General features: G+C 44.7%; 2 protein-coding genes and 1 long non-coding RNA gene across 8 annotated transcripts in view; all 3 read right to left on the bottom strand.

The window, feature by feature from the left end:
- Positions 1 to 6,438: 6,438 nt before the first annotated feature.
- SEC16B (SEC16 homolog B, endoplasmic reticulum export factor) lies at positions 6,439 to 48,844 on the bottom strand. 5 transcript variants are annotated; one of them, XM_074321983.1, is made up of 28 exons: positions 48,590 to 48,844; positions 48,248 to 48,398; positions 43,822 to 43,927; positions 39,527 to 39,880; positions 38,066 to 38,178; positions 37,173 to 37,293; positions 36,304 to 36,412; positions 34,933 to 35,077; positions 34,173 to 34,324; positions 33,745 to 33,806; positions 32,240 to 32,375; positions 31,580 to 31,810; positions 29,246 to 29,343; positions 27,232 to 27,313; positions 23,316 to 23,433; positions 22,016 to 22,127; positions 20,272 to 20,377; positions 18,425 to 18,565; positions 17,132 to 17,245; positions 16,248 to 16,320; positions 14,361 to 14,660; positions 13,466 to 13,533; positions 10,224 to 10,349; positions 9,937 to 10,032; positions 9,483 to 9,576; positions 9,270 to 9,349; positions 8,191 to 8,289; positions 6,439 to 7,576 (listed from the first exon to the last, which is right to left on the bottom strand). In XM_074321983.1, exons 4-28 carry the CDS (start codon positions 39,820 to 39,822, stop codon positions 7,508 to 7,510), a joined length of 3,141 nt encoding a protein of 1,046 aa, XP_074178084.1. In that variant the 5' UTR covers positions 39,823 to 39,880; positions 43,822 to 43,927; positions 48,248 to 48,398; positions 48,590 to 48,844; the 3' UTR covers positions 6,439 to 7,507. The 5 variants fall into 5 exon arrangements, with proteins under 5 accessions (XP_074178084.1, XP_019584287.2, XP_019584195.2 ...); XM_019728728.2 differs by lacking the exons at positions 48,248 to 48,398; positions 48,590 to 48,844 and adding an exon at positions 45,899 to 45,917; XM_019728636.2 differs by lacking the exons at positions 43,822 to 43,927; positions 48,248 to 48,398; positions 48,590 to 48,844 and adding an exon at positions 41,662 to 41,907.
- Positions 48,845 to 57,702: 8,858 nt separating this feature from the next.
- On the bottom strand, positions 57,703 to 63,272 carry LOC141569317 (uncharacterized). Of its 2 annotated transcripts, none has more exons than XR_012492821.1 (3): positions 58,614 to 63,272; positions 58,140 to 58,186; positions 57,703 to 57,784 (listed from the first exon to the last, which is right to left on the bottom strand). It is a non-coding gene; the product is annotated as an uncharacterized LOC141569317 (long non-coding RNA). The 2 variants fall into 2 exon arrangements; XR_012492820.1 differs by having other exon boundaries at positions 57,714 to 57,802.
- A 4,502-nt stretch (positions 63,273 to 67,774) lies between these two features.
- Positions 67,775 to 71,817, bottom strand: part of LOC109446012 (quinone oxidoreductase-like protein 2) — a 20,774-nt gene continuing 16,731 nt past the window's right edge. The window contains exon 10 of the mRNA XM_019729116.2: positions 67,775 to 68,035. Within this exon, the coding sequence (XP_019584675.2) occupies positions 67,967 to 68,035 (69 nt within the window). The 3' untranslated portion in view covers positions 67,775 to 67,966. The remainder of the gene's footprint in view (positions 68,036 to 71,817) is intronic.

Here is a 71,817-nt window from a genome sequence, read left to right on the forward strand (position 1 = left end):
TTAAAGATGCAGAGATGCATCAAATCCTAACGATAGGATGGCCCCACACAGCAGCCCCTAGGCCAGAAATTATTTGTGGACATTTGTTTGCAAACAGTTTTGAGGTTCTCATGATGGGAAATTATTCATTCAGGTCTACTTGAATATGGAACCCTTATTAGGTATAGGCACTGTGCAAGATGCTGGGAATATAAAGGTGATTAAGCTCTATCGCCCCTCTCCCTGAGAAGTCACAAGTCTAATGGCAAAAATAGACATATGTGTAAGCACATAAGGTAATGAGTAAAATCCCTCAGTCGCAGATGGGAAACAGGAACAGAGATTCGTCCTGGCTGAGACAGCAGCGTGAGACTGGGAATAAAGTTCAGTGGTTCTACTTGGTTTGCAGGACAGGCACGACCACTTTAAACTATGGAAACAAGAGGTAAGGGCCTAGATTCTGGGGCCACACGGCATAGGTTCAAGTCCTGGCTCCTCCACTTACTGTGTGATCTTGGGAAAATTACTTAAACTCTCTGGGCCTCCATTTCCTCATCTATGAAGTGAGGCTAGTAAAGCCATTTCTTTGAGTTGTTTTAAGGATTAAAGAAGACAGCACATGTGAAGTACCTACCACAATGCGATGCCGGCTCCATCATTAGCTGTGAAATGTTGGTCAAGTTATTTGAATTCGCAGCTTAATTTCTTCAAACCACCTCCTTCGTTGTATGGTAAGAGAACTGAATGGCTAAACACATGTAAGCTCTTTAACAACGCCTGGCACAAAACCTTAGTGATCATTATTGATGTTTTTATTACTACAAACATACCCTCAATGTAATAATAAGAAAAGCTTTACATTTTACATTCTCTTTTCATAGTCAAAGGAAAAGACCATCAGCCTGGGAAGCAGAACTTTAATTAAAGGGATTTAGGAAACTCGATTAACCTCTCCGGGCCATGGTCTTTTCGTTGATAAAGTTACCTCCTCCAGAGCCTTCCCAGTCACCTCCTTCCCTGGGAGGCAGAATCAGGGGCCTCACAAACATGTCAACAGCTCGTGGATCAATAGCTACGCTGGGATACGTGTCACTTAGTCCCCCAGCTCATCTGTGAGCTCTTAGAGAGCTAGTACTTTGCTCTCAGCCATCTAGCCCATGGGAGGTTCCTAACTCCATGTTTGTTGAATGAACAAATCCAAGTTCACATCGGAGAAGCTTGGGGATGCGGAGAAATTCCAGTCACTTACTTACAGTCACCAGTGTAGCTAGTGGGAGATGTGACCCTTAGAACTGAAAGCCTTGTTCTTACGACAGTGTCTTCTCTGAGACCAAAAAGTGATAAATGGGAGCAAGTGTTTTCTTGGCAAATAATTCTTCATTCTAGGGGCTTAACATCAATTGTCTTTCAATTGCAAGCTACTCCAGTGCATTTAAAAACTAATTTGATTTAGCAAATGTCAATGTATCTGCAACTTGCTGGTAATATACCTGTTCACAGAGCAAGTGCGACTGGATCCTGACTGAAGATATTAACCGATGGGCACTCTCGGGATGACTAATGGTTTGTGGTTGTCACCTGCAAAGAAAAGCCCCCGAAAAATTACATAAAGAATTCACGACCACACGCTCTGGTTTGTTCTTCCTTCGTGGGTATCCATCCAAATACCCAAAGAAGTGGAAAATGAAATCTTGAAACCCAAACTTCAAATGATGTCTATTCCAGGACAATAAGGTCTCCTCCTGATGCCAAATCATGACTGTGGAACACAGGACCAGTGCAAAAGAAGCAATGACTACCTTTCGCATTCCCAAATGGGCTTTTCGAACTCAGAGACCAGTTTTAAACGCCAAGGCCTTGGATTTCCAAGAACCCAGTTGGAGGCACCATAAAAAAATAAGCTAAAATTTTCTAGCCAAAATTTTGGATTTATTGACATAAGGGTCTGTTACAGCCCATTCTGGTGAGTGGGACTCCATGAATATCTATGTAGTAGCAGCCACTTGCAAGATGCTTAATAGAGAGGCTATCTTCTAGGTACTCCTTCCTTGGGAGTAAACAGAAATTGTGAAGAATAGAAAATAAAAGACTGGGGAGGGGGAGGCGGAGCTTAGGTGAAAAGTGATACATTGGGAAAGAACCCTCATAGGACGGCATCCATGTATATGCACACACACAAAATCACACACACTCCCCACCTTGGACTCTTTCCTTCAGTGAGTTCCACTGCAATATTCAGTCTTTTCCTGCCTTCCAATACTGTAAAGGATGAGAAGAAGCAAGAAGAGAATCTGTTACAGCAGTTCAGCAAGCCTAACTCAGATGACGTCCCTTTCTGATGCCACCACGCCATGGTATTTGTGATCACAGGACACCATCACCTTTATCCTTCAGACTTCACACGCCTCCACCGTGCACATCTTAATGCTACTTTAAACGTCAGCCAACAGACTTGCTACTCTATTCGGTTGGTGCAAAAGTAATGGCAGTTTAAAAGGCTCAAAATAATTGCAAAAACCACAATTACTTTTGCACCAACCTAATATACACTAGCAATGAACTTAACTTTGATCTTAACCTACAAGAGGTGGTCGAATTTGACCATATTACATATCAGCCCCCAAATTATACAGATAGATGAAACCCCTCTATTATTAAGGGGCAGGACAGTACTGAGTTCTTTGAATATAACTTTAAGCAAAATAGTTCTCAGATTATGCAGTAATTTCCGTATTTATATGTCCGTCTCCCTCAGTAGACTATGAGTAGTTTAAGTGTCAAAGTCATCTTATTGGGAAAGCAGTGCAATGCCTGATACATTATTCAATTAACGTATGAGGAATAAATGAACAAATAAATGTACACATGTCCAGGGACAATGTGGCTCAAAGCCCAGATTCAGAAGTCAGACAACCTGGATCCCAAACCCAGCTCCATCCTTACTAGCTGTGTGACCTCAGACAAATTGCTTAACCTTTCTCTTGAGTTTTCAGAGTCCTCACCTATAACATGCAGCAATAATAATATATACTTCCTAGAGCGCATGACAATACATATTATCACGGACACTCAGCATGTGTGGCCACTGTAGCTACTCACAGACTCCAAGCGTTTAGCTGGTGTGATCCCCAACTCTGGTCAAGAACAACCCATTCTGTAAGCCTCCATTTCAGAAGCTGAGACATGCGTTAATGGGCTTCCAGAATGTGAAAGGGCTCCAGGCAGTGGTGAGCAGCTGTTTTCTACCTCTGCTGAGGACCAGCTGAGAGTCTTAAAGAGCCACATGAGTGATTTAGGAAGAACATATTAGGAAGAGCTTCCTAATGTGTTGAGGGTGTGAAAATCTAGGCCGAAGCCTCAAGGAAAGCCATGGAATCCCCTTCTCTTGAGATTCTTTAAAAATTAGATACTTTATCCGCTCTAAGACAGATAAAGCCCAGGAAAGCATCTCACGTTACAATAACTGGCAGCTTGCCCAGGTCCGTCAAGTTTGAGTTACAGTGTTGTTGACCAGGTTCCTGGGAAGTACCGTTATTACCTGGAGATACATACAAAAAGGAAAGTAGGAAAGCAGACTCCTCCACTTGGTGAGGTTGTAATGAAACATTTAATGTGCTCTGAGTCCTCATTCAAAGTAACTTTAAACCTCATTAAGAAACCACTTCGGAAGGACCTGGATGAATGGTGCCTGGTGGGAGTACTCATGGGAGTGGGCAGCCTTGGGGGCCAGGTTCAGAGGCGACCTCAGGTAAGCACCTCACATCCTACTGCGTGCAAATCACGATACATGTAATTTCCAGCTTCAGACAGCAAATAGAATTGGGGGAAAGGCACTTCTACTCTGCTCTCTGTGGAGGGAAAGTATCCCAGAAACTGTGAGTGGAGAGACCCAATTACACACCTATTAATTCCTTTCAAGCAGAAGAGTGTTTTGCATATTTCATCTGGGGACGAAAATATTCTGATTTTAGTGGAGACGTGGATGCAGCCTTTTGCTCTTCTTCTTGCTGGCTTAGAGGAAGAGACCAAAGAGAAAGAAGATTTGTAGGAGGGAAAAAAAGCGAGCAGAGGCTTTGATTCTGAGCAACCTGAGGTTTGAGTGAAGGCTGAAAAAGGACTATGTCCATTTAGTACAGGTGACCGAGGAAGCGAGGCTTGTCTGCAGTTTCATAGCCATATTTGGGGATTAAACACAAGGCTGGAATGGTTATATGTGATAAAGACACTTAAATGGAATTTAACGGTTTGTTCTCTTCTAAATTACTGAACATTAAGTTTAAATGTTTTCATATAAATACTAAATTATACGTACATAGCAGGATCACAAATTCACACATTACCACTCAGTTTTTTTAAAGAACAATGTAGCTTCTTTATTTCCTAAAGCTATTCTTCCTCCAAGATTGCACCCCATTGAGGAGTAGGGGGAAAAAAAACTTGCCAATTAATAATATCTCAGTAGTCTCCTCCCTTTTAAACAGTGTCTTTTAGTAATTCCTTTTTTTTTTTTTTTTTTTTAAAGCTTTTAGGAGTTTATTTGAGCCAAACTGACGAAAATTGCCGGGAAGCAAAATCTCAATGGATTGAGAAAATGCTCCCAGTAATTCCTTTTTTTAAAGAGAGAGAGTATTCTGTTTATTTTCTCTCCCCCAAATGGCTCATGGTGATGGTAAAGAGGGCTACGGCTGTTACAGGGTGACTGGTCTGGTGTCTACTGGAGCAAAATTGGTCCCTTGTGGCCTTTGGGGACACTGTGTAATCATTTCCTACACGATGCCACACACACCAGGTTGCAGGGGAGTCAGGCCCTGCCTCAGACCCCAGTGACCCCCAAGGCCAAGCTGCTACGGCTCCCAAGCCACACAGGACAAGTTGCCAAGCCAACGCCGTCTTCTCCTCAAGGCTTGCAACCTCTCCCGAGCATTGGATGAGGAAAGGTGCCACAAGCCGCTGTGCTCTCCGGCTCCCCATTCCTAGCAGTATATGTCTATCCCAACCCACTCTACGCCCTAAGCTTCCACCTTGCAAAACAGAAAATAATATTTTTCTCTTACAGCTGCACTTGCTTTGTTTCAGCAAAACTGGTTTTAACCAGCGGTAGCTATACACTGATCACGACCTTTAGCAACCTCACCACCATCACCACCACTAAGAAAAGCTGATAAACAACTGAGAACTCTGAGTGATTCCGGTTGGTCAGACCTTTTCTGGACCCAACTGAGTGCTCTTTCCTGACCACTGAACAACAGGACTTGTTTCAACCAAACACACGCAGATTAACGGGTACCCTCTGACTTTGCCAAAGTTCAATCATGAATTAGAATAAACACCCTGACTTCCTCCCTTTCTAGTGCATAAGACCCCTGACTTTCCCCCTCAGCATAGTTGTCCACTGCTGTGAATCCCTTTGCCTGGAAAGTAACGAAGTGCAGTGCCTGCTTCATTTGCACTGTACTCATGGGTTTTGCATTTATAATCCCAACAGGACGCAGAAGTGAGAACACTGGCATCTGATGTCTTTGCCTTCCTCTCTGGTCCTTGTTCTTCTCCTCTAAAGTTCTTTTTGTGGACTAGGACTTCTCCTGTGTCATTATTCCCAGGGGCACTAAGTCACATGACCTAGCACTGGGGGCAGACGGGATACAGGGTGAGAAACTGGCTTAGTAATAAGGACACTTATTGAGAAGTAGTTTTAAATTATTATTCTCATCATATACCTGTATCAAGAATGAAACATCCACAGTTTCATCTCGTAGGCAACAAGACAGTCAGGATTTTCCTTATTAGATTATATACTAATAATTAAAAAAAAAAAAAAAAACACCACTTACATAGTGCTTAGCACGTACCAGGTACTTTTCTAAGAGCTTGGCTCATTTAATTCTTGCAATCTCCCTATGCAGTAGGTACTATTATAATTATCATCCTCATTTTATAGATGAGTGAACTGAAGCACGGAACAGTTAGGTAAACTTGCCCATCATTACCAGGTGAACTATGCATGAGCCAGGATTCAAGTCGAAGCAATTTGGCTCCTGTGAAAGTCACCCACTCCTGCCATAGTACCGCCACTGGGTGTCAGCATACCAAACTGAAGAAGCGGCAGTCTTTTATGGAAGAAAAGGAAAAACATTTACCAGGGCCCTTCTATATGCACAACAGTTATGCATACATTTCCTAACTTAATTTGAGCAATGAGTAGACTTTTTAGAAAACAGAATATGCGATGTTCGGTTAATGAAGTGACTACTTAGAATATCCTTAGATCAAAGGAGTTTTTGTCCATATTTTCTCAATTAAAACAAATAACATTAGAGTAGACTTGAAAGTTAAGAAAATGGGTCCCTATATTCTTTGTTAACAAAGGGCTCTTTCCAGCTTTTCACATCTTATCACACAATGAAACCATTATTAGAAAGACTTCAGGGAAGAGACCACTCAATGTGCCAGAGACAGCCATTTGCTATAAAATTATCTGGTTTAATCGCTACCAACATTAGAACTGTAGTACATTAGAGTACAAAACCTGTATATACAATTACACATACAAAAAAATGTTCTTTGCGGGGAGCAATTTTCAGCAAATCTGACGAACAGCAAGAGTCATTTCTACTTTGGGTTTGAAAAAATAAATGGAAATTTCCAAGATGTCCCTCTCCTCCCTCCGGCTCCAGTGACCCTCCAGACATCAGTTTACAAAGGCCTGAAGCAAGATGGGAGATATTAACAATACCAAGTACTCATCCCTCCCCTTATAGAAGGGATGAATTTTTAGAAAATGTTTTCCATCATTTATTATACTGATGTTCCATCCATCTGCATCATTAGGTTCAGTAGTTACCATGACAATATGATGCCTACAGCAATCTAACTTGATAGCCAGATGCCAGAATGTGAAAAAAATAGGACCCGCTAAGAAAGTGAGAGAAATATAATTAATCTGAACCACAAAAAAAAAAAAAAAAAAGTGCACAAAAGTAGGACCAAGAGGGAAATTGCTGAAACGTTACTGAAGAGGGCATTATGAAAAGATGTAATAATCAAGTTTTAGTATAAAAACTTTTGCTAACTAGAGCCCTGAGTTGGCTCTATAACTAAGACTGAGGAAGGAATCAAATTAGTCCAGGACCGCCCCTGTCCCTGCCCCAATAATTTCCTGCTGCAGAGCCCAGTGGTGACACGGTTGATTCCAACGGTAGGATTCTGAGGCCCTGACTTTCCTGAGAGTCTGAAGCCACCATCCTATGTGCTGCCACCACGGCATTCTGCTCACCTCCAGTTGGCTCTTGTACCCAGCTTTTCCATCTGGTGAGTTATTTCCATCGTGTAAAGCTAATCTGAAGAGACTCAACTGAGCTGTGTCCTGGGAGGCCCTGACCCCTTGCCTTCTCCGTGCCCAGTGCAGGCAGTAGGTCAGCACAACCCTCTTGGGGGCCCCAACATGGCAGAGGGGCAGGGAGATTAAGAAAGGAGAGCCATGTAGAGGGTGTGCTTCCGGAGCTCAGCCTGGGGTGCGTGGTCCTTCTCATCATGGTTGGGTTGGGTAGCGGCGCTGAGCAAGGCGATTTGGCCGGTTCAGACTAGTAGCCATGGAGAGCTGGAAAAGAACAAGCATCACATTGGATAACAGCCCCGAGCATGACAACTCCCAGGGCTGGCTGGTTGGACTGAGTGAGGCATCCTGAGAGTCTAGAACACTTTCTCTGCATTTGGCTTTCCTGGGTGGTGTTCTAACTATTCACTTCCTCCCAGCACCTTCACCTGTTAATATGGCAAAAGGAATCTGATTTTATAAAGAGGGGAGGCCAAATGATGCTTTAGAGCGATCAGTCTGCCCCAAGTCACTGAGGAGTGGGGAGTTTAGCATCTCTCAAACTTTGCACAGATCCCCTTATGTCCAGGATGGAGTGACGGTGCAAGCACATCACTGATGCCAGTACCAATTGTGTCCCTTGAGTCTTGAGACTTATGAAAGGTCAAGAGCAATATTCTAGGTGCCAGGCCCTTCGCATACATGCTCCCCTTAATCCTCACAACTACTTGGTGAGGTAGCTACTACTAAGCCCATTTTACAGATGCAAAAACTGAGACTTAGAGAGGTTAAGTCGTTGCTCGAGAACTCATGCACAGTGATTGGTAAACTAGGATTACAAACCCAGGTCTCCTCAATCCAAAACCTGTGCTAACCCCTGTCCCTCAGGGCTTCCTTACCTGGGGGACCTGAGATGGGTTGTAGAGAGGAACAGCCCCTTTCAAGGGGGTTGGGGGAAGCAGAGCACTGGGGCTGAAGTAGCTCTCAGAGGAAACACCCTGTGATGGAAAAGAACAGAAAATCCTATCAGGCACCGCTTCCTGGATTCCCAAACATCAAGAGCTCCCCTGAAAGTCAACTTTGGTCAAGAGATGCAGATGAGAAGAGCTTCTTGATAGAACTCAGGGAATCTCAAGCCATCAAACATAGTTCAAGTAGGCCCAGCCAACACCTGGATCTGAGGTGGCAATGCAGGTGTGGCTGTACCTGGAGCACGAGAAAAAAAAGCCATCATAAATTATATTGATAGCATCATAAAAAGTAACATAATACTCTTTGAAAGGACTAAAACACTACAAGAGTGCTCTAACCAGGCCACAAGAAAACGTTTCCCTAGCAATCGGCATGAAATCCGTACCGGGTACCGGTGTGAACAATTCAAGAGCTTATCACAGCCCTTGCCAAGGACGCCTACTGGGTGCCTACCAGGACGCGGAAAGAGGCAGTTCTGTAGATTCCACCTGAGGAAGCAGTTATGAGCTAAATCATATCCCCCCAAAACTTCCGATGTCGAAATCCTAACCCCAGTACCTCAGAATGTGGTTGGAGATAGGGGCTTGAAAGAGGTAACTAAGGCAAAATGAAGACATTAGGGTGGGCCCTAACCCAACATGACTGGTGTCCCTGTAAGAAGAGGAAATTTGGACACAGACACACACAGAGGGAAGAGCATGTGAAGACTGAGGGAGGAGATGGCCATCTACTGGCCAAGGACACAGGCCTCCAGGGAAACAACCCTGCTGACACCCAGATCTCACACTTCCAGCCTCCAGAACGGTGAGGAAATAAAATTTTGTTGTTTACGCCCCACAGTCTGTGACACCCTGTTATGGCGGCCCCAGCAAACTATTAGGGAAGCTCTCCCCACCTTCCCCACAAGTCGGGCCCTCGCAGGGTGACAGCTCCAGCCCACAAGGAAAGCGCAGTCCTGACACAGGCAGCTGGTGGCAGCCCAGGCGCCAGCCTATGGGTTACTCACCTCCAGCCCAGAGGAGGCTCCACTCCCAGTGCCCTCGGCTGTTCCCCCACCGGACGCTGAGCCCCAGACTTGACCCCCACCTAGAAAGCAATGAGTCAGAGCTGTTTCCACTGCTCAGAACTGAGGAGTCCCCACTCCCAGGAGTTACCCCTCAAACCCTGAGGAGCACAGAGAGGACCACCAATGGCCGAGCGGACATGAAGCTGGCAGTACCTGTGCCTGTGGAGAAGGTGCTGGCACCTGGGAGAGATGTCCGTGAGAGGCCTGGGCTAGCCCGGGGAGGAGACGGCGGTCTGGGGTTCTCCTGCTTGGGGAAGAAAGAAAGGGATACAGGTGGTTAAGAAACCCATGCTGACCTGCTGTGTCCCTGCAGCGCCCACCACGGTGGCCTCCACCCCCAAATTCCATCTCCCTCGTGCCACTCCTCCAGTCAGCAAATCCAAATTCAGTTCTAAAGTCAAATTTCTTCACCCTAACTTTTAATGCCTTTCATCATCTGCCTTACCCCTCCCATGATGAATTCATTTCACACAGTCTCCCATCACAAAACCTGTTTCATCTGCACTGGGGTAGAGTCCAGTGCCAGCTCCGAGCCCTCCACATGCTGACAGAACACCCCCGAAGGGCCCACGGAAGAGGGAGCTTCCCAGCCCTCCCACCCGCTTACCTCAAGGTCGGTACTGTCAGAGTCTTCGTCTGCAGAGGGGGACGTGTTGTTGGTGGGCTTCGAGCGAAACCAGCTGAACCAGCCAAACCCCGAGCTCTGGAGGAGAAGGGGCATTTTGATGGCTTCTCCCGCTGAATGTGAGAGCAGCCCACCCCAACGTGATGGTGGTGAGACAGGGAAGGGACACAACCAGAGCCCAGATTCCCACTCGGCTCCACCCCCTGAGAAGGGAACAATGGCAGGAGAAGATCCAGTCCTCCACCTGTGCATCCTTTCACGTCTCCTACCTTTTCTCTCTGCGCAGTATTTTGGGAAGACTTTTTATCTTCCTCATCGGAGGACTCTTCCTCATCCTCCTTGACGGAAACGGTGGAACCCTCAGAAATATGTCGTGCTCTGGGAATCAGTGGTACCTGGAATTTAAAAAAGAAATTAAACAAAAAAAAAGAACTAACATAGGTACAGCTCTTGAGCTCTTGACGGGTTACGAAGGCACATTTCCACGGACTCCCTCACCTGCCCTGCTCAGTAAGTCCATCGGGTCCTCTTATGGGATCCTACTTTACTGTGAGGAAATCGGGCCTGGCCATGACAAATGATTTGACCCGACGGTCTCAGGACAAGGCCACAGCCCAACCCCAATTCTCGCATTATCCCTAAACCTCTGGGGGTTCGGCTGCTGTGCTATCTCCCAGAAACATCAGGTTTCCAGATCCATACCAAGGGCTGGAACAGGGGGTATGGAACACTACCCCTGGAGACAAAGAGGGACAGGAGACATCCCACGGGACCCCCAAACCCAAAAGGACTGAGAATGTAATGACCACGGAACCTCACTCCTCCTAGAGCTCATTTCCCAACAGGCTTCCTGAAGATCCACTGTGAACAATGCACCGGGGGGGGGAAATACCCCCACATTCCTTCATATTACGTTTTTTGTGTGTAGTAGAATATACACAGCGCAAAGTTTATCCATCCAACCATTGTTAAGCGTAAAATTCAGCAGCATTAGTATAGTCGCAGTGTTGTACAACCATCACCACTGTCCATTTCCAGAACTTTTCTACCTTCCCCAATAGAAACTCTGTTAAACACTAACTCCCCATCTCCCCTCCCCCTAGCCCCTGGTAACCTCTACTCTACTTCTTGTCTCACAAAACGGAATCACACAATATTTGTCCTTATGTATTATACTTACATTTTACACTGTCGGAAAAAAAAAAAAAACATAATTGGCACAAACTTTGGAAAATACTTTGGCAAGAAAATATAAGAAGAGCTTTATATTTTATCCTAATGAGTATAGTATCTACTCTGTGCCAGACACCATTCTAAGTGTTATAGATAACGATTCATTTAATCTTTTTCTTTGAAAGTATAATTGACGTACTATATTATATTTGTTTCAGGTGTACAGCATAATTATTTGTATTTGTATGTATTACAAAAACAGTTAACCTTTACAACAGTCCTGTGAGGTAAGTACTATTATATCATCCCATTCTACATATAAGAAAACTAAGGCACAGAATGGTTAAGCCACCTGTTAAAGGTCACACAGGAAGTCAATGGCAGAGCAAGGATCCTGGCTCTTCTTCTAGAGATTTCTCCTAATTGAATAATTCAAGAAAGAGACAAGGGCTTACATACAAGGATGCCCGTGACTGTGTTTTATATATGAGAAGAAGGAAGGAAGGAAGGAAGGAAGGAAGGAAGGAAGGAAGGAAGGAAGGAAGGAAGGAAAGAAGGAAAGAAGGAAGGAAAAGGGAGATAGAATAGGAAGGAAAGAAAAGGAAAAGAAAAGCAACACTCCCAAAATGTTTTATGACGACCTAAAAGCCAGTTCCTCACTGGCCTACGTCACCTTACCTCTCACCTCTGGCCTCTCCTCAGTGCTCTCCCACTGCTGCCCGCTTTCTAGATACAGGGATTCCCGTGCCCTTCCCTGATGGCACCAAGGCAGCCCCACTCCTGAGCCTTTGCTCCTGCTATTCCGTGTGCCTTGAACACCTGTTCCCTAGATATTTACCTGGCTCAGGTACACGCTCCATTCTGACCTTGCTCGAGGCCTCCTGAGGGACCCCTTCCCTGCCACCCCAACTAAATTAAAATCCCCCATGTATATAGTTGTTTACTTGTAGTCACCTACAGTGAACGGAAGCACCATGGGCAGGCTTTGTCTGGTTCCCTATGTGTCCCCAGCCTCTGGAACAGTGTACCTTGTGGGAGCTCAGTTACTACTTGTGAATGAATAAATGAAAGAATGAGGGTGCTTTCGTACAATGGATTTTATCATACCAATATTAAAAATCATATTTATGAATGACGCAAAAAACCTCATTTTATAGTATTAAATAAATAGGAAACAAGCTTCATATACATATTTGTAACCATTTAAAAACACATACGTGTATATGTAGGTATATATGTATATGTATATGTGTGTGTGTGTATATATATATGTATATATATATATATATATATGTATATATATATATATATATATACACACACACATATATATACACACACACACATACACACACACACCTGTATGTCTATATACATATATACATAGAAAAATATTGGAAGGAAATGACCAAAGTATTTGTGGGATTATGAGTGATATTTGACTCTTTGTTTTTTCAAGTTTTCTATAACAATAATGTATTTACTTTTTCAGTCAGAAAATAAAAGGCAAACCATAAAAGTTTTGTAAGGCCTGTAGCCCAGTTACCGCTTGAGAAAGTTAAATGATGTCACCCTCCAACCAGACAAAGTTGAAGAACATCTTAAATTGGGGACCAGCAATGCCCATTGCTAGGGGAAGGGAGTATTCATTCAACAGACAGAATGATTAATTAGCCATGGTCACCTCCAACACCTTAGAGCCTGAGGAGAAAAGACACAGCTGCTGCAGACCCTTCTTGGAAGTAAAGCATGGTGAAAATTAAAATAAGGAAATAAATAGCAAGGGTCTTCCCTGATGGGGCAGGGCATGGCGAGGGTTGGGTGCAACAGTAGGAAGAATGTGTCAGAGGGGGCAGATCTGCGAGGCCAAAACTACACCCAGCCCTGCTGCCCCGCCCCCCAGGGACACAGGTTGCTGGAATGGAACAGAAACAGAAACACAGCTTCCTCCGGCTTCTCAGGATTTGGTGTAGAAGAAAGCAAGAAAGAACAAGGTGCCATGTGAAAGAGACAGCTGACGCAATGCCTAGGAAGGAGTTTACATGTGGCTAAGAAACCAGGAGATTGAGGGGGGGACCTGAAGCTATCCTGTTTCCCCGAAAATAAGACCTAGCCAGAAAATCAGTTCTAATGTATCTTTTGGAGCAAAAATTAATATAAGACCAGGTATTATATCATATCATATCATATTATATAAGACCCAGTCTTACATTATAGTAAAATAAGACCAAGTCTTATATTAATTTTTGCTCCAAAGACGCATTAGAGCCGATGGTCCGGCTAGGTCTTATTTTCTTATTTTCAGGGAAACACAGTAGAGGGGTCTTGGTCCTCTCACCTGAGGTTTGGAAACAGCCTTTTGACCATCAGGATTCTGGAAGGTTTCTTGGGATACTGTGTTCTCCCCTGTGGCACAAAAACAAACAAAAATCGTGATTTGCAGTTGTGCTTTTTCCACCCATTCTGAAAAAGGGTCATGGGGACAGCGGCTTTCCTAATTGCAGAGCATGGGGAGCTCCCAGCCCATAATGCCAAGCGGATCACAGTGAACTTCCAGTCCACTGGCACAGCCCTCTCAACCTCCACCCTGAACACCCAGGTCGTGCCTTAGGGATCCTGGAAATTAGGGCCACATTGAGCTGGGTCACAGGGATCCTCGCTGGCCATCCCGTCTGAGTCTCCCCTCTTGGACAGGCCCTCATCTCAGAAGGTCCGAGAGCGAATCCTCCTGTCTGGTCTCCAGCGTTTCCCTCGCATCACCTAACTCTGCTCACCCACCCTCAACCCCTCCCATGCCAGGCCTGACGGGCCTAAGGAACTTGGGAGCAGGACAGAGCACAGGCCTCTGCTGGCAATGAGCTCTCAGAGGCAGGACCACGTCAGGGGCGACTTGTCCTGCACTGCAGCTCGAGGTACTTTCTTCCCTTCTCTACCCAACCGCCTCTCTCCTAGAACCTGTGATCCAAGGGAGGGCAGGATAGACTACCCTTGGCCTTGCTATGCTTGTCCCAAGAGAGAGGCCGACTGGAATAGAGAGAGCAATCTCCCTCGGATGTATGCAGAGTACCAGCACGGGGCTGACACACAGTAGGCCCTCTGTCGTGCCCACCCCCCACTCAGGTCCATACCAGCTCCTCGCCCCCACTCCTCCCACTGTTCCCCGAGGCTCCCTCATCTGATTCCTTCCCTCCAGAACTCCTCGCCCCAGGCTTCCAGCCTAGCACAGGTCTTACCAGGGGGCGGGGGCGTCTGTTGGATTTCCTCCCAGGCCCTTCCTCCAGGAGCTTCTGTCACTGCCATGCTGCCACTGGTCGCTGGCAGGTAGGTCTGGGGAACTGAGTAAAGAGGTACCGGGACCCCTGTCTGCCCCAAACCACCTCCCGCTGGGTAGGAGCCAGGCTGGAGGGGAAAGGGTTGCTGTAGGCTGGGTTGGGCCGGGACTGTTTGTTCTGCTGCTGGCCACTGGGCTGAGCGGTCCCCAATAGCTTCTGGGTCACCTTGATGTCCCGAAAGATCCTGGTACAAAGTGTTTTCTAAGGACAGGGGCAAAGAGAAAGAAGTGAGACCTGAAGTGTGGCATTTGCATGGATGAAATCACACTGGGAACATCCCTGCCACTGTCCTCTTTGGAAAGCGGTGACGAGGACACGCCCCTTGATGTGGCTGCTGTGAATGTGATACCTGTAACACCACTCACTGCTCATGACTTAGAGTTGACAGAAGTAGTCCCCTCACTACCGTGTATGATCTCTGAGCCTTAAACCAGTGGGTTGGGAGGGCAGAAATTACCAACTCCTGTAACACCACACCGTTTTTATTTCTGGATAAACTTTTTCCTTCAAGAATTTCCTAATGGGCTTGGGTACTTGAAAACCTAGAATATTTCCAGTTAAAATGCAAATCAGTCCACAGATATAATGGCTTTGCTTTTAAGGAATTGGATCACTGGCCCCAGAACGACCCTTGGTGGGATTCATTCTGGCCCTGCCATTCTGCTGATGAAACCGTCTGAGGTGTGGATATGTACAATGACTGACCCAAGGTCATGGGACTGGTGTGGGCAGGTGACCCAGCTGCTCGATTGGGTGACAGGAGACACAGCTGCTTCCCAGCGGAAGCGGCCACGCAGAGGCACCCGCCTGCCCTTCACCTACACAGATTCCGTAACACAGCAGCACAGCCGAGAACCAGAAACCAAGGCCTGCCCTTCCTGCCTTCCCCTCACTCATCCCCAAAGAAAGAGCTAAAGGCTGGGAAATGGCTCAGAGTCAAAAGAAGAGGCCCTGTTCTGACTCCACAATGGGGTGTCATTTGGGGAAAGGGCACAGAATTAACTGGGGGCGATAATGTCGGCTGACCCGGCACTCAGAGGCATCCTGAGGAGAAAGGAGGGATGTGCTAAAACACTTTGAAACATATTTCATTCACATGTATGTGGCAACCGACAGCTCACAAACCTTAAGAGCTCCCTGTGTCCCCAACACTAACATGAAATACAGAGAGAGAAATCCACCGTCTCTGGATGAAGAATTAAGCTGGGGAGCCAGTAATAACACAGGCGAAACTATGACCATGTTTCCCCAAAAATAAGACCTAGCCGGACAATCAGCTCTAATGCGTCTTTTGGAGCAAAAATTAATATAAGACCTGATCTTATTTTACTATAATGTAAGACCGGGTCTAATATAATATAATGTAATATAAGACTGGGTCTTACATAATGTAATGCAATGTAATATAACAGAACAGAACAGAACATAACATAACATAACATAACATAACATAACATAACATAACATAACACTGGGTCTTATATTAATTTTTGCTCCAAAAGACACATTAGGGCTGATTGTCCAGCTAGGTCTTATTTTCGGGGAAACAGGGTAGATAACAATACCTACCGTGCAACAAGTACGAAAACCCAAATGTGAAGCAGAAACTCTAATAATGGGGGGACTGAGACATGTCAGGATGCCCATGGCCGCCCTCAGGTGCCTGGACTGACGGGTCAGATGGACACAGGCAAGGAAGGCACCCCAGCAAGGGAAGGGCAGCTACGTTTCAAGTTATGTTACCCCAGGAGTCAGCTACTTACACACTGGGCTCATCAGTTTGGGTACCTGTTGTTCCTCTGGCTCCCGAAATATCTGAGTGAGCAGAACGGGGCTCCCCGGTGTCTCTGGCTGCTTTTTGCTATTTAAAATAAAGTAAAAATCCTGTGAGCAACACACACACACAAAACAAGAACAGGGAACAGTGGTTTAAAAATTAAGTCACAACACTTCGGAGGGAATGCCAAGGTTAGGGAACCTCAGCCAAATGCTGGGGGCTGGTGGGGAGGGTCAGTCCAGTGGGGGTGCAGCCTCTGTCCTTCTAGGCTCCCAGCTCTGCTCAGAGCAGACAGGGACCAGGACCGTCCCTGTCTCCCTAAGGAAGGGGCAACTGGAAGAAACTCAACGCCCCAGAGTGTAGAGTATATGGAGGGGACAGGACCCACCCTGTCCTTTCTCAGAGAGAGTGGGAGAAAGAAAATGAAGGAGCCCTGTTCCAATTACCATTACAGTTACTACCAACAGTTTTTGCAATTGTCAGAACAAAAAAGAAAGGCCCGGAAGTCTTTGAAGCAATTACCCTACATTACATGAAAGTGACACAGGTCCATAGTGATCCACTGTTCCAAAGAGAGAGATGGAAGCTTTGATGGTCATACAACGCATTTTCCGGGACCACAGAGAAGGATGGCAAGGGTGGTTTTTGAAAAGGGCCCCATTGTCTCACAAGTGAACCCAGCGTAACGTTGCTGCCCAGGGAAGAGGCGGCAACCCCTTGGGAAGCTGAGTGCCACCCTTTCCCAGGGCAGACAGGGCCTCGTGGGTGATGGGGGACCCCACGGCCCTCCATGGGGTTAGGGATTTGCGGAGGTCAGTGCCTGCCTCTGTGTCTAGGGGAACAAAGAGGGAAACAAAGGGTCCACCCACTGGCCCTGCTGCCCAACCCCACTCACCACCACGTCCTCGTGCTGCCTCCGCAGGTGCACGAGCCAGTCTGGCTCCGGGTCCCTGTCTCTACGGCGTCTCTCTAACACCAGAGGGTCAGACAGCTTCAGCTTCTCTGCTAGCTGTTCCAGGATTCCCGATGGGTCAGGAGCAGAAAAGAAGAGAGGGCAACGGAGGGAGAGAAGAGAAATGGAAAGAAAATGGGGAAAGAGGCAATAAGGGAAAAGAAGACAGGGAGCCTTAATGCACTTGTACATTAGATTATAGAGAATAATTGAGAGAGAGCAAATTCAGCAGATATCGTCCCAACATTGCAACATAAATAGGCGATTAACCCATCTTGGTGTTAGATACTACCTGAAATATGAGGGGAAACTGCGACCTGGTTTTATGTTCCTGCAAAGCTGTCTGCTCTCTAGCAGTGCTTCTCAAACTTTGGTGCTCATAGGACCACCTGCAACCTTGCTAAAATGCGAATTCTGAAATCCTGGTGGGGCCTGCGATTCTGCATTCCCAGCAAGCTCCCAGGTGACGTCCATGCTGCTGGTCCAGGCACTACTTTGTATTGCGAGACTCTAATCCATTATTAAGTTCCCAAACTTTCCTCACTCCTCCATCTGGGTCCCTGAGCTCACTACCAACCACCATCCTGCGGGCAGAAATCTCAGGGTAGGGGGCTCAGCACGATAGGTTTTATTGGTCACAGAACCCCACACTTGGGCTTTCTCTAAAGGAAAGCAAAAATTGATGGCAGGCTGTGTTTTCACCCCCCCACCCCACCCCCAGCTAATGTATTTTTCCTTCAATTAATTGGAACAACTATTTGCCCGATTGTTTTCTTCCCCTGGAACTAAAAGTTGCTGTTTTGTTTTTTCTAAATGTATCCCACATGTGATAAAGTATTCCATGCATTTAAAAGCATTTTAATGAGGAGCACTTCCTGTTTTAATCACTGAAATATATTTTCTAAGCCTAGCTTTTATAATGAGAATGGTTCGCTTTAACATGCAGTTTTACTGCACCACCAGAAAAGGCAGATGCAAGAATGAATGTGTTGCATAGCACACCCCTGGCTCCCAGTCTACCAATCCCACTGCCCCCCACCAACAGCACCCTTCTTTGTGCAGTGTCAGGCCTCGGCTTATCACATCTGGGCATGCATACATGGTCAAAGACAGCCATGGGCTCCTATTCTACGGCATGTGCAAAGAAGATGAAACGTGGAGTCTAAGCTGCTTCACAATAGCTTTCTCTGAACACTGAAGATAAAACGGCTGCAGAGAAGGCTTTGAGAAGCTCACCTTGAGGAGTTCCACCAATAGCACAGGGTGAATGCTCTCTCCCTGGCTATGTAGGGCTGTGCCAATTGCTTCGCAGTAATGCAAGGCCTGGGACGCAAGGCCGTAATCTGCCAGACGGGAAGCATAAAGCAGCTTATACACCTGTGAAGGGGAACAGAGCCAGTGACTAGTCCATCCAGGCAGGGACAGAAAGAGAGAAAAGTAGAGGAGACTTCTTGGAAATCAGCTGACTGCCAACTTCCTCTGACGCTGGCAGCTCAATATCAAAAGGGCCTTGTGCCATTTGGGGCATTCTGTCTGCGTGTAGGCACAATTCCAAACCCAGTCTGCACTTCCTGCACGATACAGAAAGGGGTGGAAGTCACATCCACTCACTCTCCCTAGCCCCTGGTCCCCATGGAAATGCTCCAGACTATTTACTTCTTACCAGGCAGCCCACATCTCTGGAAAACCTGCTGTACAGGGAGCACAGGACCAGGCACCAAGGGGACATATAAAAAAGAATTACTCTGGTGCAGGAGCTCAAAGCCCAAGGGAGAGTACAGACAAATATGGGTAAGCGTCCACAGAAGCACTGCAACAGGAGAGATGGAACATACGGGCGTGGCAATCAGACAGACCCAAGTTCAGACCCCAGCTCCATGCTGGGTGTAGGACACTGGCTAGTTACCCCACCTCTCTGTGCCTCAGTTTCTCACTACAATACGGGGATCATAATACAATATACCCCTTGGTTGGTCTGAAGATTAAACGAGATAATCCATGTAAAGTACATAGAAGAAATGGTATGCAAAGATGCGAGCTGAAAGCTCTGAACCTCAGTTTCCTCTTTTGTAAAGGAGGGGGGATACGCCTGCCTCACAGGATTAGAAATAATACACTAAAAGGAAGCACAATAGCCCAATGCGAGGCATGTAAAACACATTGGCTACAACTAGCTAATCTCATCGCCACCAGCCCATGGATAACTGAGAAGTGGGGTGACTAAAGAAGGGAAAGAAAGACTGAAGGCCTGCATCCAAAGGGGCTGGTTAGGCAAAGCTTCACTGGAGAAGGGGAGTGAGTCCTTCGTAAAACTCTTAAAGAAGATAGAAATAGGGTCCTATTTCTGTATACGGTAATTCATTCATTTTCAAGGTTTTGTTTGTTTTGTTCCGTGTTGTAGCGAGCGCGCGCGTGCACGTGTGAGTGTGTGTGTGTGTGTGTGTGTGTGTGTGTGGCTGCCGCTGTGTCACTCTCAGTACAGACACTGAAGGAGCCTTTATGAATTGAAGGTAACAACAGGGCTTCAAGTGGAGAAGCTGAGAAGAGAGATCTGAACGTGCAGTGCGGACGCCACCCGCACAGCTGAGGCCCTAGAGGGGGCGAAAGAAGGATGACGGAGCAGGGAGGACCCCCCAGAGTTAGAAGACCGAGGAGTCCAAAAGAGGTCAGAAAAGCAGGAGGGCAGCAGAGGGAGCAGGGCCAGCAGCCCACCGGGGGGTGGGGGGGGCCCTCCTGCCCACTCCCTACAGCATGGCGGAGGGGGACGAGCAGAAGGGAGAGCTGTGTGGAGAGAAGGGCTGTCCAGCGGGCATGAGGCCCTGGACAGGACCGCAGGCAGGGTTTTCATGTCAGGAGTGAGGTGAGAGCCGCCAGCAGGGGGGCCACAGCAGCGTTTTGCTTTCATCTCTTAAAATGCAGGCCTTTAGGGAACATAGAAAGGCATCCACATGCTTCCCACGATCAAGCTAACGAGGAAAAGTTGGTAGATGACTGAGCCTAGCTACCGTGTGCCAAAGCATAGAGCTGAAAATGCAGCTGCTGCGGCCACAGCTCAGGTGCTGGCCTCCTGTGGGTTCAGTTACCTGGAAAGAAGGGATGAAGGACTTGGGGCGGCCGAGCATCTGACAGTACTCGAAGATTTCCGTCCTCTGGATAGCCTCAGTTGTTGCAAATTTCAAAAACTCTTGACTAAAAGCAGGGAATAACAATAAAAGAGATTGAGGTGGGGATGGTAGGGGGAAGGAATTTAAATCCTAGTAGCGAACCCAACCACTGCACCCAAGCGCGGCACAGTTTCTGTCCTGGGCTGAGCCCTGGGGCAGCTCCAAGAGAAGAAAGACTCGGGGCCTCCACAGTGAATGTTTCGCCTCCTCTGGCCCCATCTAATGGAGGCAGGGAAGGAACAAAACAGAAGCCTGCACCAGAGGGCTGGTGGGGTGGGGCCGGGGAGGCAGACTGCAGACTCCTTTGCTGGAGGGTCACTGAAGGCAAGCTGCTCTCCCTCCCGGTTTGGTGGAGCACTGGGTCCTCCTCTGAAACATGCTGAGAGCTAACCTGAGTGCCCTAAAAGCCTAGAACGTGACCTGGACAGACCACACCCAGCCTAAGCAGAAGAACACGAAAGAGGAAGCAATGGGACTTGCCTAGAGCACTGGACAAAGAGGGCATGGCAGAGAACTGGGAGCGTTACTGAGCCAGAAACTCCCTACGCCGGATGTTCATTCAGCCAACGAGGAAGCAGCCTGGGTGAATGTGATCTCGGGGACCGTCAGAGTCCCCACTTGCCCCAAATCTCTCCCTCAGCAGCTTGCCCTATTGTTTGAAATCAGTCACCAGGGCTACCTCTGGTAAGAACTGCATCTCCAGACATTTTGTCGTGCAGTATAAACACAGCAGGGAGACGTACTAACCCACACACTCTTATTGTTATGTTTGGCACAGATGGGCTTCTATGACAAGCTAACCACGTGCTATCAGAGACCAGGGCCTTGAGAGAACAGACAGTAAGACGGTGTGTTCTGACAGTGGTAGGCCATTTGGAGCCGCAGTTACAAGTAAGGGCTTTGCCGCAGGACAGTCTTGGGTTCCAAGTCCAACTTGACCCCACAAGTTACCTAACCTCTCTGAGCCTGGGTGTCTTTCCTCTATAAAGTGAACACTGGAAATACACTTTCTTCACAGGGTCAATTTGTAACGATTAAAGGAAATAGTGCCAATAGGATGAGTGGCACGACGTCAGAGCTTAGGAAATCTTACCTAGTACAGGGAGGGGCGATGTGCGGTCAAGAATGGGGAGGACCGCTAGAAAGCAAACTGGTCTTTCTGTCCATTTACTCATTGTCTCGGGGCTTATTAAAGCCTCCTGTGTGAAAGGTCTGATGTTACAGCCATCAGAAAATAAGGGGAAAGTGGGACTCTCAGTAGCTTGTGCACCAAGTCCGTGTAGGGATGCAGGAGCTAAACAGACTTCTTCCACTTTCCAGATTGGCCCTGGGCTGAATAACAGAGAGCCACAAGCCACCGCTCACGCTAACATTTTCTGAGATAGTCCCTGGTCGTGGAGCCAGGGCGCCACCGAGTGGCCAGAGGGGCACAATACAACCCAAAGGCACCAGCTCCCACCAAAGGCCCCCTGGTGGTGTGAGGCAGCACTCACAAGGGCTTCTCCTTGCCCAGACCCCTGCAGAAAACAATCCTCGAGGGAGGGACCAGCAGTAGCTGAAATTCACAGGAAAATGGAAAAGGGAGCCAGGAAACCCAGCAAGGGCTAAAGCAATCCCCTGGAAAAATGTTCTTCCCATGCCCTATCCCCGGAAGGGCACATACCTGTGGCTACTGCCCAGCAGGACCAGATGGTCTGTCTTCACAGTGTAGTGGCCGAAGGGCACGTGAGCCATGAGGTAGCAGAAGTGAGCTGCCTCCACCAGCCCCTTCCCAGCTGCAGGAGGAGGAGGAGAAGCCCCCATCACGGAACACGCCCATGGGGGGGACAGGAGAGAGATGGAAGAGTGCGGTCAGAGGTCAGAGGGGAGAAGCCTCATGGGAATAAAGCAATGAACTGCTCATCGCGTGTCACAAACCCCAGCCCCACTCACTCCCTTGCCCACCCACGTTTGTGGCCTCAGACATTACATTTCAATTCTCTTCAGCCACAATAAGGCGCTATGCCACGTTCCCCCTAAAGGACTTTTGATTAGGAATTTTCAAAGCATTTCAGTCCTTCCAGAGGGTGAGAAGTGAGTAGAGATGACTACACCTAAGCAAAGAAGTGGGCCATTGAAAGAAGCAGTTTTTAAACTAGGCTTCTTGGGGCACTAATGCTTCCCAGGCTAAATCAACCACTTTCCTTGGTGCTCATAAAAATCACATTAATTACCAAATTGTTCCCAGCTTTAAAATGTTCTCCCATACACTTTTCCATTACCTCACATTGAATTGAGTTCATTCAAGTAGGCAAAGTACTTAGCGCAGCGCCTGGCACCCACAAAGGGCCAGCAAACGTTCGTTCCCTTTGACCCGGGCACCGAGGGACCTGCCATCTGACTCGGCACAACCTGACATACACTATTTTAAGTTTAACAGAGTGATATTTCACAAACTTCCACCAAGAATACCATGATTTCTGAATGTTCTGCCTCTTGACCAAATCTGAGAGCCCCTGAACTGGAACACTCCACAGCCCCGAAGTGTCGGTAAGGCCACGTTCACAGAGAGATGATACAAATAAACAATTACCCAGGGCAGTTCAGACAAAAATAGGATTTCCTGTCTAGTTGAGCTGGGTCACTGCGGGACTAAATGGCAATAGGAGGCAAGACGCCCGTGTCTTAACTCGTCTTCAGGGGATGTGACCAGAGATAGAAGATCCACTACTGAGAGGAGCTTCCTACACCAGCAGAACCCAAGGCTCATGGGCCTGACCTGCATTGGCTGCCACAGAAATTCTGGGAAACAAAGAGGCAAATAGGATACTCCTTTCTCTGGAGTTTCACTGAGGCCCCTGGGTTAAAGGCAAGCTGGAGGGATAGACTCAAGCCCTACACAGAACTTGAGAAACTAATCACAGATTGTGGTAGGCCTGGGGTACCCTAGAGTAGAGAAAGAGGACCTGCCAGCTTCTGCTTACCCAGGGTGTCCCCCATGGTGACAATTGCGCGCTGATGCAGCTCCGGGTCTCCACCCTGGTTCGACAGAATCACAGCCAAGTGAGGCCTCCAGTCTCCCCACTGCTTGTCCCCACAACACTGAAAAGCAGCAGAAAAAAAATGGAAGAGTTACTGAATAATGTGGCACTGGCCAGAATGGAGGTAAAGAGGGTTGTGGACCATTTCCTGGTTTGCAGGAGTTCAGGAAATGTCCATTATCTGCCTGCAATGCTGTCATTCGTTCATTTCAAGTTCTCTTTTTAAAAAAGCAAAACTGCTAGAACATGACAGATAAGTACACAGATATACCTACCTACCTACCTACATACGTAGAGAAATAAAATGGCATTAATGGTCACTTACTAATTTTCAAGTTTCTTCCTAGTGCCCCAAGTCCCAATAGATAGGGATAAAAAACAAAACAAAACAAAAAAAAACACCTGATGTTTCAGTGAGAGAAGGAAGATCAAACATCTTTGGCTTACGAGGAGAAGAGTCCACATTACCCTGTTAGAAGTCAGGAGAACACTGGGATCCTTAGCATTAATACCTTACCAAACAGCTACTGTTTTCTGGTTTCCCAAAGCCCTTTCACACATATCACCGGGGTGCCGTAGAGTGTAAACAGAGATGTGAAAGTGGGACAAAGCCCCACACAAATGGTCCTTTTCCTACCATATGGCCCTGCGGCCACTCTTCTGAATGAAGAGGAATTTCAGGACAGTAAAACATCAATAAGGAAACAACATAATGTCACGGAAACAACACAGGCCCTGGATTCAACTGGAGACCTGCCTCTTACTAGCTGTGTGACCTTGAGCAAGTTTCTTCATGTGTTTGAACCTTTGTGTTCCTCATCTCTGAAAGGGAGATCATAATTTTTACGTAAGAGTGTTATTGCTGATAATAAAATAAGACAGTTAGGAAAAGCACATAGCATAGCGCTTTACATTTAGCTTACACTTCATAAATTACATGTAGGTGTAAACACACACACACACACACACACACACACACACACACACACACACCAGAAGCCCAGCAAAGGAAGGAGGTGATTTGCCGACCAGTCTATCTTCCAATTGTTACATAGAGTAGAGCAGTAATAGCTAAGATTTGGAGGTCAAAACAATTCAGTTATTTGGTTTTTGTAATTATCCCAAAAAACAACAGATGCTTTATCCATCTCCATTTTATAGTCACTCTTTGTTTATCTGAGCAATGCAGTGTGAATAAGAATAATGACAATAATAAATCACAACAATAATAGCAGTTCTCACTTATTGCACTCTGACCATGAACCATAGCCTGTGTGCTATGCATTTCTCCTACAAAGAATCACATGCTTTGGGTACTATTATTATCCCTATTTTATCATGTGAGCCAGGCTCTTTCTTGCTGGAACTAAAGCAACCAGCAAAAGAAAAGCCTTTGCGAAAAAGAACAAAAACTTAAAAGTCATTCTTCTGCCTCCTCCGCAGGTGATTTTTAAAAATCACTGTAAAGCAGATCTATGGGGGGGGGGGGGGGGGGAAGAGAGAGAGAGAGAGAGAGAGAGAGAAAGAGAGGCAGAAAGAGCAAACAGTTATCAACTAACTTCAAAGAGCCAAGCATGGTGGTTGATATGTTCAGATATTCTCTCTCCTTTAATTTTCACAATAACTCTATTGGTTAGACATCAACACGCCCACAAACTTGAGAAACTGCGGCTCTGAGATAAAGGAACAAGGCCAAGTTCACAGAGCAGTAAGAAGCAGAGTCTAAGTTATACCTGTGATGGAAGTCCATGTTGTGTTCTCCAGTGGCTGTGAGTTTTTTCCACTACACCACTCATTACAATTAACTAAAGTCTAGCTTTTACTGGATGCTACGATGCTAGGAAACTCTCAGCCACTAAGATTAAATACTGCATTGGCACATCACCTTTGGCTCTCAGTTTTCCCACTTGAAAGTAGGGAACATTTAGGTAGCTCTACCATTGAGTGAGACCCAATGGACCATTTGTTGATTACACCATTTCCTGCATTTTATGACATGACGTAATTTCATTGCAGAGTGCAGGCCACTCAGCTAAATTGTGAGGCTCATCTGTTCCAGTATAGCCAGTTGGTTTGACGGTGGGGCACAGAAGTCACCCTGTCTCTTTTCTTTCCTCGGAGTCGTGCACAAGCAATAAGATGAACCAAAAAAATCAAAAGCGTGAAGTCCATTTTCATTAAAACTAGGGGTCAGCAGAAACCCAAACCTCAAAATACAAGAAAAGGCTGCCAAAGGTAATGGAGAGTGAACAGAGGTGTGTTCAGAGAGAAGCAGAGAAGGAACGCTGGAGGGAGAGGGCCCCACAGCCCTTTCCGTTGGATGAGGAGAAGCAAGGGCTGCACAGAAGCTCACAGAAAAATCCAAGTCATGCGGGAAATGCCACGTAGCCTGAATATGGGCTTTGTCCTCCCAGCACAGACCTCGCATAAATAACTGGTCCAGGGAAGCCTCGACTCATGTAAAGGAACAACCACAGAATCTGCACAAACCTACTAGAAAGATAAAAGGAGGGAGGTAGTGTGAAAAATAAATGGAAGGTACCGTGATTCCCCGAGAATAAGACCTAGCAGGACAATCAGCTCTAATGCATCTTTTGGAGCAAAAATTAATATAAGACCAAGTATTATATTATATTATATTATATTATATTATATTATATTATATTATATTATACCCAGTCTTATATTATAGTAAAATAAAACCGGGTCTTATTTTCGGGGAAACACGATAGAAAGAACATTCACCAGGAAAAAAGTTATCACACAACAAAGAATTGTCACCAAACATTTATCATGAATTTAAGTAAAATAAAGTCATCAAACAACTTCTTCTAAGAAGCAAAGGCCTAAAGCTAAGTTATAAGTGCTCAGGAAAGAGACAGTGGACAACAGGAGGAGAAAAATGTGACCTGCAGAGCTCAGGAAGGAAGTGGGAGAAAAATCAAAGTAATAAGGACAAAAGTGGAAAGAGCACAAAAGTGAAGAGATACTGATAAAAACTAGGGACACAATAAGGAAATTAGAACAGCAAAGAAGAAAGACATGAGAGAAGTTTTTGATTAAAGAGAAAATTATATATCATAATTCATATATATATACGAATTATAAAAACATATACAAATAAAAAGAAAACCAAAACAATGGAACAAAACAAATATGAAAGGGTATAATTCAGGAAAATGTTCCTCACCTATAAGATATGAATATATATGTATTTAAAAAGCACGCTGTGTCCCAAGAAAAACCTGACCCAGACAGTCAACACCAATATGTATGTAGTAAAGTTACTGGACTTCAAAGGTAAGGAAGGGAAACTTGAAGCAAAAAGACGAAGTCTCTTCTAATGGGAAAACCATCGATCTGGCCTCAGACGTCTTCTGAGCCATAGCCAACTCTAGACGACGCGTACAATCTAATACGCCCCGATCTGAAAGGTCGAGGTGCAGTGGTGGAAAAGAAGGGCAGCCTTGCCACGGAAGCGTGGACGACAGTCTCGGGTTCTCCTGTTATTTACAACAAAGCTGGCAACTGTGGTGCTGTGGGAAGGGCAAGGTCTTTGCAATCAGACAGACCTGGGCCAATCCTGATTCCACTACTCACTAGCTCTGTGACTGTGGGTCATTTTACACCTGTGCACCTCAGTTTTCAACGTCTGCAAAATAAGGACACTAATTCCTACCTCCATGCGTTAATTGAAACATAATACACATCAAAGTGCTTGGCACAGGGCGAGGCACATGGTAGGTGGTTAACAAACAATTATTGATATTTAATCTTTAAAGCCACCCCCCTCATTCCTGAGCACTCCCACCCCCTGAACCCTAAGGATGCTGGGGTGCTGAAGTGTCACAAAGGGTACCGTGGCTGCCTGTGGGATCCTCCCCGACATGAGCTGGAAGAGGGTCTGCAGTGGGTCGTTGAGTGCCAGCGTGCTGGTGAAGCTGCAAAGAGAGGTGGCTGTCAGTGGGGCCAGAGCCAAAAGAGCCTTTCATCCACGGCCAGTGACGCACAAGACCTCGTATATGTCTATTTTATTTCAGCAACTGCTTTTGGAATGTGAGTTTCTCTTTGCTTTTCAGTTGTGCCTTTGTCACACCCACTCTTTTGGGGAGCAGAGGTGGGAGGGTGACAGGATCTTCACTCCATCACACACCCAGGTAGATCTCATTGAGGGAGAGTTTCTCACTGATGCCCTAACCCTTGAGCAACCATTTCTCCATCGTGGAGGGGACCCACCCACATTTCAAAGGCCCCAGCAGTTCACCTGAACCTCCTCTCTGCGGGCGCCTCCTTCCCAGCCACCCTCAGCTCCTCCCGCCTGCAGCAGCCCTCCTCCACACCAGCCCACAGCTCTCAGCACCGCTTTTCTGGCTCGTCTCTAGCCAGAGTCTGTAGCGCTTTTACTCACAAGCACTAAATAGCCATTTTCAGTAACCAAAAAGGTGTAGAACAGGGACCAGCAATGATCCCGCTGATGACAAACCATGGGATAGGCTTAACAAGGATGTAATAAGCTCTATAGCTGATTTGAGATTTAAATGTACTCAGAAAGAGACATTTTTCACAAGTCACTGGGCACCGTGGAAAATCAATGGCCCAAGGCAAAAATCTGCAGCAGAGATATATGTGGGGTAGTGGGATGCTCGTTTCCAAAACCCAAAGGCAAACGCTCTCAGAACACCCTCTTTTATTTAATCCGCCCTTGCCTCAGGGGCTCCGAGCGCTTGTCATAATGAAGCTTCAGAGTTCCTCACCATTCCAGTCCCTGAACATAATGAAGTGTGCAGTGGTGGCACGAGGCCCTGGGAAACTGAGGGGAAAAATAATGACAAGACTTGACCAAGACCATCATAAAAACGGGCTCCCGGGGAGTGTGACAGCCATTAGCCCCACAGACTGAACTTCAAGTGGAGTGTCCACCTTCTTCTCCCACTGTCTACTCAACAGGATGTGTGGTCAACTCAAATGTAAGTGACGCTGAGCGACAACCAACTCACAGCTTTAATCAACACCGGAAGATGAACACTAAGAGATAACATCCTTCTCACTCTCTGACCTGAGCCTGCTTCTTACGGGAGGACCCCCCACCCCATCCCTGCCGCACAATCTGTCGCTGCCAACCATGGACGCCAGCTGGAGCCTGAAGGACTTACTCAGAAATCTTTCTCCAGCACCCCCACTGCTCACCCCCTCCATTTGATCCTGATTCTCTTTGGTTGCTTCAGCCCTCTTATTCCAAACTCCTGGCTGTGCAATCACACCTCCATTCCTAGCCTGTCCTGATTTGGGCATTCGTCCTGGCCCACCCTGGCACCTGGATCTTGGTGTGCCAGTGTGATTTCTCGCTAAACGCACCCTGCAGTCTAGTCATCTCCCACGGCCCTACGTGGAGACTTCTGGATCTAGTTCCTAGTCCCATAAACCCCTTTTCCTACCATAGCTCATGGTCCTGCTACCCCATATCCCTACCTTCTTCTCAGCACCCACCTCCCCATTGCAAGACTAAGCAATAGACACGTACAAACTCCCAGTCCTAAGGCTCTGTGATTATTCCTATTCCCTCACTGATGGAACTATCTAGAATAGTCCTTCCCAAAGACAGAAGGCTACTGCAATATAGAAACCCACTTACTTTTTGGAAACTCTGACCCTGGGAAATATTACTAACATGTTTTATTCAGCTTAACAAGTAGAAAAAAATGCATCTGTGTGTAGGTTAAAAGAATCTGGAGAAGAGAAATGCTATGTCCAGCTCAGAAAAGAGAAACTGGAAAGATACTTGAAGTGTGGGGCTTCTCAGTGCATCCTGCATTTCTCCCCACTGTCACCCCCCTCTCTGCTACATTGGTGTCCATTGCAAGTCCCCAACTCACCCACTCATCACCCAGTTGTAGGTCCTTGGGTCCATCTTGCTGGACAGGAACAAAGCGTGGCCCCACAAGTGATTCTTCATGGCCCACTCCAGGGCTTCCTGAAAACAAAAACATCACGGTCAACGCTGCCTCCTTCACCTTCCTCTAATGACAACAACGAATCGCTATGCTAGGGACTCCTGCCCCTGAGCAGTAGAAGCTGGGCTGCCACGAAGACTCTCAGAGCCCCACCTGTGAACCTGAGCAAGGAATAATGGGGACATGGGCTTTAACTGGCACGTATTTCTTTCTAAGTCGTCCCTTTCTCCAGCCTTCACTGTATGAAAATGCATTATGCTATTTCATTAGCTCTTCCTCAAGCACGGTTTCCCATTAGCTTTCTCTCATTAGCAAAAGTCACACAATACTGTTATGAACCTAAGGACCAAAAATGACAGAAGCATTTCACCCCAAGAACTGAGTCTCAAAATATAAGTTGTAAGATGGTACAGTTGGCTCCCCATCTCCTTGGGTTCCACATCTCCACATTCAACCAACCTCATACACGGCTGGTAGAGTAAATTGGTACAACCTCTAAAAAGGCAATTTTTCAATATCTACCAAAATTACAAACCATATACCCTTTGACCCAACATTTCCATCTCTAGAATTTTATCATCTATATATATTATCTCACACAGGACAAAATGATAATGGTTATTCATTGCAGCATTGTTATAGAAAAAGACTGGACATCATCTCAACGTCAATCTATAGGGGTTTTAGTTAAACTAATTATTATTTACCTACTGAGACCTATGCAGCTGTAAGACAAAATGAGGAAGGTATTTATATATTATAAGGAACAGGGGACAGCAAACTGCCTGAAGGCCAAATTCAGCCCACAAGCTAAGAATATTTCTTACATTTTTAAACGATTGGGGGGAAAAAATCTAAAGAAGAACAATGTTTCATTACACATGAAAATTATATATAATTCAAACTTCTGTGTCCATAAATAAGGTTTTACAGGAACACACCACACCCATTCATTTACATGTTCTCTGTGGCTGTTTCACGTAAAACCAGCAGAGCTGGGTGATTACAACAGAGATGCTACAGCCTGAAAAAGCCTAAAATATTTACTGCCTGTCCTTTTACAGAAAAAATTTGCCAACCCTGATATAGAGTGTTTTCTAAGATATTTTGTTAAATGAAAAACAGTAGGTGAAGAAACGTTAACTAGTAAGCCATAACGGGGAAAAAAGAGAGAGAGAAAATAATCATATATGCATAAAATCCCTCTGGATATTTCAGAGAGAAAGTGAGTGGCTGGAAGTAGGGCCACCATTTCCTCATTATATCCCTTTTATCTTTTTATTTTTTGAATCCAATGGATTCAAACTGATTTTAATCATATATTCAACTATTTAAGTTAATTTAAGACTGTTGTGAAATGTGAGTTCAACTCCAAAATTAAACAAGGCATAAGAAAATAGGTAAACATGTGAGGTGATGGGTGTGTTAATTTGATGTGGAAAATCCTTTCACTATGTATACGTATATCAAATCATTACATTGTACTCTTTAAGTATCTTACCATTTTACTCATCAAATATACCTCAATAAACATTTTAATACACAAATAACATAAAAATTAAAATAGTCTAATTTATATATCAGACCATTAAACAAGGGCCCACTTCATCTGCTGAATTAAAGTATTCAACACTGGTAGGCATACCTTATATATAGCTTGTGGAGGTATCACTTGTAAACAAGCTTTCTGGAAACTAATTTAGTGTACATATGAAAAACTTTTAAAAAGTGCATGCCCTTCAATGCAGTATGATCATTCACAGGAATGTATCATAAAAAAATAATAAAAATATCCACCAAAGACTTATGTGACAAGATGTTCAAATTGTATAATTTATAATGGATGACAAAATTGTAGATAGCCTACATAGTCAACAATAGTGGATTGGTTAAATAAAATATTATTTATATGATGGAATATTGTCCAGCCATTTTTTAAATGGTGCATTTTACTGTCATGGGAATATTTCATCATATAATCTTAAGGGGGAAAAAAGAGAAATAATTATATATGCAATTTAATTTGATTTTAAATATATATGCATAGAGAAATGCTAGAAGTAATTATATCACAATGCTAACAGGTGTTATCTTTTAATGATAGGACTATGGGTGTTTTAATTTTATCCTTTGTACCTTTCTGAACTTTTTAAGTGCTGTAGAACGAGTATACGTGGCTCATGTATCTGGGGGAGAGCTGAGTGGTGGGGATGGTGGTTATTTCTTTTAGTACAAGCCTGAGGGGGGCGCACTTGCCTTCTTCCTTCCATAGTAGAGCAGTTTAGTGAATTTCTCCACGATCTGCGCAGGCGTCTCCACGCTGGGGGGAATCTCTCCCGTGAGCAGGTTGCGGGTCTCCGAGTTGTGCACTGGCCAGTCCTCATCGGACAGGCTGATGAGGTTGGCCACAGGCGGCTGCCTCTCGTACTTCTCCAGCTTCTTGCAGTCTTGCATCAGCAGTTCCGCGATGTCTGACCCCACCATGGACTGCAAAACAAAGAGGGCTCTCAGGCCGGCAGCCCGGGCTGAAGAAGGACGGACCTGAGCGCCTGCCTTATGCAGGAGGAGGCCAGCGTGGGATTGTTGTAGCTCAAAGCTCCAGCTTCACTCTGGTGGTGATTTGCTGCCTGTCACAGAGGTTACCAGAAATCGGCACACTCTCCTAGGTGTGTTACCTGGCTGGTGCAGTAAGCCAAGAACTACACAATAAGTCAGGCCCGCAGAGAGGGGCAAGAGAAGGGTCAATATTGGCAAACTGGCGTTGACACATGAGCAATCTTTTCTCTCGGGGCCATTTGTCGCTTCCTTAATATTACCTTTTACAGTCATGCCATAAGCCAAATCTTATTTATGCCGGGAAGGCTTAAACTTCCATCCAGCCTGCTCCTGCCCACCCATCAGAGAGGTAATACTCACCCCATTCTGCCGACAAAGGAGAACCAACAGTTGCCACAGTAGAGCTGAATCTCTGCTCCTCGGTGTCTCCGATTTGCGAGTCTGAGCTGCTTTCTGCTGGCAAAACGTCATGATATCCACCTTGTGTACATCTTCCCTATGGCGATATTTCAGGGAGCAAAGCGTGAGCAGGCACTCTTCCCCACACAGGACTGCAGGCTCCTCCTACCGTGCGGGCACTGGCTGGGCTGGGACTGAAACGAAGCCTGACAACCAGGACTCGGGGAAAAGCCTGTAGGTACAGGATGGTTGTTTCTCCGTGTAATAGGGAGGGACCTCAGAGTTTCTCTCGGACACCCTCTCCATTTTACAGATGAGGAGACTGAGGCCCAGAGAGCTGATATGACTGCTTATGGTAGCAGGCAAGAGCACAGACTCTGGAGTCAGACATCGCTGATTTCAATCTAGCTTGCACAACTTTCTTATCTCCTCTGAGCCTCAGCTTTTTGCCCCTAAGATAGGGATAATTTTGAAAATCTACCTCCATACAAAAAGGGAACTAGCAAATTGTGTAGCATATGGGAAATGCTTAATAAACGGGCCGTAATTATTTGATCGAGACCATTCAATAAAATCGATGCCCAGTTGGGACCAATATCCTTGTGTCTAAATACCCAGCTTGGTGTTCTACCCATATCTGTACACCTGAGTATAAGAAATAGAGACACACTCGTTTTTACTGGAAGGAACTGTCAAAATACTAGATGGGGATTTTCTTAAAAGGGGAAATTAAGGAAAAGAATACATTTATATGGTGGTGTTGCTATGTAAAGGGGCTTCCATGTGCCTTATCTCTCTTGAGTCTCACAGCCACGGCCTGGAGTAAGCACTGTGAGTGTTACATTATTTCTTAAAGGGAAAATTAAGGCTAGAGAGGGCTCCCTGACCTGTCTGCCATGGTACCTCTATTTAGTATGATACCTGGGCCTGGGACCCAAGTCCTGTGTCACCACCTAGATTCTCAGCAACCAAGGGCACCCTGAGTATTTATCAGAAGCGACTAGGCATTTAAAAGCAGTTCTAGCTCAATCCTGCAGAGGGCAGACTTGCACACCATCCAGGAACTCAAACGCTGACCGTGTCATCTCGCTGGAAAAAGGCAAGCATTTTTTTCCCCACTGTGATCCACTTGTCTATGATTTCCCAGGCTGCGCTCCACTTCTCCACTAATGTCTATTAAGTGCACCGTACGCTAACACCACCTAACATGTAGCCTCTACAAAATGGCACTGCTTTCAGATTTTTAAACCTTCACGTTAATTTTTCTTTCTGCCCTTCGACTACTGAATCACTCGTCAAAAAGGCTCAGGTCACATTTGGCTCTGTATGGTAGCACAGAGAATTCTACTCCAATGGGGATACATATGTTCTTTCAAAAGCCAAGAACAAATCTCCCAAAACCCTGTTCTGGGCAGAAAGACTTCGTAGGTTTCAAAAGCCCTGACTCCGCAGCTCATATAATTTACCTGATCAGGGGTCCTGAGAAACTTCTCATCTCTTCTTGTGCCGCAGAATCAGTAAGAATAACCTGGAACAAAAATCAGATTTGCCCTTCAAGACTATGTCCACTCAATATCCCTTCCCGTCACATCCAGTATCAGAACCCGAGGCCATGGTCCCGAGGTGTGGCTCAGTGCCTCATAGAGAAAGCAGGACAAAAGTCAGTGCTCCAGTTGCTCAAAGTGAGCCAAGAGCATCTCAGGAAAAACATAAGGCTGGCATCACTTCTTTCAAAGACAAGCCCCACCCATTCCTGCACGCACACACACCACCCTCAATCCATGGGAGTGCATGCCCCCCACCAAAGCCTCTCATTTCTGGAGATGCCCGGGCCCAGGGAGAGGAAAGCAGGGAGCAGTGTGCTGGAATTTTGGGGACGCAGGATCTCGTTTACCTCCATACTGTGCAGTTCGACAAGGGCCGTTTGCCCATCACTGGGAAAGCTGGGACCCACGCACACCAGCTGACCTCCTGGCCCAAAACTCACAGGCATGTGAGGGACGTAGAATTTCATGGGTGCCTTGGGACCAGCGGCCGACACATCCTCTGACCAACAGACACAGGGGGACACAGTTAGTCAGTACCACTGGTTTTCTTTACTTAGAAATACTCCACAGACACATTTCTATCCTAATTCCACCAGGGACCTAGGTAAGATTCTGGGTGGGCTACATAATTAGAAGCAGCCCATGCTCCAAGTCAGATTTAAGCCATTGGGAATACGTCAGAATAGAATGCAAGGCTTTAATGGTTGGTCCAAATGGTAAAGCACCAGGCTCTGATTCGGTGATGGTGACAAGTGTCCAACATTCAGACAAAGCAATTAATTATGCCTTTTCTTTACCAAATTGACAGCAGTCCTCACTTCCTTCACCTCTAACTTAAAAGGACCTCGGAGTGCCTCCCCTCCCAGCCTGATGAGGGCTAGGGCAGGGTTCCCTTTCAAGAATCAGCTACAATACCATCTCCAGTACAAGAAAAAAGGTGGGAAACGGAACCACAGTTGGCCTCTGTCCAAGAGATCTACAGAAACAAATGAGGTGGAGAATGATCCACCCTTAGAAACCCGGGTAAGGATGACTTTCCAAGGGACTTGCCACCCAGCCCTCTTCTCATCAGACTCAACCAACTCCTTTGATCATGTAAGTACTCACCGGCCTGAACTGGACCCCAAGCTGCTGAAGCCATGGGGTCATATGTCTCAGAGGCATCTGCCATGTACTGACTGAGCTCATAGCTGCTGGAGCTGAGACCAGACTCGTGCTGCCGGAGAAGGTTGGACTTGTTGGTCAGTGATGGCTGGATAAATTAAAAACAACGAAAACATATGGGAAGAATCAGAAGCAGTTTCACAAGAGTTCCTTGAAAGCAACAAAATTCAAACTTGCAAATAAATACAGTTAACGTAGATGTGCTGAAAGGAAAAAAAGGGATAATTCAATTGATGGGTGCTTACTAAAGGATGCATATGGTCCCGTGGAAAGAGTGCAGGCCCTGGGCCAGGAGGCCTGGATTCAAATCCCAGCTTTGTCAGTACTGAGCTGCTGTGACCTTGGACCAGTGACTTAGGCTCTCTGAGCTCCATAACCTCCTCTGTAATCCAGATAACTGTATCTGCCCTGTATAGTGCAAGCACTTATTCATACATTCATTCACCAACTATTTAATGAGCACCTGCTATCCTCCAGGCACTGGGCTTTCCCTGGGGATACAGGTGCATAAGAAATTCATGGAACTTACATCGTGGGAGGATACAAATAAAACAATGGATGCAAAAGCTCTTTGTACGCTGTAAACTGCTGTACATGTGTGGGTGCTGGTGAGGTGCTGTTGTTACTATTCTATTAGTCATAATAATGTGTGCCCTGCCCTGTTAAGCATTAGTTATTTTGAAGAAACTGTTCTCAAAAATCATACAAATCTTATTAGGGAAACAAAATTTGTACAAGACCATCAAAAGTTAAGAGCGCGTCTCTGTAGTGTCTTTGCAACTTTTCCATACAGCTATGTTTAATTGTAAATAAAAAAATGTATTAAATATTCTGAAATTAAGAAAATTTAAGAGCTCCATTTTCTGGCGCAGCTGGCATACACAGTAAGATTTTAGAAGACAGAGAAGGAAAAGAAACATTTCAAGCTCTGCTTTTCAGACCTGAATTAAAAGATTCCAGCAACTTCCTACTTCCGGGGTAAACCAAATTGCTGGTTCACGGGGCTCCTGGTGGCAGCCTCTTCTCCTCTTTCCCAGAATCTCCAGGTGACTTGGGCAACATTTCCTGATCCAAGCCAATTTGACAAAAATGCAAAAGGACCAGTTCAGGGCCCCAGATCCATAAGACTAAAACCGGGAGGCCGGGAAAGGAGGTGTGAATGGAGGTTCTGCCAAGAGGGGAGGAGTTGGACACCCCAGACTGCTGGCCATAGAGACCCCCACCCCCAAGGGCCCTGCCCTGCCCTGCCACTACTGACAATGTCATTTGTGAGACACTGTCACAGCCACCAGCCCCCATGTCACTTCAGGTTACCTTATTCTTCTGGGCCTCAGTTAGCAGACTCTCTGGAAGCAGGTCCCCAGGCCTCTCCTGTCCAGAGTTAGAAGTAGGACTGTCTTTGTAAAGGTTCGCAGTCTGAGATCTGCAGCAAAATGACAGGATCAGGTGAGAGGGGTCCTAGGCAAGCCAGCAAGGCTAAGCTGCTCTCTGCTGGAGGCTGTTCTGTTGCAAAGTGCTGACAGGTGTCAGGTCGGCCTGTGTGCCACAGGGAGAAGCATTGTCCTCCCACTAGCCACTTCAACCTATTACTGCCAGAGAAACAGGAACTTCGGGGTCCCACAGTGCCGTTACTAGAAGTGTCCTCAAACCCAGCGGAGAAGGATCGGTCTGATATCCTGGAATGGCGTGAATCAGAGCAGTTGGGTTGGTGACTTCCAGGGGAAAAGGGCCAGGCCTAAAGTACCAGGCCAAAAAACTATTCCCCGCTCACCTTATCCCAAGGGATGTTCCATTCTTGGGGCAGAGGAGTGGGCCGAGGACAAGCTCCCCAGCCCCAGACAGGACCCAATAATGAGAACTTATGTGAGGCAACATCTGTTTTGAGGCCAACACAGAATGAGGTCCCTCCTTTAGGAGGGACCTCACATAACAGAACTCAGACTAGCCCGGGTCTGGGAACCACATCTCTGAGCTAAGACTCTCTCCTCCCAGAATCCCTGTTAACAGCTGGCCAGGGCCATCCTGGGCTACTCCCACGGCCCTGGGAACAAAACTCCCACTTCCCCAGAGCAGAAGCAGATGGTTCCGGAGATGGGAGCCCAACACCAGATGCCATGAGATTTTCCTAACATAGCCTGAGTGTGGCAGAATCATGCTGAACTAGCCCCTCCCCTAACACTTACGGGAACTGGGTCTCACTATTCGTTCCAAACGGACTATTCTGGTTTTCACGATGATGTTCATTGAGGTACTTTTGATCTCGATAATCTTCATGCCAGACAGAAGGACTCGCTTGCCTTGGCACTGCACCCTCAGAGGAAACAAAATAAAGCAGGTCACTTCCTGTTGCTGAACGTTCAGAAAGACGCTAACAAGCTATGAAGCTGAGTTACTAGAGCACAATCGGTTTAAAAACCTATTTGCCAAACTGAATATAATTGGTGAGAGCGAGCTAACGTTGAAAGCCCATAAGATGCCCCTCAGTCCTCCCCTGAACCACTTAGCTCTATGCAATTGTACAATGTTGGGGATGGTGTATGTGTGTGTGTGTGTGTGTGTGTGTTCGATGTTGAAATAGATTTCTCTCTGCTAACCGATCAGCAGCTGCCATTAGCACAGACAGCAAGCCGTACGAGTGTATAGAGTCTACATTCGCAACGGTGCATAACAGTAAACGGGTAAATGATGGTCAGACTCAGCCCAGTCACACACTTGGTGACTTCACTGTTACATCTCCAGAGACTATAATCTTGGCCATACTAAGGAGTGGAAGAAAAAAATGTGGATGAAGCACAAACTATCCATAATAGAAGCAACATAATAATAGTTTCAGTGTTGTCATCTACACACACACACAGAGAAATGACTCCTTTCTATCTCTTCCCCTCGAAACATCAAGCAGTAGAGTCTTTGCTGTGGCCTCATCTGGTCAAGAAAGAAGCAGGTGGGGGCGGGGTCTCTGCCTCAGCCCAACAGGATGCTCTAGGTGAGGTTCTGAACATGGCTCCCGTGGCCTCTGCCCCGTCTATCAGATGAGCAGCACCATCCCAAAGGCTTCTGGGAGATTTTTCCATACCTCTTTCTTCCGGTAGCTGCTGCGGGTATCCATGGTAGTAATAACTGCCATAAGCGTAGTCTTCCCTTAGGGCTGGAGAATGAGAGCTCCGATACGGATCCTCAATGCCTGGCCTAAAATACCACAAAGCAGGCCGGTCATTCAAGGATGAGTGTGGTAAGGAGAGAAACCAATGGAGGACTGCACAAACTGAACACCTTCAGAGGAGAGAATTGTGACCCCAGTCTAGAATCTGCTTAAAAGCCATAGCTAATCAATCTATCAACAGAAAGTCCAGACTCAGAGCAGGAGTAGAACTGTTGTTTCAGAACAAGGCTGGGATTTTTAGAGCAAAACCAGGTCTCCTTCTTCTTCCCCATGATCTCTCTTACTCCTGAAATACTCATATGCACTTCCAACGACACAAGATATTATCCTAGGAAACCCTGCCCTGATATTATCTTAGAAAATCCCCTCCTGAGATGCCTGTATAAGTACCCCACAGGCCACTGTAATTCTCATGCATATTACAGATGGAAATGAGATGAAAAAGTCAAGTTGGACTATTGTAAATCTGATTGCTTCCGTTGCCTCTGTCCTTAACATACCTCCCTTCAAGAATTCAATACAGAAAGATGGCGGAAAGGGACATGATGTTGTAGGTATTTTTATCAATTGATAATGCTTTAGTATATCATATGGGCAAAATCCTTTACAATATTTGTCATGATTTCAACTCTAAATCTATAGGCAGGTAAATATCACCCCAACTGGAAAAGCTAAAATAAAACATAAATGGTTCCCAACATTCCATAAAATGTTAAGTCCAGTGCTATCCATTAGAACTCAGCAGCAGGAATTCTAGATTCTCCAACCTAGAATTACTTCAGTGAGACCTCTTCCTTCTGAACTTGGAATCTGCTTTCTCTGAGGTTGATTTTTAAAAAAAAAAAAAATTCCCATTCATTCATTCAATATATAATTTTTTCCGCATGCCTGTCACATTGTAGGTCCTATTCCAGGTACTAGGGTTCTTTTTGGTGCTGGTGGTTGTCATGCTAACCCTGGGTCAGAGTGGTCCCAAAACGATGAGGAAGAATTTATGAGGATCCCTAGGAAAGGCTGTTTCATCATCTGCATATATTTATTGCCTTTTGCAATCCCAGGATATGAGAGTTCTATCTGCTCTACTGAATGTCACCATTCTTTCAATCTTTCTACCCTCACCCCCACCCCAACACCCAATCACATTGTGATGGCTTTTTAAGAAGCTCCACTAGGGGATACTGAAGGGGGAAATAGTATTTTCAGTCACCAAACTCCAGTTTTGGAGAGGAAAAAGTTAGCCAAGTCAACGTAGTAGGGTGGAGACGGAATAAAGAAGAAAAAGAGGAGAACTGAAAGGAACAGGAAGAAGGAAAAGGACAATCTGTTCAGAAGCACTTAGGAGACTTGGGTCAAATCCAAACTCTAAACACATACCTTGAATACCAGTGACTGGGGTGACCACCTTCGTAATAGTCAAACCCAGACACAGGCTGCTGCCATTCCCCAGCCCTGGACCCATAAGGAGGCTGCTGCTGGTCTTCCCTGGGGTTCTGCTGTGGCGGGGGGCTCCCACGGACGTCTTGCCATTGACGGAACCTCTCGTCGTTGTGCCAAGACTGAGGCCCAGGCCGATGATACGCGGCTCTCTGAAGGCCTCGGCCTGGGTCATGGGATGGCGCCGTGGGCCTCCCACGTGGCTGTGGTCGCCGCAGGGGAACCCAAGGTTCCATCCCTGACCCTCTGAATTTCTCTCCTGTTTTGAGTCAGTTGGGTAGCTAGTTTATCTTCCTGCAGACAAAACATTATCATTATTTGAAGCTTATAGCAAAACACAATGGTTGATTAGGTTTTGTGGGAAAAGCACTTAATGGTCCTCCAAATCTTCTAAAACACTGATATAGGGATATCTGGAGAAAAATGTCAAGCAGATACATGAAATAAAGAGCAGCCTAGACAACTATATTGATATTGCTTTTAAGATTATAAAGTATATTTGGAGCAATAATAGATGTGGGAAGGATGGGAGACAGACAACAGGAATAGATGACGCTCCAAAACATTATCAAAGTATTCCAATTCAGTAAATGTTCATTTATTCCACCAGCAAATATTTATTCAACATTTACTATGCTCTCATAGACATAGAGCAGGCCTTAGAGCTAGACCGGAGTTCAAATCGTAACTGTGACAGTTATGAGCTACTTAATTTGTTCAAGCCTGACTTTCCTTGTCCATAAAACGGGGGTTATAATGACTAGCTGGCAAAGTTACTGTCTGACTCAGAAACAACCTGTGAGATGCTCAACTCACTGCCTGGTCTATGGTAAGTGTTCAATAAATAGCAGTTAATGTTATCAAAGATTAGGGCAGTGTGAGTAGCTGAAGACATTTCCTAAACAAAAATAAGCTTAAATTGACCTCAAGAGATATCTTTTCTAAATCCTTAAATTCACTTCTTAGAAGAACTCGGCCCTATAACATGGCTATGCCTGTCCCTCCTCCAGGGAAGCCAATGAGACAAACGCTTGGGATTGTTTCCGTGACCAAGGAGAGAGCCACTTCTCGGTCTGTATTCCTGGCTGAGAGGTTAAAAGCTAGAAGCCGCCCCAGCATCAAACTGATTTGCCCCACTTATTCTTCAAAATGGGAACTAGCACCAGAGGACAGATGGTCTTCCTAGCTCCTCTGAGCCTATCACAGAGGAGCAGCTGCATCCAGCCACCTCCAAAGGGAGACCACACACCAGACCTTCCTCCTGCTCAGAGAATACGTTAGCTGCTGTGTCCATCAGACGCTGTGTTTTTTCTCCCTTGGGGAACTGTGTTAAGTTGAAAGATTCTGATGAAATCCACTTAACTTGTTCCCAGCCGAATATAAAAATGCACATTGGAAAAAAAAGGTCAAAGGGTATGTGTTGAAATCAAGACGTCACTCGGTTCGAATGCCATGGAGCCAGGGTCCACAGCTGTGAGCCAAGAGCTGTAAGCAGAAGCTATCAGAAGTTCAAGGTGCAGAAGTGTTTTCCATCTCAAGATCAATCACAGCTCAGGAAGACTTGCACCTTCCTTCCCGAGGCAGCTCTCTTCCTTGAAAAAGCCAGGTGCAATGAAAACCTTTTCCAGCAAATCCCACCAAAGGCCACACGCCCCGGACACAGTGTAAAGGTTGTGTGGGTCTTTCCTGAAGGCCCACAGAACTCGACAGCATTTGGACACAAGAAAACTCCCCAAGAAGAAAGCCTCTCTCACCTTATCCCCAGGTATTTTCACTGGACAGCCCTCCCTGACTGCAAAGGCGTAATACCCAATCTCTTCACCAAAATCACCTCCTTTTGTTGCTGAGAGTTATCGACTCCAGTAAGTTAGACCAGGTTATAATGAAGGACATCAAACAGAAAGCACCCAAGATTCTCAAAAGGAAGGCGTCGCATCTACAGGGACAAGTCACACTTGCACATTCCCTTAAAGGACCTTCCCCGGCCCCGGTTAGGGCAATTGCCTTTCCTAAGCTGACAGCACAGCAAGCTCAGGCAGAAGGCAGAAAACAAGGGAGCTCGCGTTCCCACACACCTGCTCTGATGCCTTTCCTCCTTCCTTCAGCGCAGCTCCGGGAACCTGGCCCAAGAGTGTCTCCTCTCCTCATGGAGACTGTCAAAGTCCAGGTGCCACATCTACCAAGACTCACCTGGCCCGCAAATCGACAGCCAGTCAGTTACCTTTGCCACTGCCCGGCCTCCATGGAGCTGATTCACTGGGGCAAAGTGCAGCCCAGCCACCGCGTGTGGGGCAGCCCTGACTAGGCGTATTTGCTCAGAACCCTGTCAGAGGCTGCTGCTTCTGTTTGCCTGGCTGCCGGCTGAGCCAGGTTCGCTCCCATGTGAAAGCATCCAAACCCCCATAGCAAACAAGGCGCAGTGACAGCAGGGAGAGGAAATCCAGAAAGGCCTGAGGCAGCCTGGCCTGCTGAGAAGAGCACCACCTTTGGGGCATGGACTCACTGGCTGGCTCTTACTTAACCCCTTGGTGTTGCAGTTTCTTCTTCTCCACAAGAGGAATTACAATACTTAGCTCATGAGGGTTACTGTGAGGGTGAAATGTTGATGACAGGGCACATAAATAAGTATGCTGTGTAAATAAGTGTTTTCCTTTCCAAAGAGATGAGCTATTTCTATTGGTTGAAGCAGGGATACTTGGTGGGTTCTAAGGACCTGGCCTGTATGGTTTGGGTTTTTCTCATTAAAGTCTCTCTCCACTGGGTTCTGGTTGTGTGTCAAGCATGTTATCTAAAGGAAGGCAAATTTAAACACCCAATACTGAACTAAAGGCACTGAAAAGATTCTATTATAAGAAGAAAATGATTTCTTGCATTTCAGAATACATTCCTACAACGTTCTTAAGGTAAACACAGAGCAGCTCATGTCCACTTTGGAATTAATACTTTAAAATTCAGCATCTCATCACGTTACACACCTTAAACTTACACACCATTGTATGTCAATTATATCTCAATAAAGCTGGGACAAAAATCAATAAATAAATAAAATGCAAGCTCTAAAAAGGGCCAGATAGTTTATTCTTTCTTCCAACAAACACTTACTGCGTCTCCGTTATGTGCCAGGATTTGACACATGTAAACATGAAGGACAGAGTCTTTGCCTTCAAAAAGCTTGGAGTAAGTTAACGTTTCATGTTGCTACTAGTCCAGGGAAGACCATCATGGGCGAGTGTCATGGTTAGATAGGAGAATGTACCCAAACTGTAAGATTTTGTCTCAGCCCTCAGCCCTCAGCTGACACCTATTAAATATTCAGGAATTGTGTGAGCCAGTAGTAAAACCATTGGTAATATGAAATCCACCACGACAGGAATATTTACACAGAAACTGGCAAATGCTGCAAAGAAAGATAGTTATTGCTGTTTTCAGAGAGCCAGTTTACCAGCATACTGATTACAACCCAAACCTCCTAGTCCCTAATTCAGTGTTCTCTCAACTACAGATTGTCATTCTGTGACTAGACTTCATTGCACATCTCTGCTTTACACATCTAGCTCAGTCATTCCAAATGCTCCTTTTGTGACATCCCAAAGCATCTCTAATTATCTAAAGAGCTATGAAACTCCTCGAACACTCACCAACCAAAATTAATTTTAATTAGCTTTAATTATTTTATATAGACATATGGCATGCAACACTTATATGGGTCATGGAATGAAACAGATCGCGGTGGGATCTCATCACTCCAAAAGGTTTGGGATTTATCAGTCCCTGCCTTCCCCAGCCCCACAGATCTAGTTACTAAGTCTTTCAACCTGGCAGCGCAGTTCTGTCTTGTTTCTGAACACATTTACCCAGCCTGACGATATATTAGCAGCTCAGCCCCACCAGGAGGTGGGCTAAAATCAGCCGTGCCACCCATATCCTGGGTGCAGTGCCCTTGCATGCTCCCACGGGCTCCCTCGTGCTGCAACAGCGACAGTCTTCACATTATCCCCTCCTCCTGCCTGATTCCTGCTCTGCATTTCAACTACCCACCATGACTGGAGCCCTGGTCACTTGGTAATTGATGTGAATTTCCTTTCCTAGTCCCTGTTCTCCTTTCCAAATGCCAGACCACTGATGAGGACCTTGCCTCAAACCTGTTTGACATCTGTCTACAAAAGGCTCATCCCTGCCAATGACGCTGCTCATCTCTACCCACCAGGTTAGTGCTGACGGATGTAAACACCCACCTAGATCCGGGTCAGGTGGATCCATGAGCACTATGACTTCATGACTGCAAGGAACAGCTCAGCAGCTGAAGCATCCCCCAGGCTTGACGCCATTCCTTCATGGAAACTAAAAATTTAGAAAACAAACTGAGAGGCCCGATAGCAACAGATTCACAGTACTTATTTGTCTAAGTCATGGGACTATGAATTATTATTTTTTTCCTTGCTTGTCCATATTTTCTAACACTTCTACAATAAACGTATGTTATTTGAAAAGACAAAATCAACTGTCATGTCAGGAAATAATTACGCACCCAAGTTGCCAAAATGGAGCAGTGACTCCCCAAAGCATCCGAGATTGGAGAGAAGATTCTGGAAATCATTCATTCACTCAACAAATGTTTATTGAACATCTACTATATGCCCAGAATCGTCAGATGAATAAGGAATACACAAAGATAAATAACATATAATCCCTGCCTAAAAGCGCTTTCAGTCCAGTGGAACAGTAGATGTTCGACTATCCGATCATAATGCAATGCAGTCGTATTCTAATGGATTGATCACTGATTATTCTAATGGAAGGAAGCAAAAGGGAAGGTGCAGGATTAGAAACGGGAGACGCGCTATCTGAGGTCATTCCATAAAACAAGCAAGACAGATGAATGTCTGAACTAGAGCAGCTGCAGAGGGATTGGAGGAGAGGGGAGAGATAAAATATACATTACATTAATATATATATATACATGTATATGTATGTATGTTTATAAAACAGGATCAACATGAACTGATACCCTGTTAAATACAGGAAATGAAGAGGGAGAAATGAAGAACAATCCAAAGTTTTTAGGCTGTAGAGAGGGGACCCCGCTGCCTTTTTTTTTTTTTTTTTTTTAATAATAATCTTAAAAGAGAAGCTGGTTTGGTGGGGAAGATGATGACTTCAGTTTGGGACACGCTAATTGTGAGGGGCCTGTGGACAGAGGTTAAGTGTGGTCAATAAGCAGTTGGCTATGAGAGTCCGGAGCTCCAGAGACAGGCCTGAGGGTGGAGATGCCGTGACAGAAGCCATAAGCATGGGCGGCACTGCCTAAGGAGAGCTTAGAATTAGAAGACGAGTCCTGGAAGGAGCTCTGAGGAACAGCAACGTGTAAGAGCTGGATACAGAAAGAGCAGGCTATGAAGATAATAAGAGGGGCCAGAAAGTAGACAGAGAACCAGGAGAGGATGGTGCCCCAGGATCCAGGGAAGGTAATGGCTTCAAAAACGGGAGAGTGGTCAACCGTGCCAAACTTAGCAGAACCATTGAGACAGGCAACAAGTGAAAGGGGGGTTTTCCGCATCACTGGATTTAACAACTACGTAAGAGGTTTGACGGACACGAACAACTTCAGAGAAACCACGCTCCAGGGAGTGAGAAATTAGACACAGAAATCACAGAGAAGTGAAAGGAAGGTAAAGGGGACGGCAAGTAAAATTACTCTTTCTAGAAGCTTGACTATGAAGGAAAGGGGGCAATAGCTGGGGCTCCTATGAGGCACTCAGGTTTGAAGAATTGGTTTACGGTGATCAAGACGAAAGAGAGTTCTACGCTGATCATCTGGAGATACAGAAAAGAACACAATGACCGAAGGAATAAATCTCAAAAGAGGCTGGTCACACGAGATCCAGATGAAGCCTCGCTAAGAGGAAGGGCCCCCCTCTTTCTCTGAGAAAGGGATAAAGGAAGTGACGATGGGCAGAGACGGAGATAAGTTCGTACATACAGAGACTGGATACCGAGAATTCTCTGTGGAATAGACTGCCAAGTTCTGCCGGCTAGAGGGTCGGGTGAGCATGTGGTGAGAGATTTGAGAAACGTTATGAAAGTCTGAATTGGCCAGGGCGGAAAATGGGAGTGGCATTTAACTAGGAACATGTGCTCAGAGTAGCATGTGGGCTGGAAAAGCAGCCGTTATTGGACACCTAGATGGACTTGAAGCTCCTTGGGGCAACTGACCATCTGTGCTTGGTTCCATGCTATACCCACAGTGCCTGGCACAGCATCTGACATATGACAAGGGCTCAATAAAGATTTCATATACGAATGAACGCACACCTTAAATTTATAGCACCAACAGCCTAACTGTGTGATTGCAGCCAGCAGTTGTCACATCCTGAGTACAGAGTTATGTTTGATAGGTTGTTCCTAGAGAAAGTATAAGAGAAGGTGAGGCAGCGAGTTAAGACTGACTGGAGATTGACCGAAGTGATGTCCTGTGGGACATACATGAGACAAAAACAGACAAATTATCTGCGTACCTTGTTAAACCAAGGTCCCTTCATATACCTAAAAGACACACCCCAATAGGACAGTGGAAGGAAAACACTAAATCACAATTTTTAAATAAAAACCCTTAGCCAAAGTGGGAATGACCAGGTAATGTCCACACCTGCATTTCCAACATCTGATACATTGAGGCTCTTTGTAGTCAGCAGTCAGCTCACATCTCTGACTCGGAGAATAAATCGAGGAGTGAAGGTTTAATGTTGAGCAGCCTCTCGACTCCGGCAAAGGCACCACTTGGAGCCAGCCTTGGAGAGACAGGGCTCGTGGCCTCGGTCAGGGATTGGCTGCCAAGGCTTTGACCCGCTCCTTCAGGTAAGCCGGGTGTCAGACAAGATGCAGAGTGGCCTGGCCACTCAGCAGTCCAGTTATCAGGAAGGACGTGTGCCAGGAAAACATGGTCTGAGGGCCAGAGACAATTAGCCTGGCACAGGCGCCAGACGCTGCCGGTGCCAATCCTGAAACTGTTGCTCTTGGCACCATCTCCGCAGTGAAGGCTTGAGCACAATGCAGTTTCCTACAGGACTGAGGAATCCTGTGTGTGAGCTCTGACCAATTGGCTCCTTTACGTGCCACCTACCTGGCTGCCTACAAACCTGCCCTCCCGAAGCCACCTCTACTGCCAAGACCTAGAGAAGCAACATGTCACTCAAGAAGAAGGACCTCCTTCTTCCTGATCAGCCCTGGGTTGGCAGAGGTGGCCCCACCTCTACTGTGTTCACCCTCCCATTTTAACGATGCCCCATGAACCAAGATGAGTGAGGCAGCAGAGGGATGCGGCTGTCACTACTGACCTCACAACAAGCTACAACGGACAGAGGTGACACACACCCACTAAATGAAACAAAGGGCTCTAATGTGCTTGGAGTACTTGCCATGCCCCCAAGGCCAATAGGACATACATTCCCCAGAGGAGCTGTCCCACTTGTGGCTCAGGACAAGGCTGCCCAGGCGTGAATCTCAGCTCCATTATCTGCTGGCTGCGTGAACTTGGGCAAGTTATTCTGTACCTCCTTTCCTTTATCTGTAAGATGGGGATGATAATAGAACCTACCTCATATCACAGAGTTATTATAAGTGTATAATTAGATGAAAAACCCACAAAGCACTTGGCATATAGTAAATGCTCAATAAATGTTAACTATTATACTTTCCCTGGAAATGCCATAAAGTGCCTAGGAAATAATCTACACAGGTCACCAGAAAGGGACTAACTGAGTACCCATTACTGCTTTGAAATCCACAACTCCTCTTTGACACTTACCCAGGGCCCCCGCTGAATCATGAGATCAGGGGAACATAGGGAATCTATATGAAACGACTACATGGGGGGGGGGGGGAAGAATGGGTTAAGACAGGGGTATCCAAACTTTTTTCAATGTTTTCCACGAAGGGCCATATGCGGTAAAATACACAAACAGCCGGGCCACTCACTCGAGGTGAAGTACGTATTGCCTCACCTGGTTTATTTTAGTAAACTAAATATATTTCTGGAATTTGCTGCGGGCCAATTAACAATGGATTGCGGGCCGCAGTTGGCCCGCGGGCCACAGTTTGGACACCCCTGGTTAAGGTAAGAACACCAGAATTAGGAAATGCAGCCCAATGCTTCTCACCCTGGAGTACTTGCCACCCCAGGGACAATGCAGGATGCCATAGGACAAGCACTAATTTTATCGTACAAGCAATCGTAAAGCACACTTTTAATTTTAAACAAACACAAACATAATGCTATTGAATAGTATGGAATCAAATTCAAATGTGTGTTAATTTTTACAACGAAGCATGAGACGTCCAAGAAATGTCATACCTGTGACAGGGCAGATGCACACACATATCTACACATACCTGCACCCCGAAGTCTCTCCCTGCCACGTGGTGGAAATGTTTGACAGACACTTTCTGAACAAGAGCAGATATTCAGACACATAACTGACAAGCTGGAAAGAATCCATCCCTGCAGGTGACAGTGGCTAATACTAAGCCCGGGAGACTCGCTCGCACCCAGCTCTTTCATTGACAGACCCAATAGCACCCCAAGCTCTCTACTGATGGATACAAATCCTCTATTGTGGAAGGCTCTGTTGGGTACCCAGGAGTCCAGGGACTCCCTTGGCTTACCTGGCACAGTGTGAAAGCACGCACAAATTTTAGTGGTACTTGCATCCCTGCTCTCTGGGTCTGGAACACGTGACTGCAAAGATAGTAACATCTCCAGGAGTGCTGTTCTAACGCTGAAGTTAGCATGTGAAGGTCATTTCCATAGGAGCCACTGAGGATGCCCGAAAACAAAGTTCAAACGTCAGTTCCTGGAGGACACTGAAGGGCACAACAAGATGATGATGTAGTTTCTCTTCTAAGCATAAACGTCTGCAGCCATCACAAGAGAGATGGCCAAAGCTCATTATTTTGAGGGAGCATTCCATAAATGAACATTAGAGACTCTGCTGAGTAAACACTTACTGCCTGTCCCGACATTGCTTCTGTGATGTAGTTTCCATGCAAGCTTCCTAAGAAGATTTCCTTTTTCACTAAGGATGCAAGACTTTCTATGCTTCGTGACATTATGACACTAAGATACTATGTGCTACTGCTGGTCCAAATGTCATTCATTGAATGAATGATGTCACTACATGAATCTGACTGGGGAATAGATAGCCTTATTCCTGGAGTAAAAAAAAAAAAAAATTATTTTATTTAACAAATAATGTTTTAGACAAACATTAATTCTTTATTCATTGTAATACAAATATTTTCTCCTGTATGAGCTGATTTTCCATAGTTTCTCAAATAAAGCTGCTAAGCCCCATGGCTATGCAGAGGGACCCAACACAGTCCCCTTTCTTATTTACTAACCAAGAAATGGCGAGAAACTGAGTAATTCATACATATTGAGGGTTACTATGTGCCAAGCTCGTTTGCGGTGTTGACTATAGGCTACTGTAAGTGACCAAGGTGAGCTTGTTCCTTATCCTCTTGGAGTTTACTGCCTAATGTGCCTAATGGAGATGCAGACAAGATAACAGGAGATTCCAATGCTCAGTGCTGGCAGAGGAGGCAGTAAGAAACAGATGACACACACACAAAAAGGTGCCAAATTCGTGAGGGAAGGCATCCCAGCAGAAAGATGTCTCCACTGAGACCTGAAGGATGTGAGTGCATTTGCTTAGAAGGAGGAGAGGAGAGCAAGAGAGAATGTGTTTCCAGGGAAAGGGTGGATACCCCAGAGGCTCAGAGGTGCAGGAGGCCTGTGCCGTGAGCACATCATCAGGGGGTTTTATGTTCAGAGCCTAGAATGCAAACAGAGTTGCTACAGACTGAATGTCTCTGTCCCCCTCAAATTCATACGTTGAAACCTAATCCCCAATGTGACAGTATTAGGAGGTAGGGCCTTTGGGAGGTGATTGGGTCATGAGGGCAGAGTCCTCATCAATGGGATTAGCGCCCTTATAAAAGAGGCCCCAGAGAGTTCCCTCACCCCTCCTGCTGTGTGAGGAGATGGCTGTCCATAAACCCAGGAGCAAGCCCTCACCAGACACAGAATCTGCCAGCACCTTGATCGGGGACTTCCAGTCTCCAGAACTGTGAGACATAAATGTCTGTTGTTTATAAGCCACCCAGTCTGTGGTGTTATGTCATAACAGCTCAAATGGTCTACGACAGAGGTGCTGAGAACTGACACTGAAGAGCCTGTCCCAGCTGCCTCAGCCAGCCCCAAAGAGCAGAGCGTAGCCCCAGAGCTCCTCACTACCGAGGTCGTTTGCACACAATATGGCAAACATGTGCTATTTTTGCCTGCCCAGCATCCTATCCTCTGGCTTCTGCTAATAAATCACCCGTTTCCCTGCCCCCTCTCAGTTTATACAGCATGCCTGGGACTGAGCCCATCACTCGCTCTCATAATGGACTCAAAAGTCATACTTGGACAGGAAGAGTCTTGCAGCTCCCTGACCACAGTGATCAATTCGGCAGTTGGCATATGTTTAGGGACGTGCCAAGAGGCATGCTTCCAGAGCTTACGCTTGAACTGCTGGGAAAGAAGTGTGCTTCCCACTGGGCTGACTGACACAGAATATCAACCTGGAGCTGCAGGCAGCGATCTGGCCACCATTCGGCCACTCAATAATAGTTTTCTGAATAACGGTTATGTGCTCACACTGTTGTAGGCATTAGGTATACAGAAATAAAAGACATTTTTCTATTTCTTAGGTTTTCAACATCAACTTGAAAGGTAAATAAAATAAACAAATTGCTGAAATAAAATATGATGTTACATAGATTATTATATGATCAGGGAGGGGCAGCCAACTCAGGAAGGCTTTCTGGGGGAGAAAACACTCGTTGAACCTTGTTGGATAATTAGGACTTAAGCCCCATGAACTGGGGCACTGGGGTGGTTCCAGAAAAGGAATCAGTGAGTGCACACGCATGGAGGGTCAGCTGGGCAGGCTCCAAGGGACCCACCGCATTCAGTCAGACTGGAGGGTAACACCCATGAGGGGGAGTGAGAAAAAGGAAGGCACGTGGCCATTTCGGGGGGGAGTTTTGCTGAAGACTATGAGAGGCTTCTAAAAGATTCAAAGCAAATAAGTGACACCATCGCGTTGGCATTTTAGAAAAGCACACAAGTCACAATGTAGAGAATGGCTTGGGGAATGCCAGACTACAGGCAGGGTGAGCCTTAAGAGGCATTTGGCACCATCCGCCTTTTTTAAGTCAATACAGGCCAAACCAGAGCACCGGTGGAGGGGGAAAGGTGAGCAGGGGCTGGGTGTCAGATTCAAGAGAGAACACGGAAGCAGAATAAGTGGGACGCCGAGGTTATTGGATTTACGCACCTATGGCTGGTGATGGTGGATGATGGTGTCCCCGATCAAAACTGAACCGCATTCTACCAGAAGCAGTAGGTTTTGTGAAGGAAGGTAAATGCAGGTTGGGCCACAGTTGAGTTGAGTTGCCTGCAGGACAAGGTACTTACCGGGATTTACCCTTGCCGGGACTTACATTTGTGATGGGTGGCGTTCCCCTGTTTAAACATTGCTTTTTTCCTAAAGGTTTGTATGTGCTTTGATTTAGGCATTATCAGCACACACATCGTCATTCAACTCACGGGTGTGGATGAGATTCAAGGAAGAACACAGACTTCAAAATAAGAAAATAATAGCTCCCAGTAAAAGGCAGAGACAAAGAAGTTCATGAAGACTGAGAAGGCAGTTGGAACAGCATCAAGAAAGCCAAGGAAGGAGTGTCAAGACAGAGGAAGAGGTAAAGAGGAGAGATACAGCAAGAGATCAAGTTATATAAGAACTTGAAAGCATCCACCGGATTCCACGGGGTTGGTGGAATGGCCAGAGAAGGGATAGGACAGTACGGAGTGACCGAGAGTCGTTACTCATTGGCTGGTTCATTGGTTCGTTGGTTGGTTGGTTGGCTGGTATAAAATGGGAGACACTCAAACACATCTACCTATGGTGGAAAGCCAGTTAGAGGAGAGACTGAAGAGATGAGAAATAAATGAAGTGATGGATGTGGTCCCTCAGGAGGCCAATGGGAATGGAGTTCACAGCTCAAGAGAAGGGATTACTTGGGAGGGAGGCAGCCAGGGATGTATGTGGATAATTTTGGGATCCAGCCAAGGCCAAGCTGCTGGGGGGAAAGTATGCATACCAATTATATTGAAGAAATTGATTTTATCCATAACTCATTAAAACATGTGAATGAGACTCTCACAACTTCCAAAGCCAAAGATGACGAGCTGATGGTCATGAATGACAGGAAGCTGAGGAAATACTACACAGTCACCCGTGGTGGGTATTTTCTGTTTTTTGTTTGTTTGTTTGTTTGTATTTTCTATTCTATTTGAAACCACAGCCTGGTTTATTTTTGACTCAGTTTAATTTCTTTCAGGCTGTAGCCGGTGGGTCCAACTTATTTCAAGCAATTTCATTTTCCTTCTTGTCAGGCTTTTGTGTCTTTGCCCCTCAAAAATCAGCAGCTGTTGGAAAGGTACTTATGCCAATCAATAACCATTTGAAAATAGAAACTCAGATATGTTAAGATGAGTCTGTGTGGAACTGCTACCTTTAAGACGTCTTTCTCGGAAGCACCTTTCCTCCTACCGATATCACATTGTAAGTGGGCCCATCCAGGAAGATATTTCAAGTTTCTGTTACAGAAAAGCGCAATTTGATAGAGCCTGGTTGGTGACATGTGAGGTCCATTTCATACATAAAGTACCCATTTCCAAGTTCAGTGCTGTGTGGAAAGCTGTTCAGCAAGGGAAAAACTCACACTAGGTAAGAGATCAGTTACTGGAGGGGTTCTCCTTTCCAACCCTTTCATTGTGTAGCACATAAACTGAAGCCCAGAGGGCCATATGGTTCACTGGGACCAAGGCCAGGACCCAAATGCAGGTCTCCTGACCCACCACCCACTATTCATTCCTCCTCTCATCACAGCTGTTTTTCCTGCGGTGCAGCAAACGCTGCAGGGCCAGGGACATCTTCCATCTTGTTGACTTAGGTATCCCCCGCATAGAGGTGACAATCGAAAGTATGTTAGTAGGTTAACCACACTCCAGGTTAGTCATTTATGAGGTTTCTTACAGAGCTGAACATCAGAGCAAAAGGTCTCAACAGAAAGAAAGAAAAATCACCAACCCATAAACACATGGTTTATGAACTCTGACAACCCCAGAACTCCTGATGTGACTTCCAGGGTGGAAGCCTTTGGAACAGCAGCTGTAGGGCCACCTCTTGCTAAAGGGACCTGTGCCAGGATTTCATTGCTCCTTGGGTTGGCAGGCATCACACCCCTAGTCATCTGTCTAGCCTGAGAACAGAAGTTTCCACATTGCCTCTAAGGCAGCTTTAACCAACTGGAATCCTCCCTCAAAATATTTAACAGGCTCTCTCCTCTCCCCCAAACACTATAACTGCTAAGCCTCCTTTCATCTTCCCATAATCGAACCTGCCTAAAATTTTTATGACAATTGAAGTCACATGTCCTTTTGCACATTAGCCATGCATTCCATCCTACAGGGGACAGCCCCTGCCAGAGGATGCAGGCACTTCAAGGGGTGAGGGTTTGAAAGTGGCATTAGCCACAGTTGAAGTTTGTTTTTTCAAAGAAGACCCTGTGAGGTTCTTCGTTTTGCTGGAAACCATGTGCCAGCGTGATCCTTTCTACTCTGGTTGAGACCAAATGCTTCTCAAATAAATCAGCTAGAAGGGTTTCTAATGGGAATTGTATTCCCTCTTAGCGTTCTTCAGTTTGGGCTCGGTTTGGGTTAATTGGTTAAGGGTGAAAATAAGTACTTACATCTTTTTCCCCTAAATCAGGAGTGGCTGCTGCCGCTTCTGTTCGATCCCCTCATGACTGCCTGCTGTTACTCACAGCTGGCAGACACCGTAAACTGTGATGCCACGTCAGCTTCCCAGAACCTTCCTGCTTCAGTAATAGTTTCCCAACGGAGTGGTTTTGTGTGTAGGTCCTGAGGCTGGAAACATGATCTGACCACCATACTAAGAAGGTCTGAGGTAAAAAGGCCACTCCCTGAGGTCACAGAAAGAAACCACACAAAACACTTTGTGTGACGGAGTAAGAATTCCAAGAACTTAAATAGTACATTGATGTTCTAAATAATCATGACAGTAAATTAATAACTGACCAAGGGAATCGGGATTAGAAATCAAAAAAAGTAAAATTTAGAGACTTCAATCAGCATTATACCTATTAGTTCATTAAAAAATGATGAGCTTTAAAAAAAAATGATGAACTTGAAGTGGCCAAAAACTGAAAAAGTGAATGCTCATCAATAGGGAAATGGTCGAATAGATTGAGATATTATGTCATGGACTATTAGGATATCTAATAAATGGTAAATTTAATAAATTACAGCTACATCTGTTGACTTGGAGGGGCTTCTATGGCTTATTATTGAGAGAGAAAAAGTACATTATCCCATTTGAGGTTGCTATGACATACTATCAAGAGAAAAAGTATATTATCCCATATGCTATTATCTATGTATATAATAACATGTGGTTATACACAAGCGTTTATGTATCTGTATAGAAAAAGTATGTAAAAAATATATACCTAGCAATCAATAATACTTCCTTTATTTAAGGGAGAGAATGTGCAAGAGCAATGGGTGGGGGCAGAAGTAACTTTTTTAAAGGTACACAATAAAACAGCATTTATTCCATTCCATCCCAGATAAAATTATCTGTATGTGAATGGTGTCTGTGCTTAAAAAGAAGTGTAAGTTCACAGAAGTGTTCATTAGATATCTGAAGGTGGTGGGATTCCAGATAACTTCTATTTTATTCTCTATAATTTTATGTATATTTCAATTTTTTGCAAGGAAAAAAAAATGTACTTAAGTAATCAGAAGAAACAATAAACCTGTTTGTACAAATTGTTGACAAGTGAAAACTTGCCTGAATTCGTATGCTTCTGAGTCTGTCTCCTGAATCCTAAATAGATTTGGGTTTCTCCTGTGTGATCCAAATACACTCAAGAATTCTAAAGATGTTCTCGTGCTTATCTGGAATGGACAAGCCATGCCAAAGAGAAATGTAAAACACTCTTCCAGCCCAGACTTCACACAGCCCTCCTCTCCTCTGAGATTGATGTCAGAGGCGGGTCACGTCTCCACGCGCTTCTGTGATGTGTGATGCAGAGGGAGGGCCCCCAGCTCTTGGCGGCACAGAGATGGTGCTGACAGTGCCGTTCAACCCAGACTGTCTCAGATAATCCTCTAGAGGTGACTCAGAAATCATCTGGGAAAGCGCTGATGGGGGAAAAGAAGAAGGGAGTCGAAATGGATCTACCCATCCCTGTTATTTCAGCAACAGAAATTGAGAAATAGCTCTTACTGATCAATAACCAAACAACCAACAGAAAGAGGAACGTTTTTTACATAATTAGAACATGAGAATGATCACTATGCTGTCACTGGCCACATTTTCTGAATGAAAATGAAGTGAGGTATATGAATGGACTTGGACGTGAAATTCTCTTACTCATACTGACAACAACACAAGTTGATTTTTTTTAATTGGGGCAATCATAGAAAATTCAAGATATCCTGTCACCATAAGGGCTATGTACCAAGTAGATATGTACCATGTATGACTCACAGGGCATAGGTTGTATGTGTATTCACTACCCTGGATTGGGACACGCTCTCAATTTTAAATGTTAAATGGGGAAAAGACCTGATTTAGGTAAAATTTCTGAATTGTAGAACTGTTTTAAAAATAACTTTTAAAAAAGAAATGTTGTTCTTTTACTTTCAACTACAAAAATAATCCAAAGTAGAGTTCCAAAATTTTTTATCCTAAAAGGATCTTTAATTCAACCCATCATTTTAGGTAGCTATAATTAGAGATTCAGAGACGTTAAGAAACTTGCCCAAGGTCACACCACAGAACTTAGGGCTCTAGCTCTCAGAGATCACCCCACAACATTGTGCTATAAATATTAAGACTAGATCCTGCCTGACCTTACTTGTCATAACTAAAGAAGACACTCATAATTACCATATTCTTGCTTTGTATGCAAAAAGCACATCCTTAGATTTATGCAAGGAATAGCTAAATATGACCTGAATTTGCCATCTTGTCTTATGATTAGTTTACTCTCCTTTATCTCATTAATAATCACTCAACTACATGAAGTGAACATATCCATAAAAAGTAAATGTAAATAAATGGCAAATGTGTGCTGTCAGTAGCAAATGTTATGACAGATCAAGAGAGGTAGGTAAACTGAAGGTAATTTTGAGAGGGGGTGAGAAAATAAATCAATGCAAAAAGGGGTAGGAAAAAATGTTCAAAATATGAGGTTTCTTATCCAAGAACACTTCTGCTATTGAGGCCATTATTGACAATATTGGGCCTTAGTTTCCATGGGACGCGTGACCTCGATCCAAAGACAATCTAACAGTCTCATTTTCCACATGCTCCTCTTACTTAAAGAGAGACAGATTTGGAAAATGTGCCTAAAGCATACATCCATCTATTCATAAGCCTGCATTTTCCTTGACTCAGATATCTTGGGTAAATTGAAGAAGTTACTAAACTTATCTGTATGAAACTAAACAACTAAATAAGAAGTGGAAAACACAGTAACTGCTATATGCTCCCAAACACATACTTTTTGGGTCTCATAGACATGCACTTTCCAATATCATCATCAGATTGAAGGTATTAGGTCAGGTTTCGCTAACTAAAACCCATGGCAGAAAACAAGTACAAATGCTTCTTCCTGAAAGAATTTTAAGCTCCATCTCTTAAACTAAATTATTTATATATAACAGACCAAAAGTCTCACGATTACCCACCACAAGACAGAATCAGTGATGGGAAAGCATCTTGAACGCCCCAGGAAAGATTATGCAAAAGGTGTAAAGCCCATTTTTGAGCAGAGGCAAAACATCACAACACTTACATGCATGCGCGCTGAAGCCACACTGCCAGACTGGGGTCCTGGCTCCACCACTCGCTGGCTCCACTGGTGTCGGGTAAATCCCTATATCTCTTCTCAGTTTCCTTATCTATAAAGTGGGCCTAATAGTAACTATCTCAGGGGTTGTAAAGAATAACTGAATCATTACAGGTAAAGCTATAGAAAAGTGCTTTGGTAATGGTTAACTAATTTATTATTAAATATATTGGGGGTAACATTATTATTACTATTGATAAATATTCGTTGATTGCTTACAACATGCCAGGCTTTGGGCTAAGTATTTTTTATATGTAATTTTATGTAATCCACACAGCAGCCCTAGGGAGTAGTTCCTCTGTTATCCTTTAGAACTGTTTTAAACGACGAATCCAGGGAGGGGTGTTCCATGGCAAGATCTGGGAGAAAGTGGGGAAGGCAGAGTAAGCGCAGACGTCTTGATGCAGCAAGAAGCTTGGCCTATTGGAGGAATGAAAAGCCAGAGGTGCTGGAGGGAGCTGGTCTGGAGAGAGAAGGTATGAAAGAGCGTCTCAAAGAACAGCAAAGTGATCTCCTAGGGAAATGAGGCAGCACTGAGAACCCACTTGAGCTCTGTGTTCATAAAATTAAGCCCAGTAAGCAGCTGTGTATTTTTATCCAGCCACATTCTGAGATGTGGTGCCTGGGTGCGGATGGGAATGGGTGAGTAGAGTGTTATCAGGTTCGGGGGTTTGCCAGGTGAAGGCAGCAGAGGAGGAGAGAGGCAAGGAGGTCGAGCCTGGGCCAAGGACGTAGGTCAGGTGGGGTGGAAGGTAAGGCCTGAGGGCCTCAATGGACAGTGAGGAGGTGTAAGGATGATGGACTGCTGGACCTGGTGATGTCAAACAGTGGCTGGAGTTCGGGTACAGAAGGGGTCAGCTGAAGTGAGGAGATGGTGGACAGAGTGCCAGTTCCTACAGCTGCGCTAACAAATTACCGCAAATTGGATGGCTTCAAACAACAGAAATGTATTCTCTCACAGTTCTGGAAGCTGGACATTTGAGATCAAGGTGCTGGCAGGGCCGTGCTCCCTCTGAAGGCTCTGGGGAGAATCCCACCCAGCCTCTTCCTACCTTCTAGTGGCTCCCAGCAGTCCTCGGCACGCCTTGGCTTGTGGCTGCGTCACCCCAACCTTTGCCTCCATCTTCCCAGGGCCTGATCTTCCATCTGTGTCCAAATTTCTCTCTTATAAGGATATCAGTCATTAGATTGGGGCCCACCCTAATCCAGCGTGACCTCATCTTAACTTGATTACATCTACAAAAACCTTATTTCCAAATAAGGTCACCTTCACAGCTACCAAGGGTTAGGGTTTCAACATATCTTTTGGGGGGGACACGATTCAACCCACAACAGCCAATCTATGGAAGTGATGCGACAACCAGGAATAGTGTTCTTACCCAAAGAACACAAGCTCTTCAGGCCCCTATCAAACCCTCTGAGAGTTGGTTACATAGAAGAGGAACCACCATAGGTCTTTTCTACAGACTGCAGTGCCTGGGCAGGGGAAGGGCAGGCTCACCTGGCACCCCACAGCTCGGTGGGCTGTCCTGCAAAGAACCGATCCACCTGCGGGGGATGTGAAGAAAGTAGAGCCTCGTATTAAAGAGAAGATATGGCGAATTGTTCAATTGTACAATGTAGATAGACTCACTAATACAAACATCCAAAAATAGGAGAGATTGATGATTCTACGATTACTCAAAAGCTTTCTGGAGTTTAACAATATTTCTTCGGAGTGCATATGGGCTGGACCCTAGACCCTCAACCCTCACGTCAGGGGATTATCAGCCTCTCTGTTCTACAGATGAAGAAATCAAGATTCACACACTGAAGTGACTTGCCCAAGGTCAGATAGCTGCTATGTTTCCAAGTCTTTTATCCTCAAGCTCATGCCTTTTTCTACCACACATTGAAGGGTGAATCAGGTTTGGATAGGTAAGGCAAAACAAGGAGAGTATTTTATGTGTGAGAAATAGGATTAATATTTTATTACATTTAGCTAATCGGCTTCTGAGAGCTAGCCTGTATCCCCCGATGAGAAGTTGCTGTCAATCCTCCAGCTCTTAAAATATCTGGGTCAGTGAGAAGAGGATCACAAGGTCTCCTTGTGGTTATTTTTAACTCCACAAAAAACTTTAAAGAAAAGGAGAGGACAAAAATGGAAAAACGATCAGAAATGTGACAAGCTGAAGTGAAAAGGAAGGAATAGCTGGGTTACTGACCCTGGCTTAGAATCTGCAGGGAGAGGTCACCGTGGTTCCTGGCTCCATTAGAAATGCGAAGGGTGGCCTGGAATCCACATCAGAAAATGGACCTGAGACATAGCGAAACTGAAGGCAGGAGGCATAAAGGTATTGGTTGGTGCCACTACCCCATACCTGCCTTTAAAATGACATTGCCCTTGATCCTTTTTGCAGAGAAGAAAGGAAGAAAGAAATTCAGGGGATCCATTCCAGCTTCTACCACTGGCTTTTGTGATTTCAGAACAAAAGGAAAGGCAGGAGAATCTTTTAAGCAATCACTCTGTGTTACATGAAAGTGGCACCCACTGGCTGTTGTGAATGGTATTCTTGTAAGATATTCTGAGCATTGCTTTATGGTTTTTTTGGGACAAATCAGCAATAACACAAACCCCCTGTACTCGTATAGCTTTCCCATCAACTCAAAGATACCTGGAATGAGGAAGCCCTAAGTGCCAGAAAATGTCTCCTGGGACCTCAGACTGAGAGGTTCTGGCAAAGCACCCCACTGTCATGTGTGAAAGGCAGCGCAGAAGAACAGGCTTCCCTCAGGTCTGAGACAACACTGGGTCCCCTGCAGGGGAGAAAATGTCAGCTACAGGTCCTGAGTCTAAGGAATTCACTCCCTGGTTGTCTCTAACTAAGGGCCCTGGTCACAGCCAATGTTCCCTAAATGCTGACCACCCCCGAAGGGCAAGGTTAACTTACAGCACCAAGGCAATGATACAAATCCATGGCTACCACGGGGCAGCAGTGTGTGCTCCAGGAGTTTCTGGGAGAGCAAGATCGATACAAGCTGCTTTCACCAAGGAAACGAGCCTTTAGCTGGGCCCTGAATGGATGCAACTTGCACCAAGAGGGGATGACAGGTTCTTGGTGCAGATTTGTTTCTTCAGGTGTCATGTGTGCACCGCAGACGCAACGGTAAGCAAAGCACATCCTGGGCCCTGCTTTCACAGAGCTTGTCATCTAGCAGTCAGTGCCCTTAAAGCAGAATGCATCAGTGGTCATGACAAACACGGACATTTACTGAGGGCCTAGGTATACCAGGCACTATGCTAAGTGTTTCACAAATATAATCGCATTTGATCCTCACTGCAACTCAAGGATGGGGAAGGGGGTACCATTTTCTGGATTGGAAACTGAGCCCACACCGCTAACTAGTGGTGAAGCCAAAATTCAAATCCAGGGCAGCCGGGCGTAGGGGCCATGCTCTGTTCCCCAGGGGAAATGAGGTCAGGTGAGCTTGTCTGGGGGAGCGCTTAGAAGTCAGGTGAAGCGGTTCATATAGTCATCTTGTTGTCAGTTGTCTCTTCCTGCTGTTGCCAAAGTAGATTCCCAAGGGATACACATGAAATTCAGAGGACCTTCCAGGCAAAACAAACTCTCTCCAAATCTCCATCAGCTCTCCTGCCACGGCGAACTGTAATGGCCATCTTGACAGGAAATGTCAGTCATATTTTTCTCTCTCCCACAAATCCTAAAGCTATGAGAAGCCATAATAAACCAGTCCCCAATTTTTTTCTCATCCAGCCGCTGTGCGGGCCTTCTTTAGTTTCCCAAAGATCCACAAGAACCCTCGAAGCTGCCCAGAGAACAGAACACCCCAGTTTTTCAGGTGGCATCTTACCACCAAAATATCCAAAGGAGAAGACATGCTCGCAAAGTTCTCCTTATCTTCGGTTCTCCTTACCTTCAGATCTTCACAGGCAGGAAAAAAGGGCTGAGAGAAGAGGGGTCTGTCCTTTCTCCACCTCCCAAGAGAACAAGAGATTATACCTTGACCTCCATCTTCTTCTTCATTCCTGAGTTGACAAATACTGCTCCCAAACAAAGCCAGGCGTAGGAAGGGCAAAGTGAAGGTCAACCCACCTGGCGGGCATAGAACTGGAAATGCTACAATGAAAGTGGAAATCCTTATGCTCATAAATTTAATACCTGTTCATCAACTACAAAGCACTTCCAGAAACATCCCTTCATTGGAATTTCTCACAATAGCTAGGCAGGTATTAATGTTGATATGACTATTTTTTCCTGCGTTTTTTTAACAAATGAAGAAACTGAGATACATAAAAATCTAACATCCAAAATACATAGGGAACTCATACCACTCAACAACAAAAAGACAAACAATCCAATTGAAAAATGGGCAAAGGACAGGAACAGAAACTTCTCCCAACAAGACATACAAACAGCCAACAGATACATGAAAAAATGCTCAACTTCTGTAACTATTAGGGAAATGCAAACCAAAACTACAATGAGATATCACCTCACACCTGTTAGAATGGCTATCATCAACAAGACAACAACTGCTAGAGAGGCTGTGGAGAAAAAGGAACCCTCATACACTGCTGGTGGGAATGTAGATTGGGTCAGCCACTATGGAAGGCAGTGTGGAGGTTCCTCAAAAAATTACCATATGACCCAGCAAACCCTCTCCTGGGTATATACCCAAAAAATCTGAAAACATTTATCCGTAAAGATATATGTGCTCCAGTGTTCTTTGCAGTTTTATTTAGGGTGGCCAAGACATGGAAACAACCAAAATATCCTTCGATAGATGATTGGATAAAGATGTGTATATATACACAATGGAATATTAGTCTGCCGTAAGAAAAGATGAAATAGTGCCATTTGTGACAACATGGATGGATCTTGAGATTATTATGCTAAGGGAAATAAGTCAGACAGAAAAAGTCGAGAACCACACGATTTCATTGACATGCGGTGTATAAAACCGAAAACAACAAAAGAACAAGACAAACAAATAAAGAAACAGAAACTCATAAACACAGACAACAGTTTAGTGGTTACCAGAGGGTAAGGGGGGAGGGGGGTGGGAGATGAGGATAAAGGGGATCAAATATATGGTGATGGAAGGAGAACTGACTGTGGGTGGTGAACACACAATGTGATATATAGATGATGTGTGATAAATTGTACCCTTGAAACCTATGTAATTTTACTAACCATTGTCACCCCAATAAATTTAATTTAAAAAAAGAAGAGGTGACTCCCTAAGGTCAGAAAGATCAAATTTGCATTTTGGCCCTCTGAGCTCAAATTCTGTGCTCTGTTTTCATCCATTCAAGAATCCTGAGCATGTCAGATAGGGACAGGAAACTTTGCTTGAACAGTTACTCTCTGGTGTCCTCCTCCGAGATTTGGGAAGTTTACCCAAATAGTCTCAGTTTTATTTTATAATCACCTAGGAATCTACCCTCCAAACAATATAAATCTTTCTCTTATAATATTTGGGTTTAGTCCTTGCAAACTTGAATAGTAAGTTCCATACGCTTACTATTCCTGTGAAAAGAAGTTCTATTTTTAATTTGCCCTAAAACGATTTCTTTTCAATGATAAGGATGTCCCTTGTTCTGATATTCTGAGATTTAATAAGTTCATATTTTTATCTTATGATTTTCATTATTTTATACATTTCAATCATACTCTCCTCTCAGCCTGTGTCTTTCCAGAGTGAGGAGCCCTAATTCTTTTATCATCCCTCACAAAGAATTCCCTCCATCCTCTGCATCAATGTAGGTGTCCTTCTCCAGACCTTGTCTGGCTCTGTATGTCTTTGCGGTACATCAGCTCATCGAACCCCCATCACTCTGTCCATTATTCTGTATTAAAGAGCACAATGACTTCAGCTAAAATAAAATGTAGAAATATTAGAGACACTTTTAAAAATCAAATAATTATTTTGTTCCATGTCAGACCAGCATATGCTAAAAAAATATACATTTAGCTTCAACTCTGAAATGAATTTGAGCAGCCTGGTACTAAGCCACCTTGCAATCTATTACGAAAACAACAATTTGCAAAGCACTCTCATATATATTATCTCATTTGACCCTCTCATGAACTGTGCAAGGTAGAAAAAAACATATTATTATCCTCATTTTTCATATAAGAAAATTAAAAAGATGAGGCTAGCCCAAGGTCAAACAGCTGGAACTGGAACCCCAGTTGCTGGCTGGCCCTCCATTGATAGAATAGTGCTCTAACCACTGTGCAATACAACCTTCCTTCTAACCACTTGTGACTTATTTTAAAGCTCCAAACTGCCACCTCTGAGTCTCTTTCAGTGATCCACAGCAGTCACAAAATATTCTGTAACATTCCATGCAAATGACTTTCAAATGTGTGTCTCTAGGCCACACCTCTCTTCTGAGCACCAGACAGGGACATAAAACTGCACACTTGGTATCGCCTAGATGTCACATGATCTACAAAACTTCCTCTTCTGCCCCCATCATACCCCGCTCCAATGAATGTGAGCTTAACCCCAATTCTCTTTTGACGTTCCTCCTCTCAAATACCTCTCCAGAAACCTAGGAATCACCTTGACATTGCCCTGTCCCTCCCCTAACCCTGACCCATATCCAATCTGACACCAAGCCCCTCCACTCCCGCACAGCTCTCCATTCCGCCCATTTCTCACCTTCCCCATCATCGCCACATCCGTCCAAGATACCATCGTCTCTCATTTGGACTTTCATGGACCCCTCATTGGTCTATTCGTCTTCAATCCTTTCTCCCCAACACATATAGCTGGAGGGATTCTTCCAAAACACCCCTCTTGTCAGGCTGCCCCTACCCCACCCGTCCTTAGAACACTTCAGTGGCACCCCATTGCTTCAATGGTAAAGGTAAAACACCCGTAACCAGCCCACGAGTTCCTGCCTAATCGGGTCTCCACCACCAGGCTCACCTCACAACACTCACCTTCACTTCTCAAGCTCCAGCCCCACTAGCCTTCTTTCAGCCCCTTTGACTTGTGATGCTTTCACTTGCCACAGGGTTCTAGAATATTCTTCCCTAATTAAATTACCAGAATTAAATTCCTAGAAGCTTCCATCTTCTCATAGAGGTTCCAGGGTCTTTCCTCAGGGAAACCTTCCTTGACCTCCCCAAGTTAAATTTCTCCATTATGTTACAATGCACTGGTTTGGCATGGTTTTGTGAATTTAATTAATGTCTGTCTCCCCCACTAGATTTGTAAACTTTTGCTTACCGTGATATTCCCTGTGCTGTTCCAAGCTTGGCACACAGAGCCACATCAACAAATGTTTGTTAAATAAATGACAAAACCCACTAATAAGGAAATGGTATATGTCCTCATTATTGAATACTAAGCAGCTATTAAAAAGTATGAGATATGTCTATATTTACTTATACGAAATGATGCCCATGACATATTATTGATTAAAAACAGTAAGTGTACTCTCATCAGTTATTTTTAAAACCTATGTATGTCTTCATTGAAAAAACAAACAACCTCTGTGTAAATGCATGTGTGTGTATGTGTTTTAAAAGATGTGTAAGACCAATACCAAACTGCTTACATTGGTTTCCCCGGAAAATGGGAATGAGACAGAATAGAGAAAAATAGGATAATAATTTCTACTCATAAACTTCTTGCTGGCTTGACTTTTTTCAATAACCACGTGGTATTGCTGTAATTATTTTAACAATACCTTTTTAAAATAATGAGGCAATTCACTACATTTCAGGAAACTAACCATTTCTAAATACAGCAGAAAGTAAAAAAATAACTACTTTGTATGTGATTCCTCAACAATAATAAAGTTCCAAAAACCAGCATATTTCCAGCTCAGGTTTTCAACCTAGCAATATGTTGTGATAAAGAAGCAAAATGGAAAAGAACAATTAGACATGCCGGCATTTGTTTGTACAATTAGGTCTTCCCTTCACATGACTTTTACAAACAATAAAAATTTTGAAAAATCACTGCTCTTGGCTTCATGTATACAATTTTAGAAGGAAAAATAACAGAAAGAAATAAGAACATGAATTTTCCTTAGTTTACTTAGATTTTTCTGTTGTTAAATAAAAGTGATTATGTGAAGACACCTTTATTTTTCCTTCACTTCCAAATAACAAACCTTTTGTTGTCTTTACCATAACTCGAATAGAAAAGACAGCTTCCTAAAGCCACGCTGATGACAGAAGGGAGCAGGGACAAATATACTGGTGATGTGTAGACAAAATTATTCCACAGCTAACAGCACAAAACCTCACTTTGGTGGGTGAGATAGGTGTGTGCAAGTGGAGAGATCCACAGTTTCTGGAAAAGGAGAGGCAGGTGTATGGGAGTGATTCTCCAGCAGCCAGCCTACCACGGTTGAGCTGGGAAATGTCTGAACACAGAATAAATGCTGTCACTTGGAGCTGCATTGATTTCTTTTTTCAGACTCACTAATGGCTCAGGTGGTGGGATAACTAAACGATGACTAAAATATGAGTCAAATGCTTTCAAATCAAATTATTCCAGTGAAGCAGGAATGGAGGCAAGCAGAGAGCAGGTCATTAGGGATTCTAACCAATACTTGTTAAACCTGAAGAAACTCTCTCTCCTTAATGACTGCCTCTTTCAATCTAAGTCATTTTGACATTAGTGAGCTGGGGACAATCGATCTTTATTACTAGTGACACCTACTGATCAGCTCTGAACAGTGGGAAAGGTAGCTCCCAGCTGGGCTAGTGCACTTTCCCAGTCCTGACTTGTCATCGTTCCCAGCATCTCACCAGCATGTCTTCAATTATCCCAAAGGGTGTCAGGAAATTCTAACATTAGCCTCGAAGTTGGTGTCTTGGTATTTTTGAAAAGCAACTTTCATTTAAATACAAAAAAATAGCTCACATTAAGAAGGAAGGTTGGGGTGGTTGGATGGCTCAGTTGGTTAGATCGCGAGCTCTGAACAACAGGGTTGCCAGTTTGATTCCCACATGGGTCCGTGAGCTGCACCCTCCACAACTATACGGAAGACAACGAGCTGCCGCCAAGCTTCCAGAGGGGCGGCCGGATGGCTCAGTTGGTTAGAGCATGAGCTCACAACAACAAGGTTGCCAGTTCAATCCCCACATGGGATGGTGGGCTGCGCCCCCTGCAACTAAAGATTGAAAACGGCAACTGGACTTGGAGCTGAGCTGTGCCCTCCACAGCTAGATTGAAGGACAACTACTTGGAGCTGATGGGCCCTGGAAAAACACACTGTTCTCCAATATTCCCCAATTGAAAAAAAAAAGAAGGTTGGGAAAGGCAGATGAAGAGAGGCATGTTATTTAATGGAACCACAGGGCATGAAGCCCCCAGAAGACTAAAATGTGGCCACTGGGCATGGAAGAGATAGCAGTACATGCTCTAACCTGTCCGAAAGCACCACATGGGCCCACAAAAGACAACCTGTGGGTGGCTGTCCTGACATCTTCCCACTCACGCTTTCTTCTGCTAACTTCTTGGTTGCACATTCTTTCCCTCAAATGTTGACTCCCTAGTTTACAACTCAGTTCCTCCAAAAGGTTTTTTTGGTGAGAAGACCCTGAGAAGATAGGTACTTTCAAATGGCTGGAGATATTTATCAGAAAACAAAACCTCGTACCACATTTATTGGAACAGGACCTCATCAAGAATAACTAGAAGTACCCCATCCCTGTGGTATCAGGTATCTGTTTTTATCCCTACCCCACACTCCTCCTTTTTAAGAATTATCCATCATGCAGTAGAAGGGGTAGACAACTGTGTTTAGCATCCTGCCAAAGTCTAGGTCCTCTCCCCACAGACCAGAACTCAGGCAGAGCCTGGAGCTTACGTCAGCCAAGCTTTCTGTCTCTGAATTTGACTAGGTACTTCTTATAAGTGGACTCGTACAATATTTGTCCTTTTGTGCCTGGCTTATTTCACTTAGCATATTGTCTTCAAGGTTCTTGACACATTATATCATGTGTCAAGATTTCCTACTTTTTTTAAAGCCGAATAATATTACATTGTATGTACAGACCACATTTTGTTTACCTATTCATCTGTTGATGGACATTTGGGTTGTTTTTATATTCTTAACTTCATCCCACAATTTAAGACTTGCGGATAATTCCAATTCAATTCAATTTATTGAGTGTTTAACAAAGGTAACTCACTGTGCTATGTATTGTGGGAGGTACAAAAGTGACACAGACATGGTACTTGCTTTCAAGGGACTTCTGTTACATTGAGAAAGTCGGGAAAAAAGAAGTGAAAATAACTAGCATTTGCTAATCATTTACCATGTGCAAGACATTTTGCTGATCAATGCATGTATTGCTCAAGACATCTCTGTGAGGTACATGATATAATATCCACTATACAGTGAGGAAATGAAGGCTCAGTGACCTTAAGTAACCACCTCCAAAGTGGTGAGACTGGGATTCAAACCCACATCTTGGATTCAAAATCCTGTGTTCATTCCACTAGATACGCTGCTCCCTTTGGTACAAGGCAGAACATAACAAATCCCAGGCGTGAAGCTACAGGAAGGAGAAGGGGAAAAGAAGAGATGACCACACTCCTGGGGGGAAAGGCTCATGGCAGGTCTTACAGGTCAGGAAGGCTTATGTTTGACAGAGATAAGGGAGTAGAGGAAACTGCCTGCGCAGAGCAAAGGGCGGGGGTGTGGGGGGAACAGGAAATCTCAGTGCTGACTGCGGGACTGGCGGAGTTGTGGAACATAAGGCTGGAAAGCAGAGAAGGGCAAAGTCATGGTCATAATGAAATGCTATCTCAAGGAGTCTGAACTCTACCATGTAGACAATGGTGGGCCATTGTAGATTTTCTAAGACGAGACACAGTCATAGCTGTGCTTCGGGAAGGTCACCATGGCAATAATGCATAACAAGAATGTGGAGGTGGTTTAAAGGTAGGAAAGCCCGTTAGGTCCCTGGAATTAGCAGATGAGACATAATTAGTCAGCAGGGAAAAGAGAACATGGAGGTGAGAGATATCTTAGAGGTGGAGATGACAGAACTTGGCCATTGAGGCATTATGAATGGGGTGACCATACACCCTGGTTTGCCTGGGACACCTGTGCTCCTGGTGTCATTACCTTTCCCTCTCAAATAGGCCCAAGTCTGGACAATAAAACAGATGATCACATTTATTATGAGGAATAAGAAAAAAGATTCAAAGGTGACTCTAAAAAATTCTGAACCTGCATTACCATGGGAGGTGGTAACACCGTTACAAACACAGGAGGGAAATTGGGTCTTTGGAAAGATGATGAGTGTGGATTTGGTCATGCTGGATTTGGACAGAGGTGAGGATTTATTTGAGGGAGATAAGCACTTTGCCCGTGGATTTGCGCTCTGTTACATGAAGGAAGGCATCATTGACCTAAAAAAAAAAAAAAAAGAAAGAAAGAAAGAAAAGAAAAGAAATCTCAAAAAAGTGTAGTCAGGCTTGCATACACGCAAATTTCAACAAACAAATAAAATTTCAAATATATACATTTGTTGTTGGTTCCACTTTTAAAATAGCTAAAGCACTGGGATATCTTTTCAACGAACTGTATATAGGTAACTATGTAATACTAACTAAAGAATTGCCACAAACTCAAAGGAAAACAATATTTAAGAATAACCCTACCTCAGAATTTCTCTGTCTAAACTATAATTTTCAATGTTGTCAAATAAATGACAGCAGGTAAAAAGTCCTCAGGGCTTTCTATACTCTATTGTAGTACTTCTGTGTGAGCTAGCTTTTGAAAGAATGAAGCCATCAGTAGAAGAATCAGTGAATTCCTTTTTTTACAATTTTTATCATTTTTAATTAAAAGTGTCCTGTTTACAGTGTAACTGAAATTGCAATCTATCTCAAATTCGTTTTTAGAAGGACAAGTTATGAAACACAAATCAAAACAGTAGCCACAACAATCAAGCCAGTGTGATACTGGTGAAAGAACAGGTAAAGAGAGCAATGGAACATTAGAGACCCCAAAATAGACCCACACAAATGGCGTCCACTGATCTTTGACAAAGGAGCAAAGGCAATTCAATGAAGGAGGAACAGTCTTTTCAAGAAACAGTGCTGGAACAACTGGACAGCCACATGCAAAAAGAAAATGAATCAAGACACTGTCCTTACATCCTTCACAAAAATTAACTCGAAATAGATCTTACATCTAAATGTAAAAGGCAGTGTCTTGATTATGGTGGCAGGGAATCCAGTCAACATGGAAGTGTATCGCAGGGAACGGATCTGTAAACTATGGTGGACGTACACTGACTACTATGCAGCAGTGAGAATCCAAGAATGGGATACAGCACCCACAATGCAGGTGGATCTTAGAAAGACAGCACCGCGTGATAAATCCAGACACAGAGTCAAGTCTACAGCACAACCCTATGCTTTAGTTTAAGTAACTTGAGACTGACTCGGGGGAGGAAAAGTTGTGGGGAACACAAGTGGGAAATGAGGATAAAGGGAGTAAATAAATTCAGACATCCATAAATTTGCAGACATGAAAGCAAAAGACGGGCCTTGCATGAAAGATGAAAATATGCTTTGAAATGAGGATTATGATTACACAACCCTTTCCACATGAAATCCTCCCCCCCCACAAAAAAAAAAAAAACTTAAAAAATTAATAAGTAAAAATAAGCAGGAGAACAAATCCATCGTGGCTATCTCTCTATATTATGAAATTGCTGGTGTCAAAAACATCTGTCTTTTGGGGCTCTGTGCCTTACACAGCGCTTCCCAATCTACACAAATTTAGATGCATTCAGCAGAGGTGGAAGAGGTCTAAGATGGATGTCTGAAACACTCATCCCTGTCAATCACTCAAAGGTACATCTCCATGTGACTCACAGCTGCGTCACTCTCCCTGTAGTTAGAAGTTACTTGTTCACAGGGACCTGGCGTAGTGCAACAACAAAATATTTGGGAAAACAAGCATAATTCGAGATATTGATACTTTTTTCACGTGCCATCCTAGAGAAAGGAGGAATCTCCTGCACATAAATGTTAGCATAAAAAGAAAGTTGTCACTGCAGGTGCTAAACCTTATTCTTAATCATTGTTCACATAAATCTTTATAAAAATGTAGCAGATATTTACCTGACTTCTTTAAAGGGTAACATTGAAGGGAAAGCATAACCTTTTTGTTCCATGACTTGGGAATCTCATCATTTGAACAGCCTTTAGTTGACTGCCTGTTTTTCAGATGTTCTGCTACTTCTCTATGTCCAGCTGCCACTTCTGTTGTGATTGCAGCTGCTTCTAAAAATAACCCCGTTCCGTCCCTTCCCACCCTGTGGTTTCTTTCTGGGCTGGGAAAACAGACAAGCTGTGGTATTAAGGACTAGTTGCTTAATGAGAGCGATAAGGGGCTTAATGAGAAACTCAGAAGTAAAGTACAGGGCTTTAGACCAGTCTTTGGATAGCTAACTCAGATGCCTGGGGACATTTTCCTCCTTTGGGATTTTACAGGCTGCATCGCAGAGAAGGACGATCTCCACATTGATGCCCAGGCAAATATAGAGGCTGTTCGCAGAAATGATTCTATGCATTGCAGTGAATGAAGCCATCATTCAATTTGTCTCTGGAGACTTGCAACCTGGAATTTGGGGGCAGGGTGAGGATATTGCTTTTGCTTTAGGTTCTGCTGTTGTAATTTTTAATTAGCTCATCAAGCAGGAATAATTTGAGTAACCTATACTTCCCTAAATATTCGTATATTATGCTGATTCATGCTTTGCTCTAGAAACCAGGTCTTCACCCTATCATAGCACTGTCCTGAGAGCTTCCCAACTAAAAAATAAATTCTTTAAGTCTACATTTTATGATTAGTATACAGAGTGTACCCAGTGAATGTCTAATGAGTAAAATAAACTCGCGAATGAATGAATGAATATATCTGGGACTGAGTGGGATTGTTTTTAAAAGGTAAAAACGTTTCATTACCGATACACTGTCATAGTTGACTTATATTCGTCATAAGTTGATCTTAATCTTCTTTTAAAAGTCAGTCAAAAAAAAAAAAAAAAAGTCAGTCAATGCATTTCACCGAAAAAGATACAGATGGCAAACATGCATATGAAAAGATATACAAGATCATTATTCATTAGAGAACTGGAAATTAAACCTACCATCAGATACCACTTCACACCGATTAGAACAACTACAATTAAACAAAGCAACTGACAATACTAAATTCTGGCAGATGCAAAGTAACGAAAACTCTCCTACGCCGTTGATGGGAATGCAAAATAATGCAAAATAACAACCACTTTTGATAAACAGTTTGGTGGTTATTAAAAGTGAAACATAGAGCATAAAATCAGTACAAACAAAACCCTGAAATGTTCAGACAGACAACGCTGGAGCTTCAGTTTCTCATCCAGAATACATAAGCGTGTGCACACACACACACACACACACACACACACAGAACACCTACATGGTATGGACTTTGGTAGGAATGCAATGACAGTGGCCTTCTCTTCAAACTGATGGGCTGTAAGAGACTGCAACAGAATTGCTTCTCAGTAACTGAGGCACAGAAAGCGAGCTGCTGACATAGTAAAGCCTGTCCCTTCTTAAGGAACATCTATGCCAATTATTTTTAGGATTCTACATGGATTTCTTTTAAACTGGCATTCCTATCTAATGATATTATCTAGCCACCACTGGAGACCGGGGGGTAGGGAGGCAACCCTGCTCTGGAAATAAAGCCAATTAACTGCCTACATAAGTTTTTTAAAAAATTAAACATACACTTAACACATAACCCAGAAATCCCAGTAGTAAATAAAAATGTATGCCTATACAAAACTTGCACGTGGACAGTTATAGGAGATTTACTTATAATCACCAAAAACTGAAAATTATCAAATATCCTTTAAACCAGTGTATCCGTACAATGAAATGCTATTCAACAAAAAAAAAAGAACAAACTACTCACATATGCTAAAACAGGGATGCATCTCAGAAGCTTTATGCAAAGTTAAAGAAGCCAGACTCAGAAGGCTATACACTGTATGATTCCATCTATATATATATATGACATTCTTCAAAAAGCAAAATCATAGGGAGAGAAAACAGATCAGTGGTAGCCAGGAGCTGTGGGTAGGAGAAGGGGCCTGATTCCCAAGGAGCACAAGGGAACTTTTCGG

Source organism: Rhinolophus sinicus, linkage group LG17, assembly GCF_036562045.2.
Source record: "Rhinolophus sinicus isolate RSC01 linkage group LG17, ASM3656204v1, whole genome shotgun sequence".
In the NCBI taxonomy this organism is placed as follows: domain Eukaryota; kingdom Metazoa; phylum Chordata; class Mammalia; order Chiroptera; family Rhinolophidae; genus Rhinolophus; species Rhinolophus sinicus.

Coding starts and splice junctions, on each gene's coding strand:
- SEC16B (XM_074321983.1), bottom strand. CDS start 39,822: ATGGAACCTTGGGTTCCCCTGCGGCGACCACAGCCACGTGGGAGGCCC. Junction 20,378..22,015: donor CTGCTGGGCAGTAGCCACAG/GTATGTGCCCTT, acceptor CCCTGCTTTTAG/TCAAGAGTTTTTGAAATTTG. Junction 18,566..20,271: donor CCTTCATCCCTTCTTTCCAG/GTAACTGAACCC, acceptor TCCCCTTCACAG/GTGTATAAGCTGCTTTATGC.